We start from the raw sequence: 72089 nt of genomic DNA on the forward strand, positions 1-72089 counted from the left end.
CCATCCTATTATTATGCATCAAGATACATACTTCCAGTTATATAGGTAAGTTGTGTAGGTACTGAATTTATCCAGTAATTAAACATACAATTGGCCTTTCTTCACATACACACTTCTATAAACACACAAATAATGTGTAACTAATGCTCGTGAAGCACCGAAGGACAACAAGACTCATGAGAATATAACTAACTCACATAATCAAATTAGTGATATGTTCTCTTGGCATCGAAGAATGTTGAGAACCACTAATTGGCATTATGTTTCGCTTTTCATTAATTGATTATTCACTTTTTACAAATAAAATCACAATACTTTGCACACAACTCAATAAATATCAAGCCCCCTAAAAAAGGGACCCAAAATAAACACTAAAACATTGACCCACTATAATCCCATACAAGACATCCACTGCCACAATACATAAATCTTTGCATTGGTTCCAATCAACACAGGACATGTACATGGGCAGTCAACTTGTTTTATTCTCCATTGTGTAGCCATCACTATGCAATCACCTCTTCCACGAACAACATATTAGATTTTCCATGTGTATTTTTTTATGTTAATAGTACTTCCACTAGCTCACTTCCAACTTAAATATCTCAGAGAAAATTCGGCAACATTTTCAAGTAATTTTGGGAGTGTTTTCATATAATCTTGGGTGAGAATTCCACTAATTAAACCTTCCTCTCTATTCTCACACATCACTATGTCAACACATGCTTTGGTTCTCTAATCCAGGAGGTCAACTTAAAGGAAAGTTTGATTACAACGACTTAACTAGCAATTCCTTGGCACAATACCACACTTGGCCCCAAGATCTACGACACTAGCTTCAAAACTTCAACACATGCACTAGTTAGATCTGAGCATCTCCTTCGACATAGTACAACATCGCGCAACATGTCCTCATAGCATTCCACAAGACATTGGAAATCCATATCACATTGTACTCTTCCTATTAGGGGTAGCTATGGGGAGGCCTGTGCTTCTCCAAAGCTCTCACAACATAGTACCACATAGCATTCAATTAAAGACTTCTTTTTCCACGAACTTAGCTTCACAACAACAAATAAACCTCATACACTTGGCACGAATAACATTCCATGGCTACTCGTTTTTACTAGACATTGCTCTTCAAGTTCCGGAACCTTATTCAACCTTGATACCAATATCAGCTATTATTGGATAAGAAAAATTGGGAGTTGAAAAAACCCTAATGTACAATGATCTCAGGTTCCACAAATCTATTGAGCCATGCTCATTCCATTCTTAAAGTAGTGATTGTCTGTCCATATACAGAAATCGTAATACTTTGGTCACCTTAGCGACTTTACATGGTCTGAAACTATTTCTAATTGCTAGAGAAACCCAGCAGTGGCTCCTCCTATATGTAGGTCATACACTCATAGGTCATAAAGAGAAAACAAACACAGCACTATAGAAATCAGAAACTAAACTCTCTCACACACTGACCAATTTGTACATAATAAGGATTTAATCCTCAAATTCATTCCATCTCCTCGGGCCCTCCCTTGAGGGAGGCAAGCCCATATGGACTCTCATACCAATAAAAAAGTTGACATTGGAGACATAATACTCAGGAATACACACAAAATTATGTTCTCTAGTACACTCTTCCATTCATTTAAAACGAAATTATATAGTTGAACTTAGATCCAACTACCTCTAACCTTGGAGATAGGAGTTGAGAAAATCTCTCAACTACCTCCTACAAATCTTAAATCAGTTCCAACTGAGCATAGAAGCCATGGAAGCATTATTTCCAAATAAAAGGAATTACACATTTCTCTCTTAATAAGATATAGAAGTCACACCAGAAATATATATATATATATGTTTTTTACTATAATCAACCTTATATATATAAATAATACTTACCCGCTCAAAATTGAGCTTGAAAAAAATTTACACCTCCCTCCTACTAAAATATAGAATACACCCCCAAGTATATAATGCACCTCTCAAAATAATATAATAAAATTGTGTAATCATTACAAACCATGAAAATGAACTTATGATAAACAAGTGTAAGTCATACCATATAAAGACGAAGTCATACAAAGTCATCGCTCATTTGAAACCCTAGAAGGGGTTTTTCAATTAGGGTTATTATTATGACATATAACCCTCTTCTCAACTTCATCTAAATATATAAATGTCCTCATAACTTAAGAACCCAACTTTATGTGAATACAATGAGTATTTACCCATCTGAATTCCTTAAACCTCATATCAACTTGAGCGAGGCAAGGTTTCTTTAGGTGAATCCAAAGATTCTTTATATACCTAAATTCTTTAAACGTGATATCAATTGACTTATGTGGGAAAGTTCTTTCTATATTCGAAGGGCGACAAAATGCACGCGCCCACGGCTGTCTGACATCTCCAGATTTTAATTTCTGACGTCGTTTTCTTGGACGTTTCCTTATCACCAATTTGACTTTGTCGTTCCGCCAGATTTGGCGTTATCCTAAGGCCGTCCTGCAAGACGAAACGGACCTGCAAGTCATAGGGGTTAGCAGACAATTTTGTCCGATAGCAGAGAAAAGGCTCGTTAATTATTTTTGCCATTTTGGAGGAATGTCCTCCCCACCTAAAGCGACGCCTTCAAATATGGGACCGGCCGTAGGTTGGCAGGGGGAATTGATCAGTGGGTTGGTGGCGTCTCCTATATAAAACAAAGAGCATGTGGACAGAAACATAAATTATGGATTTGTATAACAATAATAATGTTTTAATTTTACTATAGAAATTTTCAATAATATCGCAGTAAATTAATTAATGAAAACAAAAATAAAAATTGATAATTTTTTTGTAATTAATATATATATAGACAAACTAACTATTATTCTAAAATTAGAATAATTTGTTGTATTAGAATGTCTAGCTCTCAGAGTTGGAGAACTTTTTGACAAAATAAGTTGAGGGATATATATTTTTTTTAATTTAAACACGTATTTAAATTGGTAAGTTGGAATATTTTAATTTATTTATAATTATGAAATAATTAATTTATTACTATATTGTTGTGCTAATAGAAGTAATATGTATTATTTTGGATTAAAATTTGAAATAACTAAGAAAAACAAACAAAAAAAACATAAGATAATCTTAAAATTTTACACCACACTATCTTAATCATCTTTTTTATGGAAAAAATTGAAATTTTATGCCCAACTTGTCATGCCCATGGAAATGCATACCATTATAAAACTTGTCCTTTGTGATTTTTTTGCTCACATTACTATGATAGAGTGTACTCTCTTTATGAGTTGAGCCTTCTAAATTAGTGGCCCTCTTCTCTCCTTTCTCTACAACAAATTTTGCTTTTAATATATCTTTAATGATTAAGTCATTTTTATGCAGCTCTCTTTTAAGACATGTTACAACCATACTTTATGTAAACTATTTTAAGAAACTAATTATATATCCTTTCATAATTAGATTAAATTAATCGTTTTCACTGCCGAAACATAGTGCTTTATCATTCTGAATATTGTTACAAAGTTGAATTTTATTTTTCAAATGTTTACACATAATTTTACTTATTTAACTCAATACCTTTTCATCTCTATATTCGAAATTAAAGTATTGTAAAAAATATTTATCAAACAAACACCAAAGTATAATTCCAAATACTTCTTTATTTTTTATTTCTTATAATGATGTCGGGTTATCAAGTTTTCCAAATCTCCTTTCTATAACAAAAACCCATCCTTAAAACAATGGTTCACTATTTTCTTTTTATCATATTTCTAAAATCATAGTGTAACAAATGACAATTTCTTATCATAACGAATAACTTCAACTAATTAATGCAATTTTTTTAATAAATCAACATTTTCCAATGTTACACATATATTCCTAGTCAGTATTACCCGTTTGCAATAATTCAACCATTGGTAGAAGCTCACTTGCATCCAAGAACCTTTTATTCTTCACGAAGTCTAATTGGATATTAAGTAGGCTTCTTATCTAACAATTGCAATTCATCATTGACGGCATCTAATTAGACTTTAACTTTCTTATTATTTAAAAGAATAATGAAGTTTTTTTTTTTTTAATTAATAATGAAAAGGAATAAGTTATATATATATATTATAGGAAATTAATGATAATTATATATATATATATATATATATATATATATATATAAAATAAAAAATTATATAAATAATTAGTTTTATATAAAAATAAATAAATAAAAATTTATATATATTTATATGGAGGTTATCTTATGTGGTTAGGCAAACTGATTATTATATTCTTTACCAAGTTTCAAATCCCCATTAGTAAAATGATGATGAAGAATATTGTTGTAATGGCTTAGTGCCTATGAATATTGTCATGTTGAACATCACTCTAGCTTTTAGAGGGAGGTTTCTATATATATATATATATATATATATATATATCAACAATAGACATTCCCCATATGAATGTCATGAGATATACATACAATGCATTTTTATTTTCATTATAAATATAAATATTTGTATCTTTTCCTTTGAAAAAAGAAAATGTAAACACTGTACAAATAAATCATATAACTATATTATAACCTTATTTTTAATATCATTTTCAACTTTATATATGGAAAAAAGAAAGCATAGTTTCTTTTCTGTAAACCACTGCAATTTGATTTTCATTAGGAAAAAAAGGAGTAAGCTGTAATCACATCATCAAACGGTCTTTGAAAAATGTAGAGGTGAGTGAATGGAATTCTCTTCCTTACTAAAATATACAACATTAATTTGTTTTATGTTAGTGAAGGAAACATCATAAAATCTAAGTGAACAAACCATTTCTCCTTACAACCGACAGACACTGGACATGCCAAAACATCAAAATAATCATTTTTCCAGCGTTGATACGGCAACAAAAGGTATAATTGACAGATATAAGATTTAAATAGTCAAAACCTTCACCAAGACCATATAGCCATATCACCATGAACCAAAATGCCAAAGAGAGGAATTGTTATTGATCTTTCGTTCAGCCATAGAGACAAGAACCAAAACGCTAGAGAGAGTAATTGTTAGCAGCTTATAGCCATTAACCAGAATGCCAGAGAGGAATTTCCAGCAACCATTTGATCAATGTACCACGTAAATCTAGACTTCCAAGGTATCATTAAATCCCACAAAAGATATAAAGTGCAACAACAACCATAAGCCAACCACAAAAAACGTCATCATCCCATACACCATAAGTATATACACTAAGCTCCAAGTAATAAACAATGAGGAAAAAAAATCCATGTCAGGATCCAAAGCATAAACAAACCCCGAAATGAAACACAAAGGTGTGAGGACATAACAGTTCCATATCATTTGAACTATAAAATCTAGTTGTAGATAACCAACTGATAGCATAAATGATATGCACATCAATCAAAATTATAAATATCCAGGAAGAACATAAAAACGACCAGATACCAAAACAATCCCATGTTTTAAGAGCCAAGAAAAAAACATTTATAACATTATAACATGATTTTTGAAATGGAAACAAAAAAAATTCAAGCCTAGAGTCCAGTCTTAATCAAATGAGATGATAGTGATCTCCTCAACGCTATTAAATGGTGGATTAGTAGAATCACCAAGACGGTTGGTAAGATCACCGGGACCAGAATTCGACATCAAAAAGTTTTACACCCAAGACAATCTAGAATCAACATTAACAAGACAGAAACATTGATTTCATGACATGCCTTTAATATCCTCCAACCCATAAAATACATTTTAAGTTTCAACTTTCTTGTCTTTAAAAATGAGGCACAACAATGTATCCATTTATTGATGTAGAGGCAAGGAATACAAGAAATGGAGTCACCTCATCTGGAATCTGCCTAAATCCATAACCCCTTTCACATCTACACATACCACCTTCGAATCAGAAAGATAGGGGCATTATCCAATTTATGTTGACTCCAACAGAAGAATTTATTTCCTCACCTCAAGAGGAATAGAATCAAAGATTGTTCCAATTGAGTCATAGGCAAAATCCCAGATTCTTTTGAATCCAAAATTTCCCATGCTGCCCCTCTGGCTCATCATTCTTTAATGAGGAGGCAAGAATATTGTAGCAAGAGAGAAGGAAAAAAAGTACAAGAACCATGACCAGAAAAACTACAAAATAGATGGACCACCATCCCTTGAATCCATGGCTGAATAATAAACACATCATCCCACAATTACCACACCAAAGGACTAAATTCAAGAAGATTTCGCAATTTGGGACAAAGCAAAGACATAGAACACCAAATTCCCCATAACCATGTTAAACTATGGAGGATTCCAATACTCAATTATTTCATTCACAAGCTGCAAATGCTTCTTGTCTCCTTCCCTTTCCAAGGTACGGGGTTTTCTCGTTTTGTTTTGGTGCATATTCTTTGTATGGAAGAAACATTGCCTCTTGTCGATAACGGCATGGCAAGCAGATGAGGATGAGGAAAGTCTCCAAGTGTGAAACAAGAATGAATGGAAATTACAAACTAGATAAGAATTGCAACACTTTGTATGAAAATCGATAGGTTGTCTCATTAGGTGGATTCTCTACTAGGTATAGTGTCTAACCATATGAAACAAATGTAGGAGCTTGGTGAGGAAAACCTCAAAGTTATATCAAAATTGGCTTCAATTCAGGTGGCTCATCAAGGAAGGGGGTGTGAGGAACAGATCCAAGACTCATCTTCCAACTCAAGTGCTTAGTGCCATATAAAATCATCAACCTAAATTGAGTAGCACAAATCATCTGACTAGTTTATACCTTAATCATCTTTTTTTCTCATGTCTTCCCAATGTTGTACTATTGAAGGTATTTTATAGAAAGTACACTTATAAGAACATATGAATGTATCAAATAAGATATTTGTATTGAAAAGTTCATTTTAATATATTATTATATTATATATAACCTATTAGTGTATTATTATTATTATATTATATATAGCCTAATAATATATTATTATTATATTATATTAATACTCCAACACTCGCTTATTAATATATCTTAACTAGTTTTGGGATGTATTATATATTATATTAATATTAATAAAATAATATATAGGTATAATTGTTTTTCATTAATATTTATATATTAATACCTTAGTATTAATATACTAATAATACATTATATTATATATATTAGATACCAAATTTCTATATACTAATTATTAATCTCATCTATTTTTTTTTAAGTTTTTTAGGTTTTTTATCTTTTTTATTTTTATATTTAAAATTGCATCTTTCAGTTCTCATCTTCCTATTTTCTTTTATTTATACATCTTCTTCTCTCCTCCTTCTCTCAATAAATTGGTCTTCATAATGAGTCACCTTCCACGCTTATGGCCTTCAAATATTAACTGCGAATGAAATTCCACACCCAAATTCTTCAAATTTTGACCATCACATTAACCTACAAACAAAAATTGATCTTATTAGAATATGTTTGACTCAACAAAGAGAAATTTGTTCTTTAAAAATTAGATGTAATTTTTTTGTTCCTTGCGAGTAAATTATGTTAATACAAGTCTTATTTTTATTTTCATTTAAAAAAAAAATCTATATTCTTACCAATCAAGATAAAATGTTAATATAGCCTCACATAAAAAAAATTTTAATTTCTAATTGCAAGTCTAACAAGTTGCAATATGAACCTTTACCTTATATATTGCATCATATTTTAAATTATCATTCTTTTTGCATTTCTAAATGTTTTATAACTTTTACATTGTATATCCTAAAATAAAAAATTAAAACTAAAATGTATTATTAATTAACATACATTAGGCTTATTGGCAAAAAAAAGTGTATTGTATAGTTTAGTATTATTATTCGGCAAAAAGTGTATTGTATAACTTATTATTAAAAAGATATGTTATTCCTTACATGCTTAACTCATAGTTCACACATATCTCTATAATAAAAAACAAAAATAAGTTTCACTAAAATAACCTTTATTATTTTATTTCAATGTTACACATCATAAATTTCTTATTAACGAATTGATAATTTATAATATAAAATTATGTATAATCCAAGTAATGGGGAGTAAGAGTGGCCAAATTGTACATATGAAAATATTAAAGGTCATTGCTTTACATCGGAGTCGTTTAACGAGGCAGAGGAATTGCTCGGAAGGGCAAAAGTGGTAAATTTGGGTAAAAAATTTCAAACTTTCTTGTAAAGGCAGTGCTTGAATCGTGCTTTTGATGGTGTAAATGGATTCAACACCATCAAAAACTTCTAGAACACTCAAAATTTTGAAGTTTAACAACTATAATTTAGATTTACAAAAATCCTTAACAGATTTTCTCTAAATATAACCGAAATTTCCATAACTTTCCAGACGCTTTACATCTCCATACTTCACCTCCCCATTTTTATTTTAATCCAAAAGCATTTATATACCCACTTTGATATGTCAATATTATTCCAGTGACCATATTAAAAAAATATTAAAACGTTTGACTTATCAAGTTCGTAGGGTTGCATCATGCATTCTTCGAAGTCAATTAGCGAAGACTCCTCGCACAAAATTGAAGGTGGCTCTTTGTTAACCTTTCGTTCCCGCCAAATTTGACTTTGTTTTTCCTTCACATTTGGCGTTATTGTGAGGCCGCCGTCATCGTTAACTACAACACAAATGAAAGTCGGCAGGTTCGGCCTACAATTTTGTGTGTTTGCAAAGGACGTGCACCTTTAGTTATTTCTGCGCTTTTGGAAGAATCTCGTCTTCTCGAAAGTGACGTGTCCAAATATGGCCATGAGAGGGAGAACATCCTAATGCTCTGGGAAGATCATGGCAAAAGTAAACATATTGTATTTCATAATATTGGTATAAATAATAGTTTTATATTATTATATAGAAATATTGGTATAAATAATAGTTTTATATTACTATATATGAGTTAGTATTTTAGATGGTTTTTATAAAAACAAATTAAAGTTAAAATATCAATTTTTTAAATCGACTTTTCTATTTTAGAATATGGTTTTTCTAGTTTTAATTATATTATAGATAATTATTTGTTGTTTCTAAAAATTTAATCTACATATAATATTAAAAAATACTATGTAGAGGTTAAATTATGTTTTTTTTAACTTCCATATAAGAGTAGTTATGTTATTTTTTTCTTTTAATTAATGGATTAATTAAAAAAAATATTAAATGAACAAATGTCATAAGAAATAAGTGATGGTTATTCATAAGCAGTGGTAATGTTGAGCCATGGTATTGACCATTGGTATTGTAAAAAAGACTATTTCTTGATTAAGTATCTCCATAATAAAATGAAGGTAAATCTCCATGATTAAAAAATTTGTTCCATGTTTTTTAAAAGTGTGTATGCTTAAATTATGTATTAATTCTTAATAAGGAGGAGATGTGTATGTAATTCACTTAATTTTTCATATAAAATTGATATGTGACATTTAAAAATATCAATAATAATAAAATATAATGTGAATTATTGCAAGAGGTGTATTCTTGTGCATTCCTTATCTCAATACAAGAGAGATATGTAATTCTTTCCATGTTCAATCACTCCAAAGAGATGTGTAATTTCTTCTATTCTCAATCACCAGTAAGCATATGTTCCTTTTAAAATAAAAATAAAAATAAAAAATCAACATACATATTTGGTTAGTTCTAATTAAAAACATTATAAAACATCATTATTCCAACTCTCAATATACTTGTTCCATTCAAGATATTACAATCTAGTATAAAGTAACTTTGGTAAAAATATTAAATAAAATAATAACATATAACCAATGAAAATATCTTATCATAACTCATAACTTTAACTCATTAATGTAATATTTTAATAAACCAAAATTAACTCATTAATGTACTATTTTAGTAAATCAACATTTTCCAATGTTCCACATTTATTCGTGATCGTTATTACCGTTTTGCAATAAATCAACCATTAAACTTCTCCATAATTAAGTGAATTATATATTTTATGGCATCCAAGAACCTTTTATTATTTACTATGTCTCATTGGATATTAAGTATGTTTCATATCTAATAGTTTCAATTCATACTTGAAGGTATCTAATTAGATTATTATTGAAAAGAATAATGAAATAAATCAATCTATCTATTTAAGTGATTTAGAAATGCAAAGAAATGCTTAGATAAATAGATATCACTTAAATCTATTAAAATAATGCCATGTAACCCATGAAAATATCTTGTCACGACCGATAACCAATGAAAATATCTTGTCATAACCGATAACTTTAACGGATTAATGTAATTTTTAATAAATCAACGTTTTCCAATATTTCACATAATCCTGGTCAGTATTACCGTTTTGCAATAAATCAACCATTAAACTTCTCCATAATTAGGTGAAATATATATTTTCTGGCATCCAAGATCCTTTAATTATTTACTGTCTCATTGGATATTAAGTATGTTTCCTATCTAACAGTTTGAATTCATACTTAAAGGTATCTAATTAGATTTTAAATTTCTTCACATTCCTTATTATTGAAAAGCATAATGAAGCTTTTTTTATTTATTAGTTAAAACTAATAACCTAAAGAAACAAGTTAAATGGTTTATTATATTAAATATACATATAAATCAAATAAAACAAAAAAATTATAATTTAATTTTAAAAATATTATAACATTAATTATATTATAATATTAAAATAATTTTATGTGTGTTAATTGGGATTATTTATAGTGACTAGATAAAATGATTGTTATTTTTTTTACCCAGTTTCAAATGCTCATTAGTGACATGATGATGAAGAATATTGTTGCGACCAACATGATAATGAAGAATATTGTTCTAATGGCTTCGGGCCTATAAATATTCTTGTATTGAACCTCACTCTGCCCTTAGATTAAGAGGAAGGCTTATCCCTTTGATATATATATATATATATATATATATATATATATATATATATATATATATATGCCCCATTTTAACTATAAATTAAAATACTTGTTTATTTTCCCTAGTTAAAAGAAATTATAAACACTATAAAAATGAAATCATATAAATGTAATATAATCTTATATTTAGTATCGTTTCTAACTTTATATATGAAAGAAATAATGCATAGTTATCTAAATCCTCCTTAAATATTAAACTTTTAAGTGGTATCCAAAAAAAAATACGAGAGATTTATATTATATAAATTTAATATCTAATATAGTGTGTGAAGCTTTTCACCTTTTAAATCTCTTGAAATTTAAAATACTTCATAGTGAAATACAAACAAAAGTAATTAGCTTGAGGGATCAACATAAATACTTCTTACATAAAACTTCAACTTCAAGCTAACTCATCAGACAAAGTAATCCATATTTCAAATGAGGGACCCAAATCTAGTATTGAATCACTATTGCAATCCCTTTTATTTAAGCGTAGCTCACATGAATTTCAGGTAATGGAAAGAATATCAATATATGGAAGGAAAACATTATGCACCCGCCTCTCCCTCCCCAACCTTGCCTCCCTCCACATCTCTCACCATACTCTATCCATGGTTCAATTAAGATGGGAAGAAATTATTATTTGATATTTTAAATTGGAATTAGACTAGTGGTTGGTGTTGTTAGGACCTCAACTCCATTTTGCAACATTTACAACACCTCTTGCCAGTCCTTCTCTCAATGCATGCAAGAAATTCCTTGAAATAATGACAAGATGAATATATGATATATGGGAGAAGATCCACATGTACCATTAAATTGAAATATGAATCTATTATCTTTCGTGACAGTCCTCCCCTTGACTCTCATATTTGGTCAAACATTTGGAACCAAAATAGTTTTGATAAATTCAACATTTTTTGCTTGACCATATCCCATAAAAGTTTTCTAACATCAAATAATTTCTTAAAGAGGAGATTTTAAGGTACTACCATATGTTTTCTCTGCAATCCAATAATGAAGGAATAAACAATTTTTTCATAGGTTGTGATTTCTTTAAGCATGTCTAAAATCATGCCTTGCAACAACTATCCCCCAAAGTGAAATGGAAAGATATTACCCATAACTTGGAATAAACAATTTTTTCATAGGTTGTGATTTCTTTAAGCATGTCTAAAATCATGCCTTGCAACAACTATCCCCCAAAGTGAAATGGAAAGATATTACCCATAAGTTATTTGAATCTTGGAATAAATATTATATTATCGCAGCTAAAGGAAATCCTCTTTTTAGAAGGATCTGAATGGCCTTGTGAAATTCTATGTACTAGAATTTTTTTCTTCATGTCTAGAGTAACTAACAACTAGGTCGATCTCATACTCACATGACAGTGAGTCAATTTTGGCAGCTACAACTATAACCTCTAAGTGAACCGAACCACTCCCCAACATTCAAACACGAGTAAGTAAACAGGGATTTGAACATGGGACCTTGTACTCACATTTACTTTACATTTCCATGGGCTAGCTAAGTGAGCTCTCCATGGGGGGGTTTATTTGTTGGAAAATATGGATTGCAAGATATAGAATTGTCTTCCAAGATATATCTACCACTCCAAAAGTTGTAGTTAGAGTATCCAATTCTCTATTAGAATAACATATGTGGTACATAAATCCAAAAATTTATAGACATCAATAAATAGACTCATGTGAGTAAAGATGGATATTGTAATACTTTTCGCAACTTTTATCTCGTCATCTAGTGCTTAGAAAGAACTCTTAGAAGTTATCAGTTTCCAAAGATCATTTCAAGGAATGGATCTTCTCACCAAATGGATTCATCATTTTCTTTAATGGAGTCTCCCATAAAAACCTAAGGATGACAAGTGTGGCAGGGGAGCCTCTCTAAGGTCAAGGAAGACAAATTGAGCTATCATATACATGAATCTTGGGCCTATCTTCTAATAACCAGGTGGAAACATCTTGTCTCCTTCAAGGAATAATTTTGGCTAAATTGTAGTCCATCAAAGCTCTAATTATAGTCATAGGCTAGACATTTCAATCTAGGTTCATCTCCCTCTAATATCAAGCTAGGTTCACTATATAGGGTAATTCTTGATCACTTATCCTCAATCCTGATTGTTCCTCCATTTCGAATGTCTTAACCAAACATGAGCTAGGGAATTAAATTCCTCGGTAAACTCACTAGATAAACATGTGATATCAAATTTACAAAAGATTTTTCGGCGAAGATCACATGAGACATCGTTTGTCGACGCGTTTCGAACCAACCAGTGTGGTTCATCGTCAGGACAAGTTGAAGAAACAGATCTAGCTTAGCAGGTTAAATAGACAGAGCAAAGCCTCCAACGGCTAAAAAGACTAACAACTACTTTTGACTAGGTACCGGGATCAAAAACCCTATTTAATAAAAATGTTACCCTAGGGGGACCAGTCCTTTAAATAAAAATAATATTATGATAAAAAATATTAATAAATAATTAAAATATTAAAAATAATTAAACAATTATGTTCAATTAGTACCTAAAAATAATTCCTAATAATAGTTAGTTAAAGATAAATAATTAAAAATTATATCTAAGGGAAAAAATTATTCTACAGAGGGACCAGCCCTTTAAATAAAAGTAATATTATGATAATAGTTAGATACAAATATTAATAAATAATTAAAATTTTATTTAAAATATTAAAAATAATTAAATAATTATGTTCAATTAGTAACTAAAAATAATTCATGATGATAGTTAGTTAGAGATAAATAATTAAAATTTATATTTAAGGGGAAAAAAAAAATTCATAGAGGGACCAATCCCTTAGAATAAATAAAATAATTATGTGATAATAATAAAAATAAAAAAATTTAAATGATAATAGTTAGTAATAATACATGATAATAGTTAGTTAAACATAATTAAAATTATATTTAATTATTAAATATAATTAAAATTATATTTAAAATAAAATTATATTAAAATTAAAATATAATTAAAATTATATTTAAAATTAAATTATAGATTGGTAGGATTCTCAGGTCGAATGATGTCCCTATGACCTTTAGGCCCCTGAACACCATTCGCATGTCCCTCAGATCAGCGAAGGATCCTATCGACCCTAAAGATATGAAAGGTGTGTACTTGATCCCCTGTTCCTGTGGGACCCCTTACAGTGGGGAAACTGGTCACTCCATTAATCAGAGGATTAGTGAGCATGCTGCAGATCTTAAGCATAGGCGTACTAAGTCTTCCGCTTTAGCTGAGCACGCCGAGAAAACCAATCATCATGTTTGTGTTGAGGAAGCTAGTGTTATTGCTAGGGTTTCGCACTTCCATCATCGGAAATTTAGGGAGGCCCTTGAGATTGAAAAGAGGTCGAGTAATCTCAATAGAGATGATGGCTGGAAAATCAGTTGGTGTTGGGTCCCAGCACTCTCGACCTAGTCTTCTCTTTTCTTTTTTCTTTTTTTTTCTTTTTTTTTTTAACTTAACTTACATATTTATTTAATTATTTATTATTATTCTGAATTATTTTATTATTATTATTATTATTATTATTATTATTATTATTATTATTTTAATTTTATTTTTTTTTTATTTTTTTTTCATCTCTATCTTTTATATAAGAATGGTCCTGTTTTTATTTCCTTCTTATTTTTAATTATTTATTTGTAACTAACTATTATCATGAAGTATTTTTAGTTACTAATTTAACTTATAAAAAATTTTATTTTTATTATCATTAAATCATTTTATTTTAAGGGGTTGGTTCCCCTAGGATAATATAATTTTAATTATTAAAATATAATTTTAATATAATTTAATAATATAATTTTATTTTAAATATAATTTTAATTATATTTAATAATTAAATATAATTTTAATTATGTTTAACTAACTATTATCATGTATTATTACTAACTATTATCATTTAAAAAAATTTATTTTTATTATTATCACATAATTATTTTATTTATTCTAAGGGATTGGTCCCTCTATGAAAATTTTATTTTTTTTTCCCTTAAATATAATTTTTAATTATTTATCTCTAACTAACTATCATCGTGAATTATTTTTAGTTACTAATTGAACATAATTGTTTAATTATTTTTAATATTTTAAATAAAATTTTAATTATTTATTAATATTTGTATCTAACTATTATCATAATATTACTTTTATTTAAAGGGTTGGTCCCTCTCTAGAATAATTTTTTCCCTTAGATATAATTTTTAATTATTTATCTTTAACTAACTATCATTAGGAATTATTTTTAGGTACTAATTGAACATAATTGTTTAATTATTTTTAATATTTTAATTATTTATTAATATTTTTATCATAATATTATTTTTATTTAAAGGACTGGTCCCCCTAGGGCAACATTTTTATTAAATAGGGTTTTTGATCCCGATACCTAGTCAAAAGTAGCTGTTAGTCTTTTTAGCCATTGGAGGCTTTGCTCTGTCTATTTAACCTGCTAAGCTAGATCTGTTTCTTCAACTTGTCCTGACGATGAACCACACTGGTTGGTTCAAAACGTGTCGACAAATGATGTCTCATGTGATCTTCGCCGAAAAATCTTTTGTAAACTTGATATAGATCACAGAAGCCTAAACTCTACTATGTGATATCAAAGTTAATCGAAGAAAGAGGGAGTATCCAATCCTTTAAAGACTAGTCCATGCAATTAGACCACTACAAAATTCTTATTTCAAAATTTACATGCATGAATGCACTTAAGAAGGATTAATGTGCCTTAGACAATGGGTTGGATTTATATTAATAACCTCATAGGTTTCCACACGAGTGAATTTATGTGAAAACAAAGTGAAATGATGACATCCGAAGGTTGCAAATAGGGTTTAGGGGCATATTTTCATTTCATTCATGCAACGGGAATGACATGGAGAATTGTTGTCAATGATATCCTCTATGCATTCCAAAGAATAGAGTCTCTTAAGTGGGATATAGGATGAGATGGCACATGCAAAGTTGATTTAGATTAGGTTAATTATTATTTAGTCACTTAACTCAATAATCATTGATTTCAAGGATGGTACCGCTAAGGATATTTCTATGGAATTGGTTGCCACTCAGTTATTTTATTCACAAGCTGCAAATTCTTCTTGTCTCCTTCGCTTTCCAAGATACATGTTTTTATCTCTTTGGTTTGGTGCATATTCCTTCTCCGAAACAAACTAAGCCTCCTTTTGATAAAGGCATGGCAAGTAGATGAAGGCATGGCAAGTAGATGAGGATGAGGAATGTTTCCAAGTGTGAAACAAGAACGAATGGAAATTGCAAACCAGATAATAATTGCAACACTTTGCATGCAAATTGATAGGTTGTCTCATTAAGTGGATGCTCTATTGGGTATAATATCTAACCATACGAAACAAATGTAAGGTCTTGGTGAGGAAAACCTCAAAGTTATATCACAATTGGAATCAATTCAAGTGGCTCATCAAGGAAGGGGTTGTGAGGAACAAATCAAAGACTCATCTTCCAACTCAATTTCTTAGTGCCATACGTAATCATCTACCTAAATTGAGTAGCACACATCATATAACTTGTTTATACCTTAATCATCAATTTTTCTCATGCCTTCTTAATGTTGTAATATCTAAAATATTTTATAAAAAATACACTTATAAGAACTTATTGATGTATTAGATAAAATATTAGTTGAGAAGAATTTATATTATTATATTATTATATTATATATAACCTATTAGTGTATTATTATGATGTTATATAGAACATACTAGTATATTATATTAATACTTCAACTTTCGCTTAGCAATATACCTTAACTAATTTTAAGATGTATTATATATTATATTAATATTAATAAAATAATATATATGGATAATTCCTTTGCATTAATATTTATATATTAATAGTTATATATTAATAGAGTTCAATATATTATATATATTATATATTAAACTTAAATGTACTAATTATTAATTTGGTCTATCTTTATCAGGTTTTTTAGGTTTTCTATTTTTTTTGTTGGTATATTTAAGGTTCCATCTTTCAACTCTCATCCTCCTATTTGCTCTTATTTATACATCTTTCTCTCTTCGTTGGGTCACGTTCTAGACTTGAAACATCACCAAATAATGACCGTGAATAAAATTTCGAACCCAAATTCTTCAAATTTTAACCACCACATTAAGAGTTGATATTATTAGAATATGTTTGAGAGGAGAAATTTGTTCTTTAAACATATAATGGGTCACGTTCCGAATTTTAAACATAGCCTTCAAAAAATGACTGTGAATGAAATTCCGAACCCAAATTCTTCAAATTTTGACCTATCAAAGAAACCTACACAAGAATTGATATTATTAGAATAGGTTTGAGTCAACGAGGAGAAATATGTTCTCCATGCAGGTAAATTATGTTAATACAAGCCTTATTCTTATGAATCAAGAAAACACACATAATTTTTTTTTAATTTCTAATCTCAAGTTTAACAAGTTACAATATAAACCCTAGGGTTATATATTGCATCATACTTTAAATTATTATTATTTCTACTTTCTTAAATGTTTTATAACTCTTATATTTTATATCATAAAATCGAAACTAAAACAATAATATTATTTATGATAAAAAAATATTATTAATTATGATACTCTAAAATTATTAGACAAAAAATACATTGTATAATTCAATATAAGAAATGTATAATTCCTTATATGTTTTACTTAGATTCCACACATCTTTATAGTAAAAAAACAAAAATAAATTTTATTAAAATAATAGTTACTATTTAAATTTACTGGTATATTTACGCCGTAAGACGTTTCCCTCTGAAATAAACTTCCCTAAAATCTACCTGTCATTCCTGTGCGCCGTCAGATCATGTGTTAGACGATTATAGTATTGTTAGTCGTTCGATTAAGAGAAGGTAGTTAAATGGTTGCTCACGTCATCGAAACCGTCGCGGGGTTTGGATGCGCTGGGAAGCTGAAGCGAACAAAGTTATTTCACAGAGCAATGATATGAATGAGAACTGTTCTTGCTTGCTTCAGCTATCCTCCACAGGATCCACAGAACTTGTTTCCAGGGCTCTGGCCTGGTATCACTGAACATTGTTTCTTCCCCGTTATTTCATCACGGCAGAACTCGGGTAATCTCACCCTGGAAGCTCTTATCTTCTGAGTTATAATGTTTAATTTGAAACCAGGGTTTTACTTGTTTTCATGGGTTGTTTTTGCAGGCCAGCAACAAACCCCAACAAACTCCAAGTGGGGTTGGTGTTATCGGCTATCAAGAACTCCGGAAGTGCAGGAACAACTTCTCTCACTCAGGTTGGCGAGCTCAGCCTAAGGCTTGTCTTACGATTTCCTTTGAAGCTATGTAGGCTTTATTACTGTGGAACATGTTTGGTTATTCCTCTTCCAGCAGAGGGTTTGATAGTGAAATGAGTTATTGTACAACCGGAACTTGCCTGCGGTATCCTAGGGCTTCCTGAAGCTACCACCTCACCCCTATGAATGTTTGGAAGAAAATTAGCCTTAATCTCTGGTTTGAGGATCCTCGGCCCAGAATATAGTTTAATGGTTCACAACCGACAGCACGGTTGTTGCCTTAATTACAAATTCTCTGTATAAGATCTACTATGACTATTTATTTTCTGCAATGTAATTTAAACGGTTTGACACATTCAAATTTGGTTTAGGCTGATGATACTCTGTATTCGTTATGACTGTTGCATTTCAGCGACCAAGAGGTATGCGGAAATTATTTCTGTCCCTCAAGATCACTCCCAGCATAGTAATAATATTCATTCAGTTCAATGCCTAATTAAGTTCTGGAGCATCTTTTCGCCCTTTCAGCAATTGTATTAGTCTTTTTAAAAAAATGTATTTATGTCTGGAAGAAATGGGGTAGTCATGCTGTTACATCTCCTCGGTGTTTCACAGGTTTACTCATTTCCAGTTAATGAATAAGATTGTTGATATCTCTCTTTACAGTTCATTCTATAAATAAATAGGGTTATGGGTTTCATTCTTATCATTTTGACGAATATTGTTATTTGCATTTGCTCGCTGTATATAATTTCTACAGTGGAGATTTCCCAGTTTCCCCAATGGAGCTCTTTCTTTGAAATTGGGGTTTCTTCCCCAAGAGGGTCAATCTACCTGAACAGGTTACCCTGGCTGGAGGATAGGTATTTTAATACCTCACTTACCCTCAGACCAGTGTATTGGCACTATGAACATGGTTCATTTACTCCCTTTACTTTAGTTTATCAGTCACAGTGTCTCTGTTGATTATGGGTTGAATAACATTACCATTTCAATCCTGTTAGACAGGTATATCTCACAGTATGCTCTATCAATTTGTACAATTTATTTGTCCAAGAATGCATACTCAAATAAGTACTGTGTAATTCTTACATATACCACTTGTTGTCCCAGTTACATGTTTAATTCATAGGTACATAATAAAAGCAGTCTTTTCTTACTTAAGCTGTATTCTTTACTTATCTATTGCACAATTTATTTGTCCAAGAATGCATACTCAAATAAGTACTGTGTAAGTCTTACATATACCACTTGTTGTCCCAGTTACATGTTTAATTCATAGGTACATAACAAAAGCAGTCTTTTCTTACTTAAGTTGTATTCTTTACTTATCTATTGCGCTCTCAGCAACATATCATAAGCAGTATTATTTGGCTTATCTAATGCATTCTCATAACATAAACAGAACTACTTTTTCTTATCTGATGCATTCTCAGAAGCATAACCTAAACGGAATTACTTATTCTTATCTGTTGGATTCTCAGAAGCATATCATAAACATAATTACTTATCTGATGCGTTCACAGTTTTCCAAGAAAGTGAATTTGGGACAGGACCACACCTCCCAGCCTATGGAACTGGCAATGGCAATCACGTCCAAGTTCCCCCCGAGCTTCCTCCTTCCGTTACAGTTGTTGAGAGTAAACTCTCACAGGTTACTTCTCAGGGCTCAAAACCGTAGTCCAGCCTGGAAAAGTCAGATTTTCTCTCTGGCAGGGAGGTTTCCACTGGCACCAAGCCAGCCCCAGATAACCTTCCCCAAGGCAACATAGTATTCACACTCTGTTTCTCTAGGTGGTCACCTCTCTCCTTACGAACCCCTCCTCATGCCCTTTGAACTCTTTTTGTCTCCAGGACTTCGAAACTGCTCGGTAGTGCTAATTCTGCCATGGCAAACTCAATTCCAGTTTGTGCCCATATGGAATACTGTCCAGCATGTTTCTTTGCAAAATAACATTTGGTTTTCTGCAGTATGAAGGAGCTACAGCAGAAGATGGCCGGAAGCGAAGCATCTTTGACACTTTCACTCACAGGGAAGGTCTGTTTCATCACATATCTTCATTCATCCCTTCATTTGCATTCTACTGGGACTTTCAAGGCCAAGGCTGGAAGTGAGCTGTTGTTTGTTTTAACTGTATTGTCAGGAATTACTGTGGATGGACGTAATGGAGATGTCGCTGTTGATCAATACCATCATTACAAGGTATTATTATCTGCAAATCTAAGAACAATAAATGTCACTAGGACAACCTATATGCAGTGGCTACTTGTAAGCCATCCTCAAGATTTATGTGCATGTCCAACCCCATTATTGTTGTTTTCATACTAATGTATCAATAGTTAAACTCCTAGATGATTTGGGTATCAACCTGATGCAAAATTTCATGTGGGTTTTGAAGGAGGTTATTGATCTAATATCTGCGATGGGAGTAGATGCCTATAGATTTTCGATCTCATGGCCCAGGCTTATTCCTGGTATATTTCTGTTTGAGCTCTGAGCACATGTTTAATCCTGAGAATTTAGTAAACACTCAATGGACAATGATGGTAGGAAATAACTATTTCACATATATTGATGCAGATGGCAAAGGACCCATCAACCCAAAAGACGTTGAGTAGTATAATAACCTCATAAATGAGCTTTTGTCCCATGGTAGTATTTATTGACAAACCTGTCTCTCTACTTTGTTTTTATTCCTGTGACTATCATCCTTAAAACTGTTAATCATTTCACAATGCATGTCTCAGGCATTCAACCACATGTGACATTATACCACTTTGATCTGCCCCGAGCTCTGTAAGATTCCTATGGATGTTTCTTGAATCCACAGATTGTGTAAACATCTTATGTCATCTCCTGTTCTTGTTTTTCTTCCCATGTGGGTTGACACACAAGTCAAAGCATTAATTGATGTTGCATTAGTAACCTTATGATTAGAGAAGCAAAGTTCTCTAATCTACTTCGATCTTATGCAGGGAGGATTTTAAAGGTTATGCAGATGTGTGTTTCAGAGAGTTTGGTGATCGAGTGAAATATTGGTCCACTTTCAATGAGCCCAATGTTTTTGGCACTGCAGGATATGATGACGGCGTTTTCCCACCTCAAAGATGTTCCCAACCATTTGGAAATTGTACTGCTGGAAACTCAACTGTTGAGCCATATATTGTTGGTCACCATGTTTTGCTATCACATATAGCTGTTGTGGAGTTGTACAGGAAAACCTATCGGGTTCTTTTCCTCTCTGATCTATGTTCATCTCCATTCACTCTATGAGATTTTATAAATTTCTCGATGAATGCAGGAAAAGCAAAAGGGCTGGATTGCATTAGTAATTTTGGTACATTGGATGATACCTCTTACCAATAAATCCACAGATGTGGTTGCTACTCAAAGAGAAAATGATTTTATGGTGGGCCGGTGAGCGATTTCTACTTTCATTCTGATAATTTTGATATTTTGAATCCGTTATTCGATCCGATTACAACACATTCTATTTTCAATCCATTATATGATATTGTTGCTCCACATCCTGAATTGGTTTTACAGCTATACAATCCCCTCTCTAAAGATCAGCTCAAAACTCTGCCAAGGATAAATTTGTTAATGACAATCTCTCTTAGAGCATCTCGGATTGGTTTTCCAGCTATACAATCCCCCCTTCTCTAAAGAACAGCTCAAAACTCTTCTAAGGATAACTTTGTTAAGGACAATCTCTCTCAAGTTCAAAACTCTGCTAAGGATAACTTTGTTAAGGACAATCTCTCTCAAGCCTACTGTTGAGACAAGGGGCTCCTTCAGAATGCTAACTAATTTGGGATAGGCAACCTCAATTTACTAGATTTTTCTACTACAGCAATCTGTTGAGCTTTTTAGCTTTTGCTTTCTGGCTGTTTCCAATTGTCAATATATTCCTCTCAGAAAATGGAATACCTCAAAGGCTCTCTTGGGGTTCATAATTTAATTTTTATTTCAGCTTTAGATCTTTATACACAAATGTCTCAAGTTTTATTTGCTTTTGCTTTTGCCCATTTCCAAAGGTCAGTACTCTAAAAAAGGCATTAGGCTTTTTTGAGTCATAATTCAACTTTTATTTTTGGGACTCAAGTAGTTGTTGAGGCAAAAAATGATTCAATTATGGTGTTGCAGGGTTTTGATGTTATCAAAGCACACAGCCATCGACAAATCTTTCCTTGTTCCACTGTTGGCCCTAGAGGCACCTGGAGATGTCATTTCTTGGATCAGGTGACCAGGTTCTTCCCAGTTGCAAAATTAGACAAATTCCAGTGAAGTGAACTGAGAGTTTAAACTTCACCCCACATTTGGATTTGTTTGTCTACATTATTACAGAGGTGATTATGGTTTGTGGACTGCCTTTTTGGTCTTCCTTGTTAGACTATTTTACTACATTCCTGGTGAGTCACAAGAACTCAAATGCCATCCTATTTTACTTACTTGGTCGTTCTTTCCTGCACAGTATATTGAGTTGAATTGCATGACAGAACTGTAGTGTTTGACAAACTTAATTTGTTGGGAACAGGGGAATTGGAACTGCCATTTTTATTTGTGTTACTGGTGATTATTGCTCCTTATCAAGCCATGAACCTGAGGCAAGTTGTTGTTTTCCTTAACAAATGATTGAATTGGTGTTTGGAAATGTGGATGGTAGTTTATGGGATGTTGTTGATTTGCAGAGGAACCCAAGCTGGAATGGTCATTTCCATAGCGGCTTCTGCATACTTGATCTATCAACACGTCACCAGGACAGGGGGTATTAAAAAGGCTTTTGATCAGGGAGTTGTTGTACCCACCATTGCTGCTGCGTGCCTTATCTGTGTGCCATTCATATTCCCCGTTAAAGGGTATATATTTTAATTTAACCAGGTGTCAGGCCTAAACAGTGCCATATTTGTAAAGCCATCTTGACTCCCTACTTAAAATTTTCAAATTATTATTGTGGAAAATAGTACATGTAAGGTGGTGTGTAATAAAGATCTAGTATATAAATAAGTCCAACAAGCTGCATGATTGACTCCTTGGGAGCCTTGTCTTCTTGGCAAATCATGTCAATTTGGATTGCATGAGAGATTGGTTGAGAAAATTAGATCGGCTCTTTCTGGATATGTTTGAACCTCCTCTGTCCTTTGCAAGGGTAGCTGGTTGGCTGACTTGTTGAAAGCACTATTTTTGTCCATGGAGACAAAAACTGTATGAATAATATTTTAAAGAACGCAAGGTTCTTTTCAGTGGTCAAACCATGCCTTTTATTCAAAGTTGCAGATACCATACATGCAATGATATTCCTCTGATTTAAAAAATAAAGGATCCTCTATAGTATGAGAGTATACTGAGTTGGAGGGTTTTAAAATTCAGGTTAAATAACTTATTTCTTTGCCTTTTATGCATGTGAGGCATGATCACACAAAGTTATCCATTATTCACAGTTCTGAAATATTGTGGAGCTCCTGTGCACAATATTTATTTTCAATTTTTTGATATTTTCTATCTGTTTTCTGTCATTTTTTTATGTCGCTTAATCTGGCATCCTTTCTATTTTGATGCCAAATTTTTTACTGGATACAGAATCTACTTTCATTCTGCTAATTTTGATATTTTCAATCCATTATTCGATCTGATTGCAACACATTCTATTTTCAATCCATTATATGATATTGTTGCTCCAGTACACCTTCTGTCTTCTTAAAACAAGATAATACCATGGATTATACAACTCGCAATAAGTCGAGATATGCAGGCTGTTTTAGGCAATATCCCATTTTTGTTTCTGAGACTTCTGTCTTCTTAAAACAAGATAATACTGTTATCACCCCAAGAAACTCACCTAGGTTGTAAATCGGTGATGCTCAGGAACATTAAAAATTCAACAGTTTTGTTGGATAAAATGCTGGATCAATGGAAGATATGCAGCACCTTTAAGCCAGATAACCACTCCTACTATGATTTACCCCAGACATGGGTGAAGACCCCCAAACTACAAGGCTTTCAACCACCAACTACTCACGGTTTAAGGTAAAAGTGACAATGGAGAAGACTGATTGCACCAGCAGATACACAGAGCTCTGTGATGGCCAGCTGCAACCAGTTAGAGGATCTGCAATACTATTATTCAATGGATAGTGAGGATGACAGCTCCCCGATACTGAACAATAGCAATCTGCAAGCAATTTTCAGTGAACCACTAAACTTTAACATAGAGGTGGGATGACAGCCCCTCCGATATTAAAAATCCATAGCACATCAAATAAATGCAAGCAGGCACAGCCTAGAACAAGAAGAAGAAGTGGAAAGTGAGCAGGTGACAGCAAAAGAAGCTTGTATTAATGGAAATCAAGACCAGAAGCTGCAAGTCTCATAGTATTAACAGTCTCCAGAAGTTAAAAGGCTACAATAAGCTCTCATTCAGAGTGTTTGAATCCATTTTTGATTTTTTGTTAAGCAAAGCTAACAAATACCACGGATTATATAACTCACAATTGTCAAGATATGCAGGCTGTTTTAGGCAATATCCCATTTTTGTTTCTAAGCCTCTGTGACTTCAATTCTAAATGATTTTCCATATAAAACAAGTAATTTTTTCTTTCTTTATTGAGAAAGAACATATATTAAGTTTATATATAATATTATGGTGAAGTTAAATATTGAATTGGTATAAAGATAATTTGTTTATGATATAAGGATCTATTTTCTTATAGTAATTGGATTATTATTAGTTTTTACTGAGGTAGGACTTTACAATATAAAAAGCTTATTGAATTATTGAACAATGTAATTATGTAATGTTTAATTTTCAAAAACAAATATTTATTATTAGTTTTTACTGAGATAGGATACAGTTTAAAGTTTAGTTATAATGTAGTGGTGTTTCTTACTGGATAACAGAGTGGTATTGTCAATGAAGTGGTGTCTCCTACTAACTTAATGGTTGATCGGTTAAGTGAGTATGATTGCTTTCTCGGTCATCTTTCTTTTTGTGCAGAATTTGTGTAAAACAATGATTAGATAAGCCTTTCTTAGAGCATCCTGGATTGGTTTTACAGCTATACAATCCCCTCTCTAAAGATCAGCTCAAAACTCTGCCAAGGATAAATTTGTTAATGACAATCTCTCTTAGAGCATCTCGGATTGGTTTTCCAGCTATACAATCCCCCCCCTCTAAAGATCAGCTCAAAACTCTGCTAAGGATAACTTTGTTAAGGACAATCTCTCTCAAGTTCAAAACTCTGCTAAGGATAACTTTGTTAAGGAAAATCTCTCTCAAGCCTACTGTTGAGACAAGGGGCTCCTTCAGAATGCTAACTAATTTGGGATAGGCAACCTCAATTTACTAGATTTTTCTACTACAGCAATCCGTTGAGCTTTTTAGCTTTTGCTTTCTGATTGTTTCCAATTGTCAATATATTCCTCTCAGAAAATGGAATACCTCAAAGGCTCCCTTGGGTTCATAGTTTAATTTTTATTTCAGCTTTAGATCTTTATACACAAATGTCTCAAGTTTTATTTGCTTTTGCTTTTGCCTGTTTCCAAAGGTCAGTACTTTAAAAAAGGCATTAGGCTTTTTTGAGTCATAATTCAACTTTTATTTTTGGGACTCAAGTAGTTGTTGAGGCAAAAAATGATTCAATTATGTTGTTGCAGGGTTTTGATGTTATCAAAGCACACATCCATCGACAAATCTTTCCTTGTTCCATTGTTGGCCCTAGAGGCACCTGGAGATGTCATTTCTCAGATCGGGTGACCAGGTTCTTCCCAGTTGCAAAATTAGACAAATTCCAGTGAAGTGAACTGAGAGTTTAAACTTCACCCCACATTTGGATTTTTTTGTCTACATTATTACAAAGGTGATTATGGTTTGTGGACTGCCTTTTTGGTCTTCCTTGTTAGACTATTTTACTACATTCCTGGTGAGTCACAATAACTCAAATTCCATCCTATTTTACTTACTTGGTCGTTCTTTCCTGTAAAGTATATTGAGTTGAATTGCATGACAGAACTGTAGTGTTTGACAAACTTAATTTGTTGGGAACAGGGGAATTGGAACTGCCATTTTTATTTGTGTTACTGGTGATTATTGCTCCTTATCAAGCCATGAACCTGAGGCAAGTTGTTCTTTTCCTTAACAAATGATTGAATTGGTGTTTGGAAATGTGGATGGTAGTTTATGGGATGTTGTTGATTTGCAGAGGAACCCAAGTTGGAATGGTCATTTCCATAGCAGCTTCTGCATACTTGATCTATCAACATGTCATCAGGACAGGGGGTATTAAAAAGGCTTTTAATCAGGGAGTTGTTGTACCCACCATTGCTGTTGCGTGCCTTATCTATGTGCCATACATATTCCCCGTTAAAGGGTATATATTTTAATTTAACTAGGTTTCAAGCCTAAACATTGCCCATTTTTTAAAGCCATCTTGACTCCCTACTTAAAACTTTCAAATTATTATTGTGGAAAATAGTACATGTAAGGTGGTGTGTAATAAAGATCTAGTATATAAATAAGTCCAACAAGCTGCATGATTGACTCCTTGGGAGCCTTGTCTTCTTGGAAAATCATGTCAATTTGGATTGCATGAGAGATTGGTTGAGAAAATTAGATCGGCTCTTTCTGGATATGTTTGAACCTCCTCTGTCCTTTGCAAGGGTAGCTGGTTGGCTGACTTGTTGAAAGCACTATTTTTGTCCATGGAGACAAAAACTGTATGGATAATATTTTAAAGAACACAAGGTTTTTTTCAGTGGTCAAACCATGCCTTTTATTCAAAGTTGCAGATACCATACATGCATTGATATTCCTCTGCTTTTAAAAAATAAAGGATCCTCTATATTATGAGTTGGAGGGTTTTAAAATTCAGGTTAAATAACTTATTTCTTTGCCTTTTATGCATGCGAGGCATTATCACACAAGGCTATCCATTATTCACAGTTCTGAAATATTGTGGAGCTCCTGTGCACAATATTTATTTTCAATTTTTTGATATTTTCTATCTGTTTTCTGTTCCCACCAACACGCAATGCTGCATCTCCATCACTCTAGAATAGAAACTTGACATCTGGAATTGCAAAAAAATGATATCAATTGGAAGGCCTAGCTGCAAAGCATTTCTGGGGTGTGTAAAGCAATTTCAACAAAAAACCGTCTAGCAGTGGGAAACATTCTAGGGTACTTGATGTTTTACTAGCTTAAAATTATAATTAAATTAAATCAAAACTTTATTCTGAAATAATATAAAATTAGTATAAACCTGACTTACAATGATGGGGGCTTACATAAACAATGTCGTGCCGTTCCAAAGTTGGGATTCCTCAATGTTTGACATTAATCAACATGCCATTTGTTCCCTTCCATTCAAAAGTTCAAGTTGGTTTCCTGATCAAGAAAGATCGATTGCATCCCTCCTTCTGAGCAACTCAATAATGATAAATGACCGAATTAGCACTTCAACATATAAAAAGCAGAATTGTGAAAAAACATATGTTTTGTAATGTTGCTTCTCGCCCATGCTTTTGTTCTCTTTAGAAAGTGATGTTCCTAACATTTCTCCAAAGGGAAATTTTGACAATTTTCCAAACTGGTGCAGCTATAAAGACAGCCAAAAATGTTAAAAATGAGTACTATAAAAGAAAGTGTCTTATGTGTCATGCAACAAGATCAGAACCGTCTTGTCAATAATCAAGCTTAACATACTAAACTTTTAACGCATCCATTCATGCTATCAAAGCAATACAGAATCTTGTATGAAACTTACCAGAGGTGAGCCTGCTCCACATGAAGAAGCTACGAGACAACTGACATATTCTCAACATGTTTCTCCTTATTTCCGCGTGTCACAAGAGGCAACTTCTAGACCAATAGAGGATAGTATAGAGAAGCATTCAAGCCACTCCCAAATAGTGCTCAAACTTCATCTTGTATTACCAATAATCCTGACAAGAGCACGTTCCATCCTAAAATGGTGAAAACGTATAATGTCCCTTACTACAATTTCACGTCCAACAATCTTAGAAATAAACTTGACAGCATTGTGACAGTCACCACATACACGAAGGTTCTTTATTATTCGAATAGGGGCCCCAGGAGGTGTGCTCATAAGCCCAAATGCAATGGCTAGCTTCTCACTGTGATGGTAGAGGACATGTTCCTTATGTTCATCCTCCATATCATGGAGGACAAAGTTTGTGTTCGGTACATAACCTGCCTCCTCCATTGGCCCGGCCAATGTATTCAACATTGCATGAACTTCTTCTATTTGTGGGTGTGATCTATCTTCTGACATGAATGCATGTACTCTATTCTTGACCTCAATCCAGCTGAACCCTGGCTTCTTTTTTGCGTCTCTGTCTTTCATCATTTTTCTAACCTTGGCTGCATCATCCCACCTACCAGCTGCAAAATAGATATTTGAAAGCAGCACATATGCAGAAGTATTTTGTGGCTCCAAATCGAAAAGCAATTGTGTGACACACTTTCCTATTTCTATATTGCCGTGAACTCTGCAAGCACTGAGCAGTGCCACCCAAATACTGACATCAGGTTCAAATGGCATCTTATTGATGAAATCTTCTGCCTCGTATAGATGACCAACACGACCAAGAAGGTCAATCATGCAGGCATGATGATCCATTCTTGGTGTGATGTTATGTTCATGCCTCATGGAATGAAAGTAATAATGTCCTCGATCTACTAGACCTGTATGGCTGCAAGCAGAGAGAACACCAAGGAAGGTTATGGCATCTTGCCTAATGCTTGTCAGTAGCATTTGCTCAAAAAGTCTCAAGGTTTCCACCCCATCCCCATGCTGAGCATGACCAACAATCATTGCATTCCATGAGACAACATCACGCTCAATCATCTTCTCGAAAACTTTCCGTGCATCTTTTATGCCTCCACATTTGGCATACATAGTAACCAGGGCGTTGACCACAGACATGGGTGACTCAAACCCCATACAGAAAATGTGGGCATGGATGTGTCTTCCATGCTCAAGAACTGCTAGGTTGGCACACACACTAACAATGCTAGCAAAAGTTGCCTCATCTGGCTTCAAACCAGTGTGTTGCATTTGACAAAAGAGTTTTAGAGCCTCTTCACTATACCCATGCTGCACATACCCTGCAATCATTGCATTGCAGGAGATCACATCTTGTTCAGGCATTTTGTCTAACACTTGACGGGCATATTGTAGGCTGCCAGATTTAGCATACATGTCTACAAGAGCACTTCCAACGAACATATTTGAGTCAAAACCAGTCTGGATAATGTGGCTGTGAAGTTGTTTACCTTCTTCAAAAGCAGGTAAGCTGGAACTTACACTGAGAATGCTTGCATAAGTGAATTGATTCAGTTTCACACCTATCTGTTTCATTTGGAAACTAAGCTTTAAGGCCTCCTGATAATGGCCATTATGTGCATATCCTGCAATAATTGCATTCCATGAGATTAAGTCTCGTTCCTGCATTTTATCAAACACACATAGTGCATCTTCTATGGTTTGAGTTTTGGCATACATTGTAACAATAGCATTGCACACGGAAACTTGGGACTGGAATCCACTTCTGATAATGTACGCATGGACCTGTCTGCCAAACCTCAAATCAATGAGAATAGCACACGCATTGACGACACTGACAAATGTCAACTCATTTGGCTTCATATCGGTCTGGTGAATTTGATTAAAAAACCTTGTGGCCTCGTCCACTTGCCCATTTTGGGCATATCCTGCAACCATGGCAGTCCAAGAAACAATATTTCGAACTGGCATTAAATAAAACATTTGGCGTGCACCATCTACTCTCCCACATTTGACATACATATCAACAAGAGCAATCCCAACAAATACATTTGACTCAAATCCAAGCTTAACAACCGGTCCATGAATTTTCCTCCCATATCCTAAATCCACCATGCATGCACTTACAACACTGGCTAAGGTGAACTCATTAGGTTTCATGGCCATCCATTGCATCTGGCCATATAAATCCATGGCTTCAACCTGATCACCACATCGGGCATATGCCACAATCATTGCGTTCCAAGAAACTATGCTACGTTCATGCATTTTTTCAAACAGAGACTGTGCATTTTCCACATACCCACATTTTGCATAACCTGTAAGAACCGTAGTCCATGAACAGGCATCTCGTTTAGGTATTGTGTCAAATGCTTGGCATGCATCCTTAATTCTCCCACACTTCACATACATGTCAATCATACAATTCCACAAATAGATGCTTGGCTCAAAGTCGGTTTTAACCATATGGCCATGAACCGTCTTGCCCTCTGCTATTTCCGCACTCCAGCAAGTGACAAACATAAATATTAGGATCCACTTGAACAAACCTGCAATATGTAGAATTCAGAACACCTATATCATGGCTACTTCCCTGTTCTTCTTTGGGATAATCTTTGAGAGCATAACCAAACTCTCTTTGCTTATTTACCCAGTACCTACACTCTAGATGAAACACCATTATATTCAAAATGCTTCTCTGAGTATGATGATGGTGTTTGAGCTGTTTTAAACAGGTGAAATTCATAGCACTCAGTGCCATTCATCTTATCAGAATTTCACCTATTTAAAACAGCTCGGACACCATCATCATACTCAGAGAAGCATTTTGAATACATTGGTGTTTCATCTAGAGTGTAGGTACTCGGTACAAGTAAAGTTAGCTTCATGTTCTCACCCATAATGATTGCCTGGTTCGTGACCAACATCATGATAGGACAGTATAATATTGTGAAATATTATCCTGGAGCATTCAAGGCATTCAACCCATATTATATATACTATTACTTTCATGAATATCACTAATAAGGATGGGTGATGCTTGGAGGTGTAGTCTTATGTATAACAGGTATTGATTATTCGCATGATGATATGTGTCTCATTTTATCATATAGTATACTTGGAACTATTTTCTAAATTGATAAATCCATACCAATGATTTTCTCAAAGAAAATTCAGAACTTTATCCCAATTATTTATGTTAAAGCTATACAAATAGAAACACTAACATCAGTGCTTTGTTCTGACTGGATCCAGGTGTCGATGCCATGTTTGCAGACTTGGGCCATTTCAACAGGAAATCAATCCAGGTCCAAGCTATATGTCTGACAAGGACATAATTATTAGTATTTCATCATACCTACATGCTTCATCCTCCTTAAGTTTTAGTACCATAATGAGAAATTCGGGTTGTTTGTTGCAGCTTGCTTTCTGTGTGTTGGTTTACCCATCTCTGCTTATCACATATACGAGACAAACGACTTATTTGATAAACAACACAGGGGACATAGGCTCTACATTTTACAAAGCAATACCACAGCCTATGTATTAGTCAATGTTCATTGTTGCCACTTTAGCAGCCATTGTAGCCAGTCAAGCATTGATTACAACAACATTCTCAATCATAAAACAGTCCATGGCTCTTAGCTGCTTCCCCCGAGCTTATTTTCCACCATAGGGATGAAAAATGTTGCCTTATTTCATATCATAATGTACTGATATTCAATATATAATGAAAATTCTAAGCATTTACCATGTTTTAAATATGCATTCATTTTTAAATTTATGGTAGATTATCTATGCTTTTATTTAGCAGACATGTTGCTCATCAATCTAGGGTGGAGACTAATGAGCATGCATGACCTTTGAGTCTATATAGACCATACGTATGAATCATGATTTGAAATCTTGGCATTGTAGAAGAAGATTACCAAAGTTCTGTGATTTTTAGGTTATCATTAGATAGGTAAAAGATGGACAAGATGTCACAATGTGTTTTTAAATTATGTTTTGGAAGAGGTAAAAGTTTTGAGAGCATTTTCAATTTACTTCAGTTTTGATAGTGGACATGTGAGCTGGGCTATATGGAGATAATTAGAGCTATTTAATCTTGCTCATTGTTTGGTGAATTTGAGATTCAAAGTTTGTCTACCAAATGTTTTACAGCAAATTGACAACATTGGCTAGCTTGCTGCTTGAATCTGCATCAGCTCTTGAAACGTCACCACTTATGGATTACCAGCAGAGAATAATAGCATATATATGGTTAGATATTTTATTTTTCTTACTTATATTGTTACTGGTCTTGATGGTGTTGTTTTGGTTGTGGCGAATTTTAAGAAGAATTGATCACGCTCCTTTGGAAGTGCCAACCCTTGAGGCTCAATTGTTATGTAAAATATAGGAAGATAGAAACCTTTGCATTGTTGCATTGATAATATGTTGTTTTTATTGACTTTTGGGACTTGGAAAAACATGTTTCCTTCACTAGTGAGAATATTAGAAGGATAATCTATGTTAAATAGTGCATGGGACATCGTTTACACAAAATATTTTGCTTATACTACCCTTCACTATGTTTTTTGCTATCTCTGAAGGCGTTTATCTATCATTTGTATTGAATAAGGTACCACAGGGAGGTTGGTGTCCCTTCCTAATTGTAAAAATTTTTCTGACCATAATGTTCTCTTGGAACTATGGAAGGCAGAAAAGTATAAATATTTAGCACAGAGAAAACTCGGCATAGAAGGTTTGAATGGATTGCTTGCTAGGGTGAATTCATGTGTACCAAGAATTTGTTTCTTCTGCAGTGACCTTGTTTCTGGCTTACCACTGATTATTGAGAATTATGTAAAGAATGTGGGGTCTCTGCATGAAGTTCTTGTCATTGTCACCATAAGAAGGGTTCCAGTCAAGACAGTGCTTTTGTCAGAGAGATTTATGGTTGGAAAACTAGAGCCAAAGGGTGTATATAAATGCATAGCCTAATATGAGTACAGTCTATGTGTTACAGGCCCAAGCCACAAAACAACACTTTTCCCATGTTGGGTCCCTTCAAATTCTGAATCTAAGAAGCCCCATAGGAGCAACAAAATGAAAATGATACCTACAAAATCACTCTTCTTGCCTAAGCCACCAATCCTAGCAAGGCTTAAGGAGGACCAACGATAATTATAAGGATCCCATGCTTCCACTATACTCTCTATTGCTTTATGATCCAATATGTTTCTCATCTTATCTTTCCATTTTGTTTTGAATGTGGAGTCTTTACAGCCTGCAATATAGTATGCTCTAAGCCCTTGTAGCAATATTCAAAATGTGGCTACAGTTGCTTTACAATATCTGTAGATGAGGGTATGCCCCCTTTGTCTGCTATGGCGGAGAGCTGGGCTCTTGCTATGAGTACCTCATAAAACTCACCTTCATATGTTAGTTGCAGTGTCTTATTTGGGGACAAGAACACAAGTCCTTGAGTTGCGGCCATGGTTTTAGTACCAATCCTCTTTTGACTTCTTCCTTGCTCGGTAGCAATTTATAGAAAACTCTGTACCTCAACAACCAGTATGCTCGAAACTTGTTCATATCAAACACTAATATATCCAGGGTTTTCAAATGGGCATCTCTAAAATTTTGGAAAATAAATTTAATCATTTCGCAAGTTTTGGCCTACTACTCATAAACATCAATCCGAAAAAGGGGTATGTGTTGTAGTATTTGTAAATGAGTAAACATTTAAATTTAGTTTTATATGAAAAAAATATTTAGTATGCATAATGAAACAAAATTAAAATAATAATAATAAAACAGTTTAATTGACATCTCATATGAACTTAGTAGTGAAAAATGTCATTTTAATAGAGTTCTGGCAAGTTAAGGAATTTGTGCATCCCTATATCTATGAAAATTTCACCGAGAGTTGAATTGGGATATTAAAAACACATTCGAGGTTTTATCCAAAAGAAAGTTCATGACATCTCATGTGAAGTTAGTAGTGAAAAATGTCATTTTAATAGAGTTCTGGCAAGTTAAGGAATTTGTGCATCCCTATATTTACGAAAAGTTCACCAGAGAGTTTGATTTCAGCAAGGAGTTTGATGGCTTTCACTTGTATTTTTCGAAACACCTAGTTGATAGAACCATGTAGTAGGAAAATGACATTTAATTTTTACTCTCACGATGGTTTGTGACAACTAGCAACCTTGTGTGCCCTCTTTAAAAGTGACAATTCATTCTTAAATATGTAACATATGGAAAAACAAAATCTCCAAATACAAAAAAAAACTTAAAATAATGTACAAAAATATGTTCACATAAACAACAACTACTACATGAATAATGGATAACCTCTATATGACATTCACTATAACTCATTATCATCCACCCTTTCTTTCAAGAATGTCCATTCACATGTTGCTATTATTCCACACACTACTATTACTTATCCATATTCAAAACACACATAACTAATAGTTTCAAGTGTAACTCAATATCATCCACCCTTGCGTTCAACAATGTCCATTCACATGTCACTATTCTTCTACACACTATTATTTATAAAATATCTATATTCAGCATACACATAACTAACAATTTCAATTGCAACTCTTTATCATCCACCCTTGCTTTCAACAATGCCCATTCACATGTCCCTATTCTTCCACACTCTATGCCTTACGGCATTTCCTTTGCAACATCAAGTACAAATACTAGTTTATAAATTTCTTATTAACGAATTATAATTGATCCTATAAAATTATGTATAATCCAAGTCATGGCAAATAAGAGTGGCCAAATTGTACATAGAAAGTACGAGGAAAATCCTAAAGGTCATCGTTTTACATCTCCATACTTTACCTCCGCATTTTTATTTTAATCCAAAAGCAATTATATACCCACCTTGAAATGCCAACATTATTCAGTAACCATATTAAAAAAATATTAAAACGTTTGACTTATTACATTCGTAGGGTTACATCATGCATTCTTCCAAGTCAGCTAGGGAATACTCCTCAGACAAAATTGAAGGTGGCTCTTTGTTAACTTTTCGTTCCTGCCAAATTTGACTTTGTTTTTCCTTCACATTTGGCGTTATTGCGAGGCCGCCGTCATCGGTAACTACAACGCAAATGAAAGTCGGCAGGTTCGGCCTACAATTTTGTGTGTTTGCAAACGACGTGCACCCTCAATTATTTCTGCGCTTTTTGAAGAATGTCTTCTTCTCGAAAGTGACGTGTCCAAATATTGCCATGAGAGGGAGAACATCCTAATGCTATGGGAAGATCATGGCAAAAGTAAGCATATTGTATTTCATAATATTAGTAAAAATAATAGTTTTATATTATTATGTATCAGAGAGTTAGTATTTTATATGGTTTTTAAAAAATAAATTAAAGTTAAAATATCAATTTTTTAAACCATAATGTTATTAGACTTTTTTATTTTGGAATAGGGTTTTCTAAGTTTTAATTATATTATAAATAATTATTTGATGGTTCTAAGAATTTAACCTTCTCATAATGTTCAAAATTCTTAACCTTCCCATAATGTTCAAAGATATTATGTTGAAGTTAAATTATGCTATTTTAACTTTCACACATAATAATTTTTTTTATTTTCTCTTTTAATTAATTGATTAATTAGAAAAAATGTTAAATGAGCAAATGTCATATGAAATGAGTGATGGTTATTCATAAGGAGTGGTATTGGTGAGCCTTGGTATTGTAACAAAGACTATTTATTGATTAAGTATCTCCATAATAAAATGAAAGTAAATCTCAATGATTAAGAAATTTGTTCCATGTTTTTTAAAAGTGTGTGTATGCTTAAATTATATATTAATTCTTAACAAGGAGGAGATGTGTAATTCATTCATTTTTATATAACATTGATATGTGACATTTAAAAATATCAATAATAATAATAAAATATGATGTGGATTATTGCAAGAGGTGTATTCTCGTGCATTCTCCATGCATTCTCCATCTCAATATGAGGGAGATATGTAATTCGCATTCTCCATCTCAGTATGAGGGAGATATGTAATTCCTTCCATGTTCAATCTTTGGAAAGAGATATGTAATTCCTTCCATGTTCAATCTCTGGAAAGAGATATGTAATTCCTTCCATGCTCAACCACTAGTAAGCAGTACATGTTCCTTTTAAAATAAAAAATAAAAAATGTCAACTATAATAAAAAATAAAAATAAAAAAATGAACATACATATCTGATTAGTTTTAATTAAAAACATTATAAAACATCATTATTCCAACTCTCAATGTGCTTGTTTGGTTCAAGATATTACAACCTATATGAAGTAGTTTTGGTACAAGTATTTTAATGTGTACAATATGATTAATAAATAAAATAATTCAATATGCATGTTAAGTAAAATAAAAAATGTCGTCTATTTATATATCATATATGATTAAGAATATATATATATATATATATATATATATATATATATATATATATATATAGATAACAATTAAAAATAAACAAATATTATTGTTAGAATAGTCTTATTATTTTAAAAAATTTCCTTTTTCGTATATATTTTTAGGCGATTATTTTTTTATTTAGTAAATTTTTGTTACAATTGCAAATTTAAGTTGCATAATATACACAAGTGATGTTGCAAAGGGAATTTTCAGGGTGTTGGTGTATATAAGTGAAGTTCTCAAGGGGATTTTCCAAGTGTTGAATCTATTCGTGCATTATAAAATGCACTTTAACCAATGAAATATATATATATCAGAAAATAAGGTCTTTCCATTTCATTCTTTGGTTCTGAAGTTTTTTTGATGTCTAACAAGGGGTTATGGATTATAGGTTTCCTAGTTTTGCACTAGTTATGAAGCGTCGGATAGTTCTCCTGCACTTTGTAGTTCGCCTCCCTTTGCCCTTAAAATCCCATCTCACTTAACCTTCCACAACCCACTTCGTCGAAGGTCCCATAGTCAATTCTAAAGTTTCACTTGTAGTCTCCTCTCCCTCATGGATTAATGGAGTTATGATGAGGTGGAATTCTCTTCAATTTCTATCACTCATCATGTATTTGTTTCCTAGGATTATTTCTTTAATTTCGCTCCTATCCAATCTCCTCAATCCTTGGCTAGGGTTCCAGAACTTTCCTTGCATGAAGCTTCCTCAACAACTGGTCATATTCAAACTTTACCTTGAGCCCTATGAGTTCTTAGCTTGGATTGTATCTCTATTCCTCCCTTTGAATTAGTTAGTCAGCTTTGCACTATTATTTCTCCCCCAAACTAATGTAATCCATCAGCTTCATCCCCTGCTTCTAATGCCACTACACTCCTCTCTGCTCAAAATGAGCTTGGAGTTTCCAATAGGGGAGAAAAAACCATGTGTTTAGCATCAAAATAGCTTAGCTAGATCTCTAGTGGTGAAGAACATTGAAATATTGGAGATAATGTATTTTCCCAGAAAATTCCTATTTGGTCACTTCAGTGGATTTCCTATTAGGGTTTTAGGAATGGGGAAATGGTTGGCTATGTTTTGGAAACTCGAAATTTCTTATGTTCCCTCTTTTGATATCCTCCTTCAGGTCTATTTTTCCTTTAGATTTCACTCTAAAGAAGATTGTTTGAATATTTTGGAAAAAAATATTACCGAGGAAAATTCAACTTGTCCCTTTAGCTTTGGAATGTCAATTTCAACCTAGTTAGGGATCTAATGGGTGTTATAATATAAGCCTTCCATTATCCTTCTGGATTGAAGAGGTATTAAAGGTTATTTCAAATAAGTTAAGCTCATTTGTATGTTTCGTACAAGGATGGGATACCAAGCCAAATCATGGATTAACCTAGATTCAAATTGAGGAAAACATTAAAGAGGGTATCAATGCTAATCTATAGTGTGTTTTGCAAGGATGCAGTTGGAAGCAGAAGGTGGATTATTTGAAATTTCACTTTAGGTGTTTTCTCTACCATGAGGTTGGTCACTAGCAGGAATAATGAGGAGACATGGGACCTTACATCGTCATTCCATCATGGAAATGAAATAATTCCAAGGGGATTTATCGTCTAAAAACCACCTCATCTCAGGTTCCCCCTCACATCGATCTCACTTGTACATGATCAAATTCGAAGGGTGATAATTAGGATACTACTCTAGTAGGTGTGACTTTAGGTTATCTGGCCTCTTTGATTAAGGTTTATGTCCCTCCCTCTTCTAGAGTTCATTTTTGAGCCCTTCCCTATGCCCTTATCTTTACATTTCTATGCATCCTCCTTACTCTTACACTACTCATATGCCTTCTCCCAAGTTGAATCTTCATTACCATTTCTCCTGCAATCTTCCTTTAGTTTCTAATCCTATTCCCCCCCCCCCCCCCCCCCCCCCTTCCTCCCACTCGTGTCTACCCCATGTTTCCATCATTCTGCTATTGGCTCCTTCATTGGAAAAAAAAAGAGATATGTACTCCATTCTCACTCAAATTCAATGGAAGTTCCCCCCCTCAAGTGGTGGTCTAGCATTAGAGAAAACATCCCATTTTATTTTTGGTTGTAAATCAAATCTACATAAATCACAAGAAAGGGCTTTGTTAGAAATCAAAAAAGGAAAGCAAGTTCCTATATACAGGGCCCTTAGAGCAAGTAAAGCCCTCTTGAAGAAGACAGTATGATACCATTATCCCTTAACACCAGACGGTTTGGGGACCTCACAAAATAACTTCCCCCAAAATAATTGTGTCTAGTATTAGGCTAGATTAAATCCTTATTAATGAAACAATGTGTGCTAGAGATATATCTAGGAAGGTTTTAGGGGAAATTTTAAAAAAATATTCTTTCTACAATATGGATATGGATGGGAATTCAAGACCCTTAATTTATGGTTAGAGTCCTAATTATAAGGCTATATCAACCTCTACTTTTCCTTCATCAATTCTTTTAAAATGAAAACTAAAATATTTGTATTCTTTTATTTTTGTTTTAAATATTTACAACCCTTATTCTGACTCAATTCATTTCACGGAGGAATTACCTTTGGAAGGAATGTTTGGTGACCCCTATATAATAATAGTAGGAAAATTAAACTTCCCCACCTCTCTACATGAAGTTTAGGGTCCAAATCCCAATCCATATCCTCAAAGTGATTTCTCTATAAACTATATGATAAATTATGGATTTATTGATATAGGACTATCTAGGATTTCACCCAAAGGGAGGAATGGGTGCTTGAAGGGAAGTGGTGTAGCCAAAAAAATACTAGATCAATTTCTAATTTCAGAAGATAAGTGGAACTCTAGTTGTGTAATAAAATCTACAATTGAGTTGAGAGGTCTCTCAGATCACAAAATAATTCTCCTATAATTATATCCAAGGGGATGCTTGAGTTAAATCCCTTTTTGGTTTAACCCCTCTTAGCTTCTAGATGTTAGAAAGCAAGACAATATTGGGAGGGGGGATGAATCAGTATTGTAGGAATTTTATAAACTTTCTTTCACTTGAAATGATATTAGGACACCAAGAAATACTTCATCAATTAATTCATATGAGCATGACAAGAGGTAACATAAATAACACAAATAACACAAAACGATTCTTCATTTTTTTCAGCAATTTATTCACAAGGCAAGCCATAACTTGTTGTTACAAAATTCTCTGGCTGCAACCAACAGGAAGCAACTAATCATTTATCAGCTACAACCCTTAATTATTTACCAACACGTATTGGAAGGACCTACAACCCTGATCTATAAGCTACAACTTGCTTTCCCTTAATGCATACAAACTTGCTAATTTAATCTTCTTATAAAGAAATTTTCCTGCTCAAATTAGGCTTCTTGCTTTTTAGTTAACTTCTTATTTTAATGTTTGGATGAATCTCTTATTTTTAGCTTTCTCCTACTTCACTTGAATCTTCTGAATGTGATTTGCAGGTATTCAAACCCTTCTCTGTTGTTTAAAACTTAATCTTTAAGTTAAATTGCTAATTTCGGCTAATATGACATATTATAGGGTTTAGCCAGAGTTTTAGTTGTAGTTCCAACTCTAGTTTACTACTATTTTTGGATAAATTTCCAAATATGACGCCATATTTTTCCATTGAGCCCCTGGTACTTACGTTATTGGACCTTTTTGTCCCATAATACCATGGAGTTGTAACCTCGGCCTTAGTCCCTACTTAACTATAAACTCCATGCCTTTGGTCATCTTTTCACATAGAACTATGCGCTAACGCTTAAAGTTTGGCCCTGGACAACTTTTCCCCAACACATTTATTTTTCGCCTTCAAATTCCTTCTAAGGTCTGCCTTGCAGGGTCAGTTGTCAAGTGGGCTTACCTTTCTGCCTATTCTCATAGGTTTTCGGCTCCGATTTGTGTATGCCAATGTGCCCCAGCCCTATCACCATGGAAATCCTTCTCGTGCACTCACATGTTACTGCTAAGGTCTGAGGATCAGAATGAGTTGTCTGTTGTGTGTGGAGCATGATTGTTCAAAGGTCTTTGTTTCAGCCGGATGTATACCCCAGGAATTTTGTACACCCCTCCACGTGGGGGGTGCGAGGGGGACTTTTCCCCCCTGTGGGGGTCCGAGGGGGCCGATCCCCCCCAGCTGGGGGGTCCGGGAGGCCAGCGGTCCCCCGACAAGGGCTTGGGGGCAGCGCCTGTGAAGTTAAAAATAGATGTAAAATTTCCTTGTAAAAGTATAGTAATTTCTAGTCAATCTGGGTTGTTCATTAAGCGGATGATCTGACGGTAGAATTTATGTTTATTTTAGGGTTTTTTGCCCTAGAAGGCAACCCCTCTCTTTGTATGAGGGCATTGTATTTGAGTCTGTGTAATATATGTGTATTCTCTAAGCGAGAAGCAAAGAGGTGAGACTATGAGAGAAAACAGAGGATATTACAACGGATCTGCTATAGGTTGTGTCTCTTCATTTTGCTAGATAACGGAAAGGAAGGACTGGGTGTTCGGGGTGGACGTAGCCCAAACTGGGTGAACCACGTATATCTGTGTATCTCTTGTTTTATGCATTTTCTGTGTTTATATTTCTGCAATATTTTATGTGTTCCATTACTCCATAATATATAATATTCTAACAACTGGTATCAGAGCTGAAGGTCTATTTGGCTGATAAACTCATAGGAAAGAAGGGTTCCTCGTTCAAGTGGGAGCAATGGCGAAAGATGGTAAGCTTAGGGTCGAGAAATTTAATGGCCAAAACTTCTCACTATGGAAGATGTAGATGGAAGATTATCTGTATCAGAAAGATCTATACCTACCATTGGGTAGAGAAACAAAGATGCCAATGGGTGTGACAGATGAAGAATGGAACCTTCTTGATAGAAAGGCACTCGAAACAGTACAGTTGTGCCTCGCAGTGTCGGTAACCTTCAAAAGTTTGAAGGAAACAATGACAGAGGGTTTGATTAAGGCGTTGGAGAAACTATATGAAAAACTCTCGGCCTCAAACAAGGTATTTCTTATGAAACAGTTATTTAATATGAAGATGTTGGAAGGTGGATCTGTTGCAGACCATTTAAATGATTTTATTACTTTTACAAGTCAGTTATGTTCTATAGGGGTAAACTTTGATGATGAAGTTAGAGCTCTGTTATTCTTGTGCTCATTACCAGAAAGTTGGAATGGTTTAGTAATGGTCATTAGTAACTCTGTTTCTAGATCTAGTACTTTAAAGTTTGATGATGTTGTTGGTGCTATCCTTAGCAAGGAAATGTGATGGAAAAGCTCCGATGAGACATCGGGTAATGCTTTGAGTGCATAGTCTAGAGGAAGAAAAATGGAAAGAGGAAAGAGGTCAGGATATCGCAGTAAATAAAGGAAAGGCAGATCCAAGTCCAGATCGGGGATAGTTTGCTGGAAATGCAGAAAGAAAGGACACCTAAAGAAAGACTATAGATCTTGGAAGGGAAAAGAAGGAGATGCACAGTAAGAAAACAATCATGAAGCAAATGTGACAGGTGAGGTGTTACAAGATGCTTTGATTCTTTCTTTCGAAAATATTACTGATTCGTGGGTGGTAGACTCAGGGGCCTCGTTCCATGCCACACCTGATAAGAAATACTTTCATGACTATGTTCAAGGAGATTTTGGACAAGTTTGCTTGGGTGATGATAAACCCTGTAAAAGTGTTGGAATGGGTAAGGTTCTTGTAAAACAACAGAATGGAAACCAATGGCTACTAAAGGAGGTAAGGCATGTTCCAGATCTGAAGAAAAATCTGATTTCAACATGGCAGTTAGGCGGTGAAGGTTGTGTGACAACTTTCACAGATAAAGCTTGGAAGGTCACCAAAGGAGCCCTAGTAATAGCAAAAGGCGAAATGGTTGGTACATTGTATTTATGCAATGGTATTTCTAACTCTGTTAATGTTTTAACTTCCAAAGGAGCAGATGCAACATTATGGCATCATAGGCTCGGACACATGAGTGAAAAGGGGATGAAGATTCTTCACTCAAAGAATTCGTTGCCGGGTTTGAAGAATGTTGATTTGGACTTCTGTGAGAATTTCATTTATGGAAAACAGAAGAGAGTCAGATTTCTCAAAGTTGGGAAAGAAAAGAAGAGCGAAAAATTAGAGCTTGTGCATACAGATGTATGGGGACCTACTCAGGTATCATCTCTTGGTGGCTCTCGTTATTATGTTACTTTTATTGATGATGCAACTAGAAAAAATTGGATTTACTATATTAAGAATAAATCTGATGTATTTGATACTTTCAAGAAATGGAAAGCTTTGGTTGAGATTGAGACAGGAAAGAAATTGAAGTGTCTTAGATCAGACAATGGAGGTGAATATTGCAGCAAAGAGTTTGATAGGTATTGTTCAGAGCATGGAATTCGCAGAGAGAAGACAGTTCCAAGAACACCACAAGAAAATGGTGTGTCAGAAAGGATGAACAGAACAATCATGGAGCGTGCAAGGTGCATGAGATTGCATGCAGGTTTGCCTTTACAGTTTTGGGCAGATGCTGTAGATACTGCTGCTTATCTAATAAACAGAGGACCTTCAAGTTCCTTGGATGGTGGTGTTCCAGAAGAAGCATGGATAGGTAAAAAGGTAAACTACTCTTTTTTAAAGCCTTTTGGTTGTGAGGCCTTTTTCCATATTGATAAAGAAAATAGAACAAAGCTTGAGGCAAAGTCAAAGAAATGTACCTCTATATGGTGTTAATGATTTTGGTTATCGCTTATATGATTACGAAAATCACAAAATCATAGGAGCAGAGATGTAATATTCAATGAAAATGTCTTGTATAAGAATCAGTTGCAAGAAAAGAAACAGGAAAAAGAAAACAATGAATACGCAGTTCTTGATGAAATCACTGAAAAAGTAAAGGTGCCTGAAAATAATAATAATCAACAACCACAACAACAACAACCACCACAGCAGCAACGACACCCCAAACAACTGAAAGTGGTGTTAGAAGATCTACCAGGATAAGTAGACCCCCTGAACGATACTCTCCTTCATTATATTATTTATTGTTAACTGATTCTGGTGAACCCAAATGTTATGAAGAAGCAATGTAGGTTGAAAGCAGGAAGAAGTGGGAGGGAACCATGGAAGAAGAGATGGACTCCTTAATGCATAACCAGACTTGGGACTTAGTCAGGTTTCCTACAGGAAAAACTACATTGAATAATACATCGGTTTACAGGTTGAAGGAAGAAGATGGAGGAAAACAGAGGTACAAAGCTAGACTTGTAGTGAAGGGGTTTACACAGAAGAAAGGTATTGATTTTGATGAAATATTTTCTCATGTTGTTAAAATGACTTCAATCAAAATTATTTTAAGTCTAGTAGCAGTTGAAGATTTGCATCTTGAGCATTTAGATGTAAAGACGGCCTTTCTCCATGGGGATTTGGACGAAGAGATATATATGCAGCAGCCACAAGGATATGAGGTGAAAGGGAAGGAGAAACTGGTGTACAGGTTGAAGAAGAGCTTGTATGGATTAAAACAGGCTCCAAGGCAGTGGTATCTAAAGTTTGACAAGTTTATGTCTGAACAAGGTTATACTAGATGTCACTCTGATCATTGTGTCTATCTGAAAAATCAAAATGATGGCAGCTATATTATCTTGTTATTGTATGTGGATGACATGGTTGTTGCAGGGTCTAACATGCAGGAAATAAATGTGCTCAAAAGAAAATTGGCAAATTCATTTGCAATGAAGGATTTGGGAGCTGCAAAAAAAATCCTTGGTATGAGAATCACTAGAGACAGGAAAAATCGCAAATTAACATTGTCTCAGAATGAGTACATACAAAAGGTGTTGAAAAGATTTAATATGCACAATGCAAAACCAATTAGTACACCTTTCGCTGGCCATTTCAAACTTAGTAAGTAAATGTGCCCAAAGACCCAAGAAGACATGGATTATATGTCTAAAGTTCCATATGCATCAGCAGTTGGAAGCTTAATGTATGCAATGGTTTGCACAAGACATGATATTGCACATGCAGTGGGAGTTGCAAGTAGGTACATGAACAATCCAGGAAAGGAACAATGGATGGCAGTGAAATGGATTCTCAGATATTTGAAAGGTACCACAAATCAAGCATTATGCTTTGGTGGTTCAAATATTTCTCTATAGGGATATGTTGATGTAGATATGACAGGTGACAGAGATAACAGAAGGAGCACTACAGGATATGTATTTACTGTAGGTGGAACAGCTGTCAATTGGGTTTCAAAAATCCAAAGTGTTGTTACACTTTCAACAACAGAAGCAGAGTATGTTGCTGCTACAGAGGCTAGTAAAGAAATGGTTTGGTTACAAAGGTTTAAGGGTGAATTGGTGTAGTGGTTCCAGCTAGGGTACTAGACTGGACTCTATATTTAATATCGACCGAGGTGCGTAAGCTTAGAGGCGTGGTCTAAAATATATAGACATAAAGAATCTCTGGCCAAGTGAGTAGGATGTAGGATACAATGCTTCTTTACGGAAGACCGGAATATGTAGCCTATTATTCACACACCTAGATTACCCTACTGATATGCTTGATTACAGTGCTTGTTATGAGATGCATCTATTTAATCAAATCATGAGCCTAAGTACTGTATATGACTGTGGCAATGATTCTAACCTCCTTACAAAGGTATCACTCAGAAAACCCTTGCTTGGTAACCACACACAGCATGCAAGATATTTACACTATCAAACTATATAAAGAAAGCATAAACGAACTGTAAAGCAAAACAGAGTTTATGAGATAATGTCTCTATGAGTCACACAGGGATCGAATCCCTTACAACACTCCCTTCCAGATCTTAGTGCTGACCATTCAACATAACCATAAACCGTTCATAAGCGCACACCATATCTATGTAATGAAATTCAAAGGCTGTAGGAATCGAGAGCTTATATAAATGTTATGCAACCCGTATGCTATGTAAATCAACAGCTATGTAAATCGAAACTGTGATGCAAACCATGTACGATATAAATCAAAAGCTATGTGAATACTGTGATGTAAACCATATACGATATAAATCAAAAGCTATGTGAATACTGTGCGAACATGTGATAACTGGAATGTAACAAAACAAGTGAACAGTATACCAATTGAAGAATGCAGGGCCCGTCCACGCCTAAGGGTATACTGGTTACAACTGATCAGCTATCAAATCACGCAAGAAGGATACACACGGTCGTGACTGTAAAGAGGTCTGTGTATTAACTTAAAACTCTGTTCTGAGAAATACGATTCAACAATTCAACAACTAAAACTCTAAACATAACCCTGACTGTATTTACATATGCGTACGCACAGCCATGTCATCGATACAATGAATGTACATAGTGCTGTTGCCGCGTTTATTACATAGCCTTTTCAAAATGTTTCCATGCCAGTGTTTCAAAAATCAAAAAGACTAAAATGAAAGATGGAACGATGCTGTTTCTGCTTTTGCCTGTCAGAGTGCCCTGCTTTGACTTAAGTTGACCGCATGCATAGGAGGCTCGATTTGGCTGGGTGAGAGGTGTTTGTCCATGCTTGGACATTCTGCTTTTCGCCCATGCCTTTCGTTCTGGCTCATCTGCTGCGCCACATGTCAAACGGTAAGCTCATTACAGGATGTGGGTACTTCCTGTAACCATGTCATCAAAAACCTCTAATTCTGGAACATAAAACCCCTAAATTAATTTCTATGCAATTTAATAACTATAGAACAATTAATAATCAATATTCAAGGATTTTGAGGGATATATGATGAAAATGTATGGATAAATGATATGTTTTTGGGAAGGAAAAAAGGGTCTTAGGATGATACCAACATCTCTCCCCGACTTAAGGACTTAGCATGTCCTCATGCTACCCCAGAAGTACTCCCCTTGAACTCTGTGCCTGCATGGATCTCTGCTGCCTTGAGCAAGGTATCTACATTCTTCTTTACCTGGTGATCCTTCTGTCCCTTGAGCTCCTGCTTTAACTTTTTATATTTCTCTTTAAGAGCCTTCTTCTGATTGTACCACTTAGTGGCCCAGTTGGAAATCTCAGATTGCTCAGTCTCTAACTCACTGATTCTTTCCTTTAGCTTTTCATTTGTCTTCTGTGTTTCTTTGCTTTGCGCCCTGAGCATTTCATTTTCTCTTTTAATAACCTTTTCCAACATGTTAGCTTCCATGAGCTCTTCTTTCAATTCTTCAATTTGTTTTTCTAACTTCTTCTGTCTTTTGGTGGGAGGTGGTGAACATTTTTCCTGTTTGTTATGGCTTTCCACCTCTATGTCAACTTCTGGTGCTGGTGGTGAATGATCACCACTTTCAACATCCATTTGTGCAAGGGCGTGAGATTCAAATTGGTCTTCTTGCAGCTGAGTTTTTGGTGTCCTCCTTGTTCTTCGGGAGTAGGTGGTAAAAATTTTGTCTTTCTCAGCCCTTTTGGCATCCTCTTTTTGCATGTTCCTGGTCCTTATACTGCCCACAGGTTGAGGTGCTATGCTGGCCTTGGACACTGGAATTTCCTCATATATGTCCTTCATAAACCCAGAATCTTCTTGCACTTCTTCTTTTTCCTCCTCATCTCTGATTTGGTTGACAGTTAAGAATTCTTTCCATGGCTTCCCTCGCTTCTGCAACTCATGTTCAATGAGGATTTTAATCAGGCCAAAATGGTACAGGCTTTTATCCTCATTCCATTTTTGTTTCTGGATAGTTTTGGCCATCTTTGTTAAACTTTGCAGCAGAAAATATGGCACACTGATTACACATTGTTTCTTTAAATGGAGGAGTAGCTTGATGTGATATAGATAAACAATGTTGTATCTACCTTCGCAGGTTATGAACTTTTGGATAATGTAAACCATTTCATCCCAAGGATGAACTAACCAACTTCTTGGAACTCCCTTCTTCCAGTTTACTAAGGAAACTCTAGACCTGGACATGAACTGTGTCCATGATTTCTCCTTGAATTGTTTAGTTTTAAAGTACTTTTCTCCCTCAGGACTGAGTCCAATTGCCTGAGCTATAGTATCCTCTGAGATTCTGAAGGAGAAGGTGCCTATTAGGGCCTTTTCTCCATTAAAGGTGAAGGCAAATTGTTTGGTGATTTCCTCATTACTCCCATGGAATTTTTCCAGAAAAGGTAGCCACTGTGCTTCTCTAAGAATCTCAATACAGTCCTCATGGTATTGTGAGCTATCAAATGTACTGGGTTCGACCCTATTAGTCATGGTGATGGCAGAGGGTTGTGCCTCGAACCCTTCTCTGTCTATACTCTTTAAAATTTAAACACAGAAGTGTCAAGTTGGTTACCTGGCATATATCGCTTCCTTCAGTCTTCAATTATGGTGCTTGGCTGGTCGATGTGACTGTGGTGGGAGTTAGAGATAGAATGGTGATGCTTCCCTTTTCGGCGCTCACCGGTTTCACTGTGTAAACCGACCCCGAACAGTGATACTCTCTTCGGCGCTCCTTGTTCATATTTTCACTCTGTAACCCCACTCAAATGATAATAATCTCCTCGGCGTTCCTTGCTTCACTCTTTCACTTTGTAAGCTATAAGAACCGAGGGTGGAAAGGATGTGAAATAACCTGTACTCGCCTTACAATGTAATCATTTATTTAAAAACAGAGTGTTGTACGCTTGTATGCATGTTAGCATAAGAACGCTGAGAGCGTACCCATAGTGTTGAGCTATAATGCTGGGTGGCGAGGTTATGATTCGGGTATGTGTGGTGTAAAACATATAGGCCGCTTGTTATGATTTGACTGTATGGGGTGACGAATATATATATAGGCCGCTTCTATCTCATCCTTTGTATATTTTTTTTTAAAAACAAACACACAGCTCACCATGTGCCCTTTTCAATTATACTCGGTCATGTAGAGAATGTTGGTATGCATGTAGGGTATATGACATGGTGAATGTGTTGGTGATGGGTTTTAGGGATAGATTGATGTAGGGAAATGATGAAACTTGGTGGGATAAGGGGGATAAGTGGATGTATGAAGGTGTCCTTGAAATCAATTACAACAGCTTATAGTCACCAAAATTACATTAAAAACTAATCTAGGAAGTTAAATGCCCAAGAACATAAATACATTACTCTTTTGTTGATCATTTGACATTCTGAGTTGCTAATCCTTTTGACTGTTCTTTTTTACAGGTCCTCTGAGGGAGGTTGAATACACAGGTCCTTTGAGAAAAGTTTTGAAGATGTAACAGGTCCCTCTGAAAAATTGGAATGTACAGGTCCCTTTTTGAAGACTGAAGATGCAATAGGTCCCTTAAGAAAATTTGAAGATACAGGTCCCTTGGAAAAACTGAAGATGTTCATGCAGCTCTTTGTATTTTTACAGGTTCACTGCTTGCAATTTGCTGGAAGTCTTGGTGGAAGTCTGTTGAAGTAGCCTTTGATGTCAAGAATTTTTTTTTTTTAACAGGTCCCAACTGAATGTTTTAAACAGGTCCCTTTTCACTGTTGGTTGGAATGTCTCAAACATGTGTCAATTGCTTTATCAGGTCCCTTCTGAATATCTTAAATAGGTCCCCTTGCTGGTGGTGTTAGTAGCATAGATGTCTTGAACAGAACAGGTCCCCCTGCAAAATTTTTATAACCAGGTCCCTCTGAAAATCATGACAGAACAGCTTATTTGTTAAAGTCTGGAATGCTGGTAACAAGCTGCTGTTGGAAAGTTACAGTGAAATATAGAATAAGAAATCTGAAGAATTTACAAGGGAGAGATAAAAGTAACAGAACAGATGTCTCCCTCTCCCCGACTGAAAGTTTGACTTGTCCTCAAGTCATGATGCAACTAAGGAATGAAACAATGAACAATAGAAAGAGAATTCATACCCGCCAATAAATTGGTTTTCAGGTAGGAATTCGGGGTTAGATTGTGCCAGATACTGGTTTTCACATCTAACCCATGATTATTTTTTTTCTTTAGTTTTTGTTTTATTTATTATTTTATTTTTTATTGTTTATTATTTTTGTTTTTTTTTTTTTTTTTTCTTTTTTTCTTTTTTTTTTGATTTTGAAATTGAAAGGAAATAAAACTAAGGCAGTGATACTGCAGCTGAGGGCTGTAGTACCTCAACCTCTTCTTGCTGAGATAGTGTATGCAGAAAATCTTGCTTGCTGATGGGCTTGTTGTACAGCTTCAGGCGATGACCATTGACTGTGAAAGAATGACCTTTGCCATCAATAGTTTGGAGTTTTACTGAACCATTGTCATAAGCCTGAACAATTTCATAAGGGCCCATCCAATGGGTGGTGAACTTAGCTTTATGATCCTTGAATTTTGAATCAAAAAGCAGAGCCCAGTCACCTTCCTTGAAGTGTTTCTTCTTAATGTGTGAATCATGCCATTGCTTCCTGTGCTTTTGCATGAGGGTGGTGGTTTGTTCTGCTTGCTGCCTCATCTCATCCAGTTGGTTCAACTGCTGGATTCTCTCTTTTTGTGCTTGATCCAAATCAATTAGTAAATTTGCAGCTAATTTAAAAGTGTGAATTTGGAATTCAATAGGAAGCATGACATCCTTACCGTACACCAATTGGTATGGTGTAAATCCGGTGGTATCTTTCCAAGTAATCCGGTAAGCCCAGAGTGCCTCCTTGAGCTTTTCTTTCCAGTTTTTGCGGTTCATTGCAATAGTTTTGGTAATGATCCCCTCCAAAGTCTTGTTGGTGGATTCCACCTGCCCATTGGCCTGTGGATGGTAGGGGGTACTTTTCCTATGCTTTATTTGGTACTTGTCTGTGATATCCTTCATGAGCTTTGAGGTGAATTGGGTACCTTGATCAGTGACAATTTCTCTTGGCACCCCATACCTCACAAAGATCTCCTCAAAAAGGAAATTGACTACTGTGTGTTCGGTTGCTCTGACCAGTGCTTTTGCTTCTGCCCACTTTGTGACATAATCAGTACATACTAAGATGTACTGCTTACCATTAGAGGCTGGGTTGATAGGTCCTATGAAGTCCAGAGCCCACTTATCAAATGGTTCCAAGTGAACTTGGGGCTGAAGGGGCATCTGATCAGTAGCTGTGGGTCTGCCCATCCTTTGGCAGCTGTCACAACTCTTTACATACTTCCTGGCATCCTTGAAAATGGATGGCCAATAGTATCCAAGAGTAAGAACTTTGAAGGCTGTCCGCTTCGCTGCAAAATGCCCACCACACGGTTCATCATGGCAAGATTTTAAAATGTCAATTACTTCATCATTTCGTACACATCTCCTAATGATCATATCAAAACCAGTGTAAAAGAGATCACCATTGAGCCATGAATATCTGGCACTTTGTTTGATTAGTCTTTCCCTCTCCTTTGCAGTGAAATGTGGAGGTGTCCTACCTGTAGACAAGTAATTAGCTAAATCAGCAAACCAAGGAGTTACTATGGAAATTGCAAATAAGTGCTCATCTGGAAAAGAATCTTCAACAGGAACAATCTCACCTGGATTTTGCAGTCTAGACAGGAAATCTGCCACCTGGTTTTCTTTGCCTGGTCTATCTAACACTGTGATGTTAAATTCCTGTAACAATAGTAACCATCTGGTAACTCTGCCACTAGTTATTGGTTTATTCATGAGATGTCGAATGGCAGAGCGATCAGTATGTACAAAGACTTCATAACCAGTTATGTAATGGCGAAATTTATTCACAGCATAAATGATGGCAAGTGTTTCCTTCTCTGTAACTGTATAGTTTAGCTCGGCAGGTGTGAGATTTTTACTAATGAAATAAATTGCATATGTACAAGATTCTTCTTTTTGGCCTAAGCATGCACCTATGGCAGTGTCAGATGCATCGGTAAAAATATGAAAGGGTAAGCTCCAATTAGGCCCTCTCAGGACTGGTGCAGTAGATAGTTTCTTCTTGAGTTGTTCAAATGCATGTTGGCAGTTCTCAGTCCAATTGAAAAATACATCTTTGGCTAGAAGTTTAAACAAAGGTAAGGCTATCTTGCTAAAATGTTCAATGAATCTGCGGTAATAGCTAGCATACCCGAGAAAACTTCTTACCTCTCTCTGGTTCTGTGGAATAGGAAAATCGGCAATAATCTGTATCTTGGCTGGGTCAACCTGGATGCCTTGAAAAGAGATATAATGGCCCAACACTATCCCTTCATTTAGCATCATGAAACACTTTTCGTTGCTGAGGGACAGGTTAGCTTCAATACACCTTTTCAAAACTCTCTCTAGATTTTCTAATGCATGTTCAAAAGAATTGCCATATACTGAAAAATCATCCATATACACTTCAACACAATCATGAATCAAATCAGCAAAGATAGCTAACACAACTCGCTGAAATGTAGCTGGAGCATTACAAAGTCCAAATGGCAAAACATTGTAGGCATAGGTGCCCCAAGGACAGGTGAAGGTGGTTTTGTCCTGGTCTTCAGAGGCAATCCGGATCTGGTTGTAGCCACTGAAACCGTCAAGAAAGGAAAATGATGATTTGCCAGCTAGGGTGTCTAACACTTGGTCGATGAATGGCAGTGGGAAGTAGTCTTTGAGCGTGGCTTTGTTCAGCTGTCTGTAGTCAACATAGATACGCCACTTGCCATTCTTCTTAGGCACAATAACCAATGGGGATACCCACTGACTGTCAGAAATAGGATATATAAAGTTGACTCTCAAAAGTTTTTGCAACTCCTCTCTGACAATGTCTTGGAGCATGGGGTTCATTCTTCTTTGTGGTTGCCTCACCGGTTTAATGGTGCTATCAGTGTAAATGTGGTGAGTGCATGTGTCGGGGTGAATCCCATGCATGTCAGTGTAATCCCAAGCAAAGGCTTTTTGGTACTTCATCAAGAGTCTAATCAATTTTTCTTGTTGAGATGAGTCTAGGTGGTTGCCTATGTTCAAAGTTTTCCCTGGACTGATCTCTATGACTTGACTCTGTGTATTGGTGATGGATTGAACAGGAAAGATGTCATGAAATGTAGATTGCAAGGAGTGGATAGTGCATTTTTCTTGAAAGTTTTGAGCTAGAAGTACATCTGCAGCATTATATTGTTCATTTCTCAAATTTTCAGATACATCAGGTTGTGAGAGAAATAATTCTACCAAATCAGTATTGTCTTCATGGAAATCATAGATCTGGTCAATGCTAAAAACTGATTGTACCTCCTCTTTGTCATTAAATTTGTCATCAAGCCACAAGTTATGTGTCACTGCAGGTGATTGTGCCGATGGATAGAGGGTGAGTTGTTTCCTTTCGGTCCCTCTAGAGATAATCATGTTACCTGATCGGCATCCAATAAATGCATCAGCAGTGGCTAACCATGGTCTACCTAGAATGATAGGATGTCCTCCTAGATTGGATTTGGGTTGAAGGACTAGGAAATCCACCGGATACTCCCAAGAGTCCAGTGAGACGATGATATCTTCCAAAATCCCCTCAGGAATGACTTTGGACCTATCAGCTAGCTCAAGAACAATTGTGGTATGTTGCAAATTCATGAATTGGAGTGTTCTCATAGTTTCAAGGGTCATGACATTGATTGCAGCTCCAAGATCTATCAAAGTGTTTGGGATCCGTATGTTGTTAATGATGGTGGTCACTTTTGTAATGCCTGGATCAACATACTTCTCCATGGAGATGGTATTGGTCATAAGGCCTGCTAAATTTCCTAAAACATGAATGGTCTGAGGATCAATCCTCTTTCTAGCAGGTTTCTTGAGACACTTGTCTTTGATGGCTTTGGTGTAAATAGGAATGTCCTTTATAGCTTGCAGCAAAGGGATTTTTATGTAGACATTTTTAAGTTCATCCAAGACATCAAATTGTGGTGGAGGCAATGGTGGTTTTACTTGAACCAAACAGTCCGGAAAAGGTGGTTGTAGTGATTGCATCTGTTTGTCCTTGGTTTCACTGCTTGGTTTTGTTTGAGTGGTCATTTCATTCTCTTTTTCTAAGTTTTCTTCTTGCTGATCTGTTATTAGAGAATCCTTCTAGAGCACCCTACCAGACCTCATATTAATGTTTTGCAAAGGCAGTGTGGAGTAGGAGGTTCCTTCCTCTACATTATAAGCTGGCCTCTCTGCTCTATTGTTCGGATTTGGGACAGTCTGAGCAGGTATTTGTGTGGGTCTGGGAGGTTGGGGGTTAGTTGGAAATTGAAGTTGTGGTACATTTATTTGTGGAGGAGCAGGCAGAGTTTGTTGAGAAGGTTGGGGCTGATAAACAACTGGCTGAGGGTGCTGCTGATATGACTGTGATTGTGATGGATATGGTTGTTGGTACTGCTGATATGGCTGTGAGTAAGGTGGGTATGATTGAGGATACTGATGGTAGGATTGGGAATACTGTTGAGACGGTCTCCATTGATTTTGTGATTGGTTTCCATGCTTCCATGGCATAGGTATATTCCATGAGTTTTGTGCATACATCTGATCATTCATAGGAAATTGCATATTTTGATTAGGAAACATACCTTGGGGTGCTTGCCTTGGCTGCCATGGTCGCTTTGCACCCATGTAGTACACGTTCTCCATCTCTGTGTTGGCTGCCATGTTACAGTTCTGCACAATTTTAACTTTAGGACAGTTAAACATATCATGATGCTCAGTACAGAAAGCACATACTTGGATATTGTCTAGAGGACAGTCTTTTAATGCATGCTTCTTGCGAAACTTGGGGCAGAAAATAGCCATGATATTGTCTTCTTCCTCCTGTTTCGTTTTGGCTTTTAAGGTATCAATTTGGTTTCCTAGAGTACTCAACAAATCTGTTTTGAACTCTTCTAAAAGATTACCAATTTCAGCCCGGGTGACACTAGGAGAGGCAGTTTTTATGACCCTAGATGACAAGGTTCTCTTTCCCATTTTGGCTTTACTTCTTGAATATTTTTCACACAGTTCAGCTATTTCTTCAAAGGGTAAGGCAGAGATATCACCTTTGCCCATTAAGTTGAGATCATCCATGTATTCTTCCCGGATACCTTTCAAAAATATTGTGCGGACTAGATCAGGAGGCATTGTTTGGTGTTTAGATTTTTGCAAGTTATAGACAAACCGTTCTAGATATTCTTCTAAGGTTTCATCCTCCTGCTGACTCATTCTAAAGATGTCATCTTTAGAGTCTTTGGATCTGCAATAAGGCTGATATTTCCTCAGAAATATTCTCCTCATGCCATCCCAATCCACTATGGCATGCTCACCTAGCCCCATAAACCATTTCAAGGCTGCTGCCTTTAATGTGGCTGGAAACAATCTCAATCTGTGAGCATCATCAGTATAGCCATAAGTTCGACACACAATATCGAACTCGAATAAGAATGAGTCCGGATCCTCTGAAGCCATACCATAGAAATTGGGTAGCACGGATGGGGGTATATTTTTCATTTTGATCTCCTCATCCTCCTGTGGTTCTTGTATAGGGAATTTAAAAGTTGATTCCTCCTCCTCTTGATGGGGAACTGATCCAGATCCCTCCTCAGCCATTCTACTTGGTTTCTTAGTGTCTCTTGCTGGAAAAGAGAGAAAGGAAAATTGTTTGGTAATGGTGCTACTTTTCCCTTGTGTAGAAGATTTAGGAAAGGGTGGCTGCTGTGATTTATGTGCAAACGGAGTTTCCCTCTCAGCAAGAGTAATGTGTTGTCCTGAATAAAATTTCTCAGCTATTGTTTGAATATCCTCCTCAGTTGGTGTTGTATTCCCTGGAGAGTCTGCTCCTGATGATGATGGGTTAGTGTTGAGATGGTGGGGGGTTCTTACAAATCTCCCTTGATTGTCTCTAAGTCTAGGCATAAATGAACATGATTTCTAACTGTGTTTTTGGTTGTTTTTGTGTATTGAAATTTTTTTCTTTTTGTTTGAATCCTTTACGTACGCCTCCCCGGCAACGGCGCCAAAATGTAGTGGTTCCAGCTAGGGTACTAGACTGGACTCTATATTTAATATCGACCGAGGTGCGTAAGCTTAGAGGCGTGGTCTAAAATATATAGACATAAAGAATCTCTGGCCAAGTGAGTAGGATGTAGGATACAATGCTTCTTTACGGAAGACCGGAATATGTAGCCTATCATTCACACACCTAGATTACCCTACTGATATGCTTGATTACAGTGCTTGTTATGAGATGCATCTATCTAATCAAATCATGAACCTAAGTACTGTATATGACTGTGGCAATGATTCTAACCTCCTTACAGAGGTATCACTCAGAAAACCCTTGCTTGGTAACCACACACAGCATGCAAGATATTTACACTATCAAACTATATAAAGAAAGCATAAACGAACTGTAAAGCAAAACAGAGTTTATGAGATAATGTCTCTATGAGTCACACAGGGATCGAATCCCTTACAAGACTCCCTTCCAGATCCTAGTGCTGACCATTCAACATAACCATAAACCGTTCATAAGCGCACACCATATCTATGTAATGAAATTCAAAGGCTGTAGGAATCGAGAGCTTATATAAATGTTATGCAACCCGTATGCTATGTAAATCAACAGCTATGTAAATCGAAACTGTGATGCAAACCATGTACGATATAAATCAAAAGCTATGTGAATACTGTGATGTAAACCATATACGATATAAATCAAAAGCTATGTGAATACTGTGCGAACATGTGATAACTGGAATGTAACAAAACAAGTGAACAGTATACCAATCGAAGAACGCAGGGCCCGTCCGCGCCTAAGGGTATACTGGTTACAACTGATCAGCTATCAAATCACGCAAGAAGGATACACACGGTCGTGACTGTAAAGAGGTATGTGTATTAACTTAAAACTCTGTTCTGAGAAATACGATTCAACAATTCAACAACTAAAACTCTAAACATAACCCTGACTGTATTTACATATGCGTATGCACAGCCATGTCATCGATACAATGAATGTACATAGTGTTGTTGCCGCGTTTATTACATAGCCTTTTCAAAATGTTTCCATTTCAGTGTTTCAAAAATCAAAAAGACTAAAATGAAAGATGGAACGATGTTGTTTCTGCTTTTGCCTGTCAGAGTGCCCTGCTTTGACTTAAGTTGACCGCATGCATAGGAGGCTCGATTTGGCTGGGTGAGAGGTGTTAGTCCATGCTTGGACATTCTGCTTTTCGCCCATGCCTTTCGTTCTGGCTCATCTACTGCGCCACATGTCAAACGGTAAGCTCATTACAGGATGTGGGTACTTCCTGTAACCATGTCATCAAAAACCTCTAATTCTGGAACATAAAACCCCTAAATTAATTTCTATGCAATTTAATAACTATAGAACAATTAATAATCAATATTCAAGGATTTTGAGGGATATATGATGAAAATGTATGGATAAATGATATGTTTTTGGGAAGGAAAAAAGGGTCTTAGGATGATACCAACAATTGGGTAAGGAGCATGATATGGGCACGTTATACAGTGATAGCCAAAGTGCCATTCATCTTGAAAATAACTCAGCATTTCATTCCAGGACTAAACACATACAGCTCAAGTACCATTTCATACGACCAGTGTTGGAAGACGGAGAGTTGAAGCTGGAAAAGATACACACTAGTCAGAATCCTGGAGATATGCTAACAAAAGTTGTAACCAGGGAGAAACTGAGAATATGCTTAGTTTCAATTGGTCTTCAAAGATGACGATGAAGATGAGAAATAGCCAGGTCCAAAGAGGAGTCATTGTCCAGCAAATGAAGCAGCGATGGAGTTGCTACAATCATTCTCCATGTGGGAGATTGTTGTGTGTGGAGCATGATTGTTCAGAGGTCTTTGTTTCAACCGGATGTATACCCCATGAAGTTTGTACACCCCTCCATGCGGGGGGGTGCGTGGGGGACTTGTCCCCCCCCCACGGGGGTCTTGGGGGGGCGATCCCCCCCCAGCTGGGGGGTCCGGGGGCCAGCGGTCCCACGGCGGGGGCTCGGGGGTAGTGCCCCCAAAGCTAAAAACAATGTAAAATTGCCTTATGAAAGTATAGTAATTTCTATTTAATCTAGGCTGTTCATTAAGCGAATGATTTGACGGTAGAACTTATGTTTAGTTTAGGGGTTTTTTCCCTAGAAGGAAACCCCTCTCTTTGTATGAGGGCATTGTATTTGAGGCTGTGTAATAGATGTGTATTCTCTGAGCGAGAAGCAGACAGGTGAGATTGTGAGAGAAAACAGAGGATACTACAGCGGATCTACTGTAGGTTGTGTCTCTTCATTTTTCTGGATAATAGAAAGGAAGGACTAGCTATTCAGGGTGGACGTAGCCCAAATTGGGTGAACCACATATATCTATGTCTCTCTTGTTTTATGCATTTTCTCTGTTTATATTTCTGCAATATTTTATGTGTTCCATTGCTCAGTAATATATAATATTCTAACATTGTCTTAGTGAGTACTACCCCTATTCTCATGGACCAATCAAGTGCTATCTAGGGTGAGCTATCTACCACATCTGCTAAATTCCTAGTCAACCTATAGTTCCTCTTCCTATGCACCACTCAAACCTTCTAGGATCAAGCCTATGGGATGACATCGTGCTTATGTCATCTCTGCCACGTGGTGTCATATGAGTGGTGACACGTGTCACCTATAAATGGCCCATTAGGGTACCTAAAAACACTGAATCTCCATGCCAAGTTTTCATTGGACCTAACTGTCACGTCACCAGTGCTGACATCATTAGTGATGAATAAGATGCTCCCATGTGTCCTCCAAACAAAAGAGAGAAAGGGTCCTAAGCCTTGGTTTTGGTCCAATTTCCTTTGTTAAATTTATAAGAGTCACAGACAATTTATTTACAATGCGTGCAATGTTTCCATGTTGCCTTCCTGTGCTCCATCCAGTGGTTTCTGTGAGCCCCCTACATGGTTTTTTGGTATTGGGAAGGGGGGGTGTGTAGCACAATACACCTCCACCACTGATCTAACAATCGATAATTTGGGCAAACCACCCATTGCGCCACCCCACCTTCTCATTAACTAGTGAACACTCTAACCCTGCACAATCTTGTCGATGTGTTGGTGGGGACGCGTGGTACCCGATCTACCAACATACATGCCTTGTATTATTAACTATCACCTCCGCCAGTCTTCTTTTAGCTACTCTTCCAGCTTTGTCCACACCACCAAACTTAATTGTTGCTAAGACCTCCTCCACCATATTTAGCTCTTCATACTTTGACTTTTAGGGTTTCACCTTTGACTGGCCACATCTTCTGATCTAGGAGGCCATTTCTAAACTTCCACATACCACTAGAAATTTCTTACATAGCCCTTTCCATTTAAGTATGTTCCAACTGTAGTGGATAAGATGTGTTATCCAAGGATTAACTTCAAAGTCTCTACACCATTTCACCTCTAATGATCTTCATTCTTCTTGTGCCTATATCTTGATCACATGTGTCATCCTTTACCATCCTTTTCCATATTTTGACATCTTTTTCCATCAATGACAACACAATTCTAACATCCATCCCCTTTGGCATTGATGGAAACACCTTGATCAAACAAAACATCATATTGGAGACAAATTGTGTTATTAATAAAATGTGCTTGTGCTCTTATCAAGTTCTTCTCCTTTGGATATTGCTTCCCCTGTGATGTACTTATCTTCTCCTGTATTGCTGCTATGAAGCATGCTCACCTCACCACCAATACTATTGTCTTTTTTTTTATCACCAATACTTCTCCCCCTTTGACATCAATGACAAATACATTAATAGACTCCCCCTACTACTTTACTCCCCTTGTCAATAATCTTCTCCTATTATATGGAGCATGTAGCCCTGGCAGCTTAATTTTTATATGTGAAAGGTATATTGGCTACCTTTCTTCCTCTTAAAGGATGATCTAGTGGAGGGAGACAAGAGGAAAAACTCCCAATCTTTGCCTCAAATACTCAAACTGGTCTCTTAGGAGCGGTTTGGTGAAAATATCAACAATGTGCTCTTTGGTAGGGATATACTCCAACTTCACAATTTAATTGGAAACTTTCTCTCTCAAGAAATGGTACTTCATTGGAATATGCTTTATCTTTGAGTTAAAAACATGATTCTTTGACATATGATGGAACTTTTATTTTCACAAATGATAGGAATAGGATGATCATAGAACACGTGTACATCTTGCAAAGTCTGCTTCATCCACAATAGTTGAATAGAAAAAGAATTTGTTGCAATATATTCTGCTTCAATTGTAGATAAAGAGATGGAAACGTTCATATTGCTCAACCATGAAACTATACATTATCCAAGAAACAAAGCATCGTCGCTAGTTCCCTTTCGATCATCTACATCACCTTCCCAATCAACATTAGTATAAATAGTTAGTAAAAAATCTTCACCTCTTGGGTACCAAATTTTAGAGTCCATTATGGCTCTAAGATATCTGGGAATCCTCTTGGCTATTAGAAGATGGCTTTGTCTATGGGTTGCTTTAAATCTTCCAAAAATACCAACTACCTTCATAATGTATGGTCTTGAATTTGTCACATATAATAGGTTGCCAATGATGGATCTGTATTTTTTCTGATCCACTTCAGGTGATTCATAAGTCTTGCTAAGATTTCAACGTTTAACCATTGGTGTGCTCACTAAGGATCATTTCTCCATGCCAAACTTCTTCAATACTTCCTTGAAATATTTTCTTTGTGAGATAAAAATCCCTTTGGTATATTTTGCAATCTGCAATCCAATGAAATAAGAAAGTTCTCAAAGCATAGAACTCTCACAGTCGACCTTCATATCAGCTGCAAATCAACATGTTAATGAGTTTGAAATACTGGAAATAATAATATCATCCACATAAACAACTAACACTATTAATTTTCCATCTTTAGATTTAACATATATAAATTTCTATCAGTTCACCTTTTTTGAATCTACACCTGAGAAGTAGCTTTACAACTTGTAATACCAACCCTAAGGGGCTTGCTTCAGACCATACAAGCCTTCTGAAGCTTGCAAACATAATCAGGCTTATCTATCAACTGAAAACCATCTGGTTGTTCTATGTAAACTTCTTCTTGCAACTCTCCATTTAAAAAGATATATTTGACATCCATTTGATATATCTTAAATTTATTAAAACAATCAAATGCCAAAAACATTCTAATTTCTTCCAACCTAGCAACATGAGCAAAAGTTTCATGAAAATCTAGACCTTCAATTTGAGCATAACCTTTGCATACAAATATTGCCTTGTTTCTCACCACTTCACCACAATCATTCAACTTATTCCTGAAGACCCGCTTAGTGTTAATGAAATTATTTTTTTTGGTCTTGGAACAAGTTCCCATGTGTGATTTTTCTTTATTTGGTCAAATTATTCATGCATAGCTTTTAACCAATTTTCATATTGACTAGCTTGTGCAACATCCTTTGGTTCCTCCATGGAAAACATGGATACATGTGCTTTTGCAGGGGGATTGAGTAGCTTCCTTATTTTTTGTACACCTACATTTAATTCACCAACAATCTAATTAGCTGGGTGGTATTTTTGCACAAACCTTGAAGGATCTTTGCCTTGAGGATTGGAGGGATATTCATTGTCTTCTTCTGAAAGTGGCTCATTGTCCTCCTCAACATTGTTGACTCGCTAATTAGGGTTGCTATTTACTATTTGTTCAGGTTTAGCATATTCATCCACTTTGACATTAATACAATCAACAATCCTCTTTGTGTTCTTATTATAACATTTGTCGCCTTTTCTATTATGACAATATCCAAGAAAAATACCTTTATCGACCCTTCAATTGAACTTACCAAGCTTATCATCATTCCTCCTTGATGTAACACTTGTTACCAAAGACTCTAAAATGCTTGATTGTTGCAAGTATGCCATACCAAAGAAAATAGGGAGTTTTGTCACTGTTTGGTATGAAATGAGCTTTGTTGAGTATCACCATCATTGTGTGAATGCCTTCTGCTCAAAATATTTGTAGAAATTTCCTTTTATCCATCATAGCTCTAGATACTTGTTTTACATATCTATTTTCTCTCTTTTCTACACCATTCTAATATGGAGTCTCTGTTATTGTGAGCTGCCACTTAATGCCATGCTTCTTGCAATTGTCACTAAATTACTTTGAACTAAAATCACATCCATTATCATACATTATTCGCTTGATTTTACTATCAATTTCATTTTTATCCATACCTATGAAATCTTTAAAATTCACAAAAGCTTCAGAGTTATCTCTAAGAAAAGCAACTCACAACATCCTGCTGAAATCATCAATTATAAGCATGAAGTACAATTTACCTGTGGGTGACTATGTTCTTGATGATCCACACAAGTCCATATGTACTACTTTAAGTGGCTTTGATGATTATCTCTACTTAGACTTGAATGGTACTTGAGTTTTTTTACCCAATTGACAAGACTTGCAAATCTTATTCTCTGGTTTTGACAGACTAGGTAAGTCCTTGACAACATTCTTCTTGCTCAATTTGATTATCTGATCAAAATTCAGATATTCAAGCCTCCAATGCCACAACCAACTCTCATCAATATTTGATAAGAAATGCCTCTCTTTTTTCTCTTTGAAGACATAAATATTATTGTCTATTCTCACAACTTAAGCCACTATTTAACTTGTGCTTGTAGACTTGATTTGACATTTTTTAGCCTTAAAAATTACATCATAGCCTTGGTCACACATCTGAGCCACAATAAGTATATTGTTCTTAAGTCCATCAACATACAATACATTCTTGGCTTTAACTTTTCTATTTGATAGACTGACAACTCCTTTACCAATGATATTTTTAGGTGCATTGTTACCAAAAGTCGCATTATTCTTTTCAACTGGTTTCCATGTCAAGAACTTGCTTCTATCTCCTAGCATGTTCCTACAAAAACCACTATCCACATACCAATGGTTTCCTTCATTCTGAGTATATAAAATTATATCACATTATTTTGTGCTCTCTTTTTCTTTCTAGACCTCAGGCTCTTGTCTAACTTGCTCAATAACTAGTTCATGCCTCTTATCCTTAAGTTTTTAATCAGGTGCTCCATGCCCATAATTTTGACATTTAAAACATTGAATCAGATTGTTCAAAGGACAAAAATAATTTTCGTACCTGGGTTTGTTATTCCTTTGTTCAATATCTTGATTTATTCTTCTTGCTTTGATATGCCTGTAGGATAAATTGAGTCTGCAACTTGCTACTTTATGGCCATGATTGTGGCAAGTGAAGTAATAATCTAGAAAAATATCAGCATAACTAGAAAATCGTCTTCTAATAATTGGCTAGATTGATTGCCGAGTTTTTTTATTTCTCTTTCTAACACTGTTATGTGCAAAATTTCTCTCTTTAAATTGTTGTTTTTGTTCATTCATTAATTGGTTATTGGGTTGTGTGATTTCTTTGCCTTTTTTCTGCAATGCAATCCCTTCTTTTGTTGCAGGTACAAAGGTGATTGGCTTCTTACTTTTTAATTCTAATGTTGTGGTGGAATCAACCTTAAATTCTATACCACTTCAATCTTTGGATATTCTTTGTGCTTCCAAAGTCTCATTTAAATTATCAATCCCCTTTCCAAACTTTTGATTAAAACGCAGTTGGGTTTTTTCCTTTTCTAATTATTTCCTCAGTAAAACAATTTAACCCTCCAGCCTTTCACAAGCTTGATTCTTCTCACTCAACTAATGATCTAAATATTCTTGAATCTTCTTATCTTCTTCAGTTTTCAAGAGTAAAGGTTCAATAGCTTCATCCTTTTCCTTGTTCAACGATGCCTTCTACGATTTCTTTTTCTTTCTCAACCTTTCAATTTCTTCAAGTGCACTAACCAATTCTCCTTCTATATCCACTTCAGCATATTCTTCATTAGAAATAATAGCTTTGACTTCAAGATTGTATATAGCCATGAGCATGAATTCCTTTGGACTCTCATCATCTCTATCCTCATTTGAGGATTGTCTCACTTCATTTTCAGAGGATTTGGCTCCTTGGATATAGACTTCTCTTCTTAGCCTTCTTCCTATCTTTTGTACTTTCTTGAATTTTTCTCTAGGATCATAGTCCTTTTTGTTTTTAGGACACTTTGAAGCATAGTGACCAACTTTTGCATTATTAAAACACTTAAAAGGTAACTTACCTTTATATGTTCATGGGCCTCTTTTGAGATTCCTTACAAACTTGGCTTCTTCTTCATCTGATTCACAACATGAATCATCATGATCTTTCTTGGGATTCTTATCTACTTTGAAAGTTGACTCGTTTGTTGCATGTTTTCCATTTGAAATTCTCATCTCATAAACAATGAGTGTACCAAGTAGCTAATCTAGAGTGAGAGTTTTCATATTGTTCATCTCTTCAATGGCTAAAGCCTTGGGATTAAATCCCTCTAGAAGAGACCTCAACACCTTTTGAACTACTACAAATTCATCTAACGTCTCATCAAGGCCTCTTATGGTGTTCACAACCTCATAAACTTTTAAGAAATACTTTGAAATATCTTCATCATCATGAATCTTAAAAGAACCAAATTGCATTATAAAACCTTGAAGTTGAGCTTTCTTTACCTTGTTGTCACTGTCATAGAAGCTACTCATCTTGTCCCAAATAGATTTGGAAAATGTACAGTCCATTACTTTGCATGATAATTCCATCTTCTGATCTTTCGTAATCACTGCTAGAGGATTTTGATATTCTTCCTTCGGGACATCCCACACATTACCTCAAAGTGATTGAATGTAGGTTTTCATCCTTACTTTCCAAAACACATAATTTGTTCCATTGAACATAAGTGCCCTATTAGTAAATCCTACTTCTTGGTTTTCCATGGTCCTTGATCTTTCTTCCAGTTGTTAAACTAACTTGAAGAACTAGGCTCTGATATCAATTATTAGAAACGAGGACAATATTGAGGGCGAGGGAGTGAATCACTGTTGTAAGAATTTTATAAACTTTCTTTCACTAGAAATGATATTTGGACACCAAGAAATACTTTAGAAATTAATTCATATGAGCATGACAATAATTAACACTATCAACACAAATAACACACAAATATTCTTCATTTTTTCTGCAATTTCTTCACAAGGAAAGCTACAACTTATTGTCACAAAATTCTCTGGCTACAACTAGTAGGAAGCAACTACTTTTTGATTTATTAACTACAACTGAAAGAAACTACAACCCCTAATCTACAAGATACAACTTTCTTGGCCTCAATTATTCGTATTTCACCCATTTTTAAACTAGAACAATGAATTCCAAATCCTTACATAAACAGTTAAATCGATCTCTTCAAACACTCACCAAAACAACTTCAAGAATATCTTATTATGGATAAATCCACCATCCACACCAACAACCTCAATTCAGTCCAACTCGCACATTGTTATAATGCATATAAACTTGCTTAATCGGATATGCTTATAAAGAATTTTTCCTACTCAAATTAGGGTTCTTTCTTTTTAGTTAACTTCTTGTTTTTAATCTTTGCATGAATCTCTTATTTTTATTTTTCTCATACTTCACTTGAATCTTATGAATGTGATATGTAGGTATTCAAACCCTTCTCTATTGTTTAAAACTCAATCTCTCAGTTCAACTACTAATTTCAACTAATTTGGCACATTATAGGGTTTAGCTACATTTCCAACTATGGCTTACTGTTATTTTTTTCTTAATCAAAAAATATGTTTCCAATAACCTATATGTCACCATATTTTTCCATTGAGCCCCTGTCACTTACGTTATTGGCCCTATTTGTCGCATCAGACCACCGAGTTGTAACCTCATATTTAGTCCATGAGTTATTAACTGTAAACTCCAAGCGTTTGGTCATCCTTTTCACATAAATATGCCCTAGTACTTAAATTTTGGCCTCTGATAGCTTTTCGCAAGCACTTTTGTTTTTCTCCTTTAAATTCCTTCTGAGGTCTACCTTGTCGGGTGAGGTGTCAAGTGGGTCTGCCTTTCCACATGTTCTCATTAATCATCAATTTTGATGTGTGCATGCCAACGTGTCCTCTCCCTATCACCCCAGTGATCCTTCCTGCGCACTCATATGTTACCTCAGAGGTCTGAGGATAGGGATGAGTTGTACTAATGGGTACCATCCCTATGCTCATGGACCAATCAAATGCTATCTAGGGTGAGCTATCTGCCACATGCACCCAATACCCAATGAGCTCGTAGGTCCTCTACCTGTGCACCGCTCAAATATTCTAGGATCAAGCCTACATGATGAGATCATGCTTATTTCATCTCCACCAAGTGGTGCCATCTAAGTTGTGACACATGTTATCAAGAAATGGCCCACTAGGGTACCTAAAAACACTAAATCTGCATGCCACGTGTTCACTATACCAAATGTTCATGTCACCAATTATGATGTCATCAACAACGAATAATATGCTACCATTTGTGCTACGTAGGGGAGAGAGAAAGAGTCTATAGCCTTGGTTTTACGCCAATTTCCTTTGTTAAATTTATAAGGGTCTTAGCCAATTTATTTACACTGTGCTACATTGCTGCCACATTGCCCACCTGTACTCCATATAGTCGTTTTCACGACCCCTCTTGCATAGTTTGTGGTATTAATTTGTTGGGGCGGGGGATAGCTCAATTCACCTCCGTTGTCGATTTGACGATTGGCTATTTTGGCAAAATTCCCACTGTGTCACCCCCGTAGGCATTAACTAGTGAGCGCTCTGACCCCGAGAAATCTTGTAGATGCATCAGTGGGGACGTGTGATCCCTGATCCACGAACGCACATGCCTAGTATTTAATTGTCACCTCTGTCAGTCTTCTGCTAGATTTGGCCATACCACCAAAATTAACTGCTGCTAAGACCACCTTTACCATATTTAGCTCTACGTAGTTTGACTCTTGGGGCTTCACATTTGACTAGCCACATCTCTTATCCAAGAGGCCATTTCTAAACGTCCACATACCACTAGAAATCTCTTTCAGATACCTTTCCATCTAATGGGGTTCCAGATGTAGTGGAGATGATCTATTATCCAATAATTAACTTCAATGTATCTACACCATTTCACATATGTTGATCTTCATCCTTCTTGTATTTGTATCATGATCACCTATACCAACCTTTGCTATCCTCTACCATCTTTCACCATCAATGACAACACAATTCTAGCACTAGAGGAGGATCACATAGCTTTAATTCGTTCAACTTAGAAACATCTATTTTTCCAATAGGACTTCCCATATATGACCCAACTTTTGGACAGTTTGAAGGCCATCAAGAAGGTCTCAAGAGCAAGGGGAAAATCCTTCCATGTTAAGTCACAAGCAGAGATAATGAAAATGGAAAATCAAAAGTGTGATCTCCGTCACACTCTTGATACTCGGAAGGTCACTACAAATTCTTTGTTAGAAATGAAATATTGAGAGGATAAGTGGTACACCCTCCTCCTGCTCGAAGAATAAATTTGGCACCTAAAAAGTGGAGTGGATTAGCTCTAGTCAGGGGATATCTATACGAAATTTTTTCATCAGTTTTCTAGCTATAAAAAATAGCTAAATACCATATGGGGAATTTAAAGCAATGAAGGACATTCTATATTCTTCTTCAAAGAGAAAGTAGAGGCAGGTGCTAGATATTTTCATTCTCCCCTTTAAGTGCGTTTGGGTAGCCTAATCAAAGATATTATTTAATTTGTCTCTCTATTTCCATCTTTTATCACTAATGAAATGAATATTTTCATGAATGAGGAAGTCTCAGAGCTAGAACTTATGGCTTCATTGTGCAAAATTCAAAAGTATAAAATCTAGATATTAGATAGTTTCCTAATAAAATTCTACTTGGGACTTTATGACCTTCTTGAGGAATATTTGCTCGAAGTCATTGATGAATCAATGGAAAAAGGGAAATTCATGGGCTCTCTAAATTCCACTTTCCATTGTTTAATTCCAAATACTCATGTGGTACTTCCTTTTCGAACTATCATCCAATAGCTTATTGTAACACAATTTAAAAGCTCATTTCTAAATGTATTTCCAAAAGAATTTGTCCTTTGTTAATCTTCCTCGTATGAAAGGAGCAATTCATGTTTCTCCAAAATTGAAACGTCCACGATGGTCATTATTTCTTAAGAGATTATGCAGCAAGTAAACGCCATAATTTTAAGCTTATTCATTCTAAGGCTAGACCTCTCTAAATCCTTTGACTATGAACTGAAATTTTATTAGACTCATCCTCATCGATATTGGTATGGCTCTTCCAATGGTAAATTGGATCATGGCCTATATCCAATCAGTATCCTATCCAATCGTCATCAATGACACTACAATATTTTTTAATGCTTCCAAACGGATTTGAAAAGGATGTCCACTTTCTTCTTTCCTTTTCCTCATTGTAATCGAACTTAGAAAGCTTGTCGAAGTGCATAAATATTCAAGAGAACTGAGCGGTATTTAAATTTTACACTGAGTGCATGCTTCCCATTTCCTATTTGTGGATGATCTAAAGTGTTGTATTCAAGGGTGATGCAAAAATATTAATTATTTGAAAATTGTATTGGATTCCTTTTGCAAGGCCAAGGGAATGGTAATAAATTCTCATTGGATTCCTTTTGCAAGGCCAAGGGAATGGTAATAAATTCTCAAAAATCATGTTTGATTAGTTATAAAAATTTTCATTCATTGCACAATTTGGCATTTGACACATTTCCTTTCCCTTTGAAACAATGGGAGGATATGGATAAGTATTTGGGGTTTTATTTAAAAGTAAACAGGTATAAGTCATTGAACTCGCTATGGATAGTAAAAAAATTAGAAGCAAGAATATCTATATGGACTCTTGATTCGTTTCCACCTATAGTCACCTTATATTATTGAACTCAAAACTGGAAAGTATTTTTGTATAACATACCTTGATTGCCTCAGCTCCAAAAGGAATTTTAAATAGTATTTGCAAACTTAGGTACCATTTTTTATGGACACATGTCAAAACCCCTCCTGGGATCACCTTTGTAAAATGGTCAAATTTAGCACCGCAATGGGAGATTAGTACTTGGGGACTCAAAAATATAAATCTCTTTGCAGAGGCATTGGTTGGTAGGAACTTATGGAGATTGCTACAAGGCAACCCCCTTTCGAGCAAATGCATTCACGCAAAATATTTTATAGACCTCTCTTTTGTCAATTGGATTTGGCTTCCCTAAAAATTGACAAAAGGTTCAAATGTATATAAGGCCTTAATGGAAGCTTTCTCGCTGATAGGGAAATGAGTTGCATGAAGGGTTTGGGATAGTACCCAATTTTGTACAGGAAAAGATCCATGGCATGTTATAGGCAATGAATTTCTTCTCTCAAAAATTCGAACATGCTAATGTGATATTTTTGGCCAATACAAAGGTGCAATCACCTTTTGGAAGCATGGGTACTCTTTGTTTTATTATATTCTAGGATTCCATAGTGAATAGTGTCTTTAGTGTATGCTATTTGTTTGATATGTAACTTATTTCTTGTTTCAAAGAGAGTTTTGGTTTCTATTATACCGTCTATTATTTTTGAAAGGGATATGACTTTAGTGGAATTAATAAATGAGTAATTCTTTCTAAAGGGAGTTGAACAGATACCCTTTGATATTTCCCCTATATCCTTTGGTATTTCTCTTACATCCATGGAGTCAAAATATGGTTTTGAAACACAGGATGCTCCACAAGATGACGAGCTGCAAAAAATGTAATTAGAGATTATTTCTCTCCAACTTAATCAGAAGATGGTATCTAGTTTGACATCTTCTATTAAAATTGTGATTGGATGTCATACTTTAATGCAAAAGGTGTGCAAAAGTCAAAGGATGAAATCTTTGCCATTCATCATTCAAAACCTTCTTGAGCAAGCAATTTAGCTAGCTCTTCTGAGCTCTTTGTCCCAAATCTAAATGACCTAGCAACATGGATTTTGCCAAGGACATATTGGCATCTTCCAATAATGTTTAATAGTATGAAATTTGAAGTTTCTAAAATTTTGAGAATGTTTTGAAAAAATAGTGATACAGAGGTCATCTAAAATTTACATTTTAAAGTTATTTTTTTGAGTAGAAATTTCTGTTTGTTTAAGAAAACAGATGAATAAAGTATGTTAATATTATGTTGTTCCTTGGGCCTGGAGTATGCCCTAAAACTACTTATGCTTGGCTAAGAGCTTGTCTTCCTCGGACATAAGGAAACAGGGTAACGGCCCAAGACTCAGAGACATCTCGTAGGAGTGAAAGCCTACCCCTTACGAACAACTAACGGGTTATTCCAAGTGGCATAGTTTTCCTTGAATAATAATGATGAGTCAACCTGCGTTGTAAATAACAGCTAAAAATGTTCTAGTTTGACAATTAAATTATAATAAATTTTCCCACCCTGTAAAAGACTATTATATTGTTACCTGATAAAACCGCACTTTTCCAAATGCAAATACATAAAATTATTTATAATTCAATCGCGGCAATGAGTCGAAGCAAGGAATGATAAGAGTGGCCGAGTAGTGAGAGAACAAAGTAAGACACACTTCAAAATGTAGTCGTGCATAGAAAGTACGAGGGAAATCGTTTGGGGCCATTGCTTTACCACTTGATACTTCACCTCCCCAATTCTCTTTTAATGCAAACCATTTATATACCGACTAAGATTGATATCTTAACATTATTGCAGTGACCACATTAAAAATATATTAAAACCTTTGACTTATTATGAGGTCAGGTTACATCACGCAGTCTGCCAAGTCAATTAGAGAAGACTCCGGACCCAAAATTTAAGGTGGTGCTTTCTGACCCTTTCCTTTCTGCCAAATTTGACTTCGTCCTTCCTTCACATTTGGCGTTATCGTGAGGCCGTCATTGTAAGCTAACGCACATGAAGGTCGGCAGGGTTGGCAGAAATTTTTGTCGGTGATTGCGGAGGGCGTGCAGCTTAATCGTTTCTGCTATTTTGGAATGATGTCGTCCTCACCAGAGTGGCCGACGTGTCCAATATTTCCATGAGAGTGTGAATATTCCAATAGTATGGTACATAATGGCCAACTTTATCTTCAGGATATGGCTTCTCTGATGTCACAGATTCTCTTTGAACATATACTATCTCCTGGCTGAATGTATATTTAGACTTTTTTATATTTTTTATATAAAAAAATTATGCTTTTTCTGCTTTGAAAAATAATGGCCAACTTTATCCACCGTTCACAAATCTTGTTTTTTTTGTGATAAGTGTTTAATTTTCATTTTAAGTTTTTTTATTACAAAAATTTGAACAAATTGCGTTAAGAGCAGTGCTCACACATATATAATCCTGGATTAGATCACAAAACTTAAGAAACCAATCCAATTTTTTTTTGAAGGCGTGACTTGATTTGATAATCCAAAAAAAAAAATGGCCATTCTTGTTTCAGTTACAATGACATTGTTTATATGATGTGTATTGTGAAACATTTTTTGCACATACATATTTTTCCCTTTTCAATTGGAAACACATATATCAATTACTAAAATAAAGCAATTTAAATGAGTTTGTAAAAATATTAAATTTGTTTTTATAATAAAATTACGAATTTAATCATAATTTATTTATATGATGATTAAAAAATAAATTTATATTTGAAAATATTTAATATTTTGTATTTATTTAGTTGATTGTTTTAATTTTAAAATTAAATTCGAAAAGAAAAAAAATTGTAATTTTTTTTTGTTATTTTTTATTTTTATTTTTATAATTTTGTACTAGTGGCAATATGATTGAATGAGAGGAAATGGGAACATTTTCTTTCATGACATTCTCATATTCCATAATTTTTTTTTAACTTTTCTGGAGATAGCTCGAAATTAGAGGAGGATAAATTGCATTCCACTATTTATTCCATAGGTAGTTTATTTGTCATTGTGAAGAAGGTTTGGGTATCTATTAAAGTGTCTCGTATTTTCCAAGGGGATCAAACTCCACTAGAATTGATAAATGAGTAGTTCTTGACTAAAAGGGGTTGACAAGGCATCTTTTGGTATCTCCCCTACATCCATGAAGTTAGAAATTAGTTTTGGAACCCAGAATGTTCAGAAGCAAGATTAGTTGCAAAAAATGCAAGAAGAGATTATTTCTCTTCAGCTTAATCATAATAATATAGTATCGAGTTTGATATCTTATAAGGAATTTTTAATTGAATATCGTACTTCTATACAAAAACCAAATAATGAAATATTTTCCATTCATAAGAAATTAGACAATCTATAGCCTTTTATATAACAACATTCAAAAATTGTAGCTCCTATATAACACCATTCAAAAATTATAGCCTCCTGAATAACATTATTCAAAACCTTCTTCTGCAAGATACTCAACTAACTCTTCTTAGCTCTTTATCCCAAATCTAAATAAACTGGTGATGGATATCAACATAAGCTTTGCTGAAAACATTTTAGCATCTTGTCATGATGTTTAAAACTTCCAGAAATTTGAGAGTGTTTTGGAAAGTTTTCACTTTCTAATAAACTAGCAGAAAAGTCATGCATTTGAAAAATCATACATTTTGAAGTTATAATTTGGTTAGAAATCTCTTTTTGTTTAAGACCCCCAAATAATGTAGGCTAGTATTATGATGCCCCTTGATACGACCGCAACATTCCAAATGCAAATATATAAAATTAT

The 72089-nt window shown here is 35.1% G+C and overlaps 2 protein-coding genes, 1 long non-coding RNA gene and 1 pseudogene across 6 annotated transcripts; 3 read left to right on the top strand and 1 right to left on the bottom strand.

Moving 5' to 3' along the window:
* Nucleotides 1-17754: 17754 nt before the first annotated feature.
* LOC149159926 (uncharacterized) lies at nucleotides 17755-21452 on the top strand. Of its 4 annotated transcripts, none has more exons than XR_016261771.1 (7): nucleotides 17755-18094; nucleotides 18185-18275; nucleotides 18647-18697; nucleotides 20247-20313; nucleotides 20420-20478; nucleotides 20675-20750; nucleotides 21252-21452. XR_016261771.1 is itself a non-coding variant. In XM_089436592.1 (6 exons), the coding sequence occupies exons 1-6, from the start codon at nucleotides 17971-17973 to the stop codon at nucleotides 20688-20690; spliced, it is 408 nt and encodes a 135-aa protein (XP_089292718.1). In that variant the 5' UTR covers nucleotides 17755-17970; the 3' UTR covers nucleotides 20691-21165. The 4 variants fall into 4 exon arrangements, 1 of the variants encoding a protein (XP_089292718.1); XR_016261770.1 differs by lacking the exon at nucleotides 21252-21452 and adding an exon at nucleotides 20857-21165; XR_016261772.1 differs by lacking the exons at nucleotides 18647-18697; nucleotides 21252-21452 and adding an exon at nucleotides 20857-21165.
* Nucleotides 21453-22360: 908 nt separating this feature from the next.
* Nucleotides 22361-23484, top strand: LOC149159927 (cold-regulated 413 inner membrane protein 2, chloroplastic-like). Its single transcript, XM_089436591.1, has 4 exons — nucleotides 22361-22518; nucleotides 22624-22688; nucleotides 22814-22883; nucleotides 22968-23484. Exons 1-4 carry the CDS (start codon nucleotides 22400-22402, stop codon nucleotides 23146-23148), a joined length of 435 nt encoding a protein of 144 aa, XP_089292717.1. The 5' UTR covers nucleotides 22361-22399; the 3' UTR covers nucleotides 23149-23484.
* Nucleotides 23485-25739: 2255 nt separating this feature from the next.
* On the top strand, nucleotides 25740-26610 carry LOC149159928 (uncharacterized). Its single transcript, XR_016261174.1, has 3 exons — nucleotides 25740-26195; nucleotides 26321-26390; nucleotides 26475-26610. It is a non-coding gene; the product is annotated as an uncharacterized LOC149159928 (long non-coding RNA).
* A 1495-nt stretch (nucleotides 26611-28105) lies between these two features.
* LOC149159929 (putative pentatricopeptide repeat-containing protein At3g13770, mitochondrial pseudogene) lies at nucleotides 28106-30840 on the bottom strand (annotated as a pseudogene).
* Nucleotides 30841-72089: the final 41249 nt, after the last annotated feature.

The sequence above is a fragment of the Pinus tabuliformis genome, chromosome 5_2 (genome assembly GCF_031772625.1).
Source record: "Pinus tabuliformis cultivar Carrire ecotype Pingquan chromosome 5_2, CPIR1, whole genome shotgun sequence".
Taxonomy (NCBI): domain Eukaryota; kingdom Viridiplantae; phylum Streptophyta; class Pinopsida; order Pinales; family Pinaceae; genus Pinus; species Pinus tabuliformis.

Excerpts from the sequence above, each read along its gene's own strand:
- LOC149159927 (XM_089436591.1), top strand. The coding sequence starts at position 22,400 with ATGATTCAATTATGGTGTTGCAGGGTTTTGATGTTATCAAAGCACACA. Across the intron at positions 22,689-22,813 it reads ACTATTTTACTACATTCCTG|GGGAATTGGAACTGCCATTT; the intron begins GTGAGTCACAAG and ends TGTTGGGAACAG. Across the intron at positions 22,884-22,967 it reads TATCAAGCCATGAACCTGAG|AGGAACCCAAGCTGGAATGG; the intron begins GCAAGTTGTTGT and ends GTTGATTTGCAG.
- LOC149159926 (XM_089436592.1), top strand. The coding sequence starts at position 17,971 with ATGAGAACTGTTCTTGCTTGCTTCAGCTATCCTCCACAGGATCCACAG. Across the intron at positions 18,095-18,184 it reads TTCATCACGGCAGAACTCGG|GCCAGCAACAAACCCCAACA; the intron begins GTAATCTCACCC and ends TTGTTTTTGCAG. Across the intron at positions 18,276-18,646 it reads GAACAACTTCTCTCACTCAG|GCTGATGATACTCTGTATTC; the intron begins GTTGGCGAGCTC and ends AATTTGGTTTAG.